Source organism: Platichthys flesus, chromosome 23, assembly GCF_949316205.1.
Source record: "Platichthys flesus chromosome 23, fPlaFle2.1, whole genome shotgun sequence".
NCBI classification, from domain to species: domain Eukaryota; kingdom Metazoa; phylum Chordata; class Actinopteri; order Pleuronectiformes; family Pleuronectidae; genus Platichthys; species Platichthys flesus.
Genome location: NC_084967.1, coordinates 1,797,269 through 1,869,357, shown reverse-complemented (window position 1 = coordinate 1,869,357; position 72,089 = coordinate 1,797,269). Strand labels below are relative to the sequence as shown.

General features: G+C 40.7%; 2 protein-coding genes and 3 long non-coding RNA genes across 8 annotated transcripts in view; 4 read left to right on the top strand and 1 right to left on the bottom strand.

The window, feature by feature from the left end:
• Positions 1–1,950, top strand: part of LOC133948964 (uncharacterized) — a 2,648-nt gene extending 698 nt beyond the window's left edge. Inside the window, exons 2-3 of the long non-coding RNA XR_009920109.1 lie at positions 143–196; positions 458–1,950. This is a non-coding gene — a long non-coding RNA (uncharacterized LOC133948964). The remainder of the gene's footprint in view (positions 1–142; positions 197–457) is intronic.
• Positions 1,951–4,060: 2,110 nt separating this feature from the next.
• LOC133948956 (uncharacterized) lies at positions 4,061–6,771 on the top strand. The gene is made up of 3 exons (XR_009920108.1): positions 4,061–4,291; positions 4,921–4,974; positions 5,236–6,771. It is a non-coding gene; the product is annotated as an uncharacterized LOC133948956 (long non-coding RNA).
• A 1,711-nt stretch (positions 6,772–8,482) lies between these two features.
• LOC133948966 (uncharacterized) lies at positions 8,483–11,177 on the top strand. Its single transcript, XR_009920110.1, has 3 exons — positions 8,483–8,596; positions 9,369–9,420; positions 9,688–11,177. It is a non-coding gene; the product is annotated as an uncharacterized LOC133948966 (long non-coding RNA).
• A 22,070-nt stretch (positions 11,178–33,247) lies between these two features.
• Positions 33,248–41,123, bottom strand: golt1ba (golgi transport 1Ba). Its single transcript, XM_062382570.1, has 5 exons — positions 40,964–41,123; positions 40,121–40,212; positions 39,058–39,236; positions 37,569–37,650; positions 33,248–34,270 (listed from the first exon to the last, which is right to left on the bottom strand). The coding sequence occupies exons 1-5, from the start codon at positions 40,986–40,988 to the stop codon at positions 34,232–34,234; spliced, it is 417 nt and encodes a 138-aa protein (XP_062238554.1). The 5' UTR covers positions 40,989–41,123; the 3' UTR covers positions 33,248–34,231.
• Positions 41,124–41,581: 458 nt separating this feature from the next.
• recql (RecQ helicase-like) lies at positions 41,582–54,652 on the top strand. 4 transcript variants are annotated; one of them, XM_062382565.1, is made up of 16 exons: positions 41,582–41,697; positions 42,489–42,572; positions 43,941–44,165; positions 44,540–44,719; positions 44,845–44,951; positions 45,681–45,879; positions 45,997–46,163; positions 46,503–46,584; positions 47,106–47,254; positions 47,616–47,733; positions 47,833–47,971; positions 48,727–48,815; positions 48,932–49,151; positions 49,245–49,374; positions 51,539–51,653; positions 52,904–53,045. In XM_062382565.1, exons 2-15 carry the CDS (start codon positions 42,548–42,550, stop codon positions 51,641–51,643), a joined length of 1,935 nt encoding a protein of 644 aa, XP_062238549.1. In that variant the 5' UTR covers positions 41,582–41,697; positions 42,489–42,547; the 3' UTR covers positions 51,644–51,653; positions 52,904–53,045. The 4 variants fall into 4 exon arrangements, with proteins under 4 accessions (XP_062238549.1, XP_062238552.1, XP_062238553.1 ...); XM_062382568.1 differs by having other exon boundaries at positions 41,583–41,697; positions 48,935–49,151; XM_062382567.1 differs by lacking the exon at positions 41,582–41,697 and adding an exon at positions 41,716–41,891.
• Positions 54,653–72,089: the final 17,437 nt, after the last annotated feature.

Below are 72,089 nucleotides of genomic sequence, written 5' to 3'. Positions count from 1 at the left end.
ACCTATTTCCTAATCTGAAATGATTATGCTCTGATTAACTTTGAACTAATATTTTATTTTTACCATTTAAAAGTCTGTTAATTACTTAACCTGGCCCATGTATGACTTTACATATCTGTGTATTGGTTTCATGTTCCTCTAGAAGGTCCAACTTGACACACAACTTGAATCCAACCAGACTGAACACTGACTCCAGGTACAGACCTGATTTCATTACTTAAAAACAATCAAAGTATTGCACATAATACATAATGTATTAAATTATAATGCAATACTTTTAATGTGAAATAGCTCCATTAAAAACATTCATTGTCATGGTAGTGCACGTTTTAATCCAAAAGCATATTCAAATACACAGTTGAATATCCACAGAAAATAAGATTACACACTTTGTTCATATGTAACTCTTCCTCTACAATAATGACGATCACTTTCATGTTTCCTATCATTTTATTAGGGACAGACGAGCCTGAAGGACACAGCTGTGATGACCATGTTCTGTCTCTTATGGCAAAGCAGAAATATAAAACACTGGGTTCTTATCTAAAGTGTATCAAATCAGATCTCCACCATGTTGCTGCTGAGGACATCAGGTGCTGCAGTTCTTCATCTATGAAGAGAAAAAACGCACTGTTAAAGAATGTTTTGTGTTGTGTATAAAGCACAACAGATTTCAGATAGAACTGTTGTACTGTGGTCTTGGTTTATATCCTCATGGTGAAATGTACATATTTTAAGTCCCTTCTGATAAAAGTGCTGAAAGAAATACAACATTGTACAAATACATAAAATGTCTTTCTACCTCATCAGTACTATTCAAGGTGATAATCTCCCACAGACCTATTGATAACAGTCCAAATCAAGTCTTTCCACTTCTCTCAGTGTGAAAACATAATTCTATAATTAATTTGAGAACTGTTTACAACACTGATGTGTGGAGATTAAAATCATACCTAAACTGTCTAATTCACTGTAAAACTCCATGACATTCGCAGGCCATCTGTAGTTAAGGGAGCAACGCATGGAGTGATGTGTAGATTACTAGTTTGATGATGCATGAGGAGAGGCGGTGGTCGAGTGGCAGAAACTTGGACTATGGGCAGAGAAGGTCTCTGGTTCGTCTTTGGTTCGACTCCATGGAGAGACAACAAAAGTCGCACCTGGATTGATCTGTCCAAAAATCCAAGAGTCTCCCTACCCTCTCTAGTGCCCATGAGCAAGGCACCTCACTCCCCCAACATCTGCTCCCCCGAGTGCCGTACATGGTCGCTCACTGCTCTGTGTGTCCTGCACCAGATGGGTAAAAAGCAGCGATTAAATGTCCCTACCTGCATGAGTGTGCCTTTGCATGTCTGTGCATGTGTTTTGGATGAATACATGGATTTTAATCTTAATCTTTTAATCTTAATCAGTTGTCTTCCAGTTGACCAGCATGAAGCTGCAGATCTCCACCATGTTGCTGCTGGGGACATCAGGAGCTGCATTAATGAGGAGCAGAAGCGTACTGTTATGAATGTTTTGTGTTGTTTATGAAGCACTACTTATTTCAGCTAGAACCGATGTACTAGGGTCTGGGTTTGTATCCTAATGGTTAAATGCACATACTTTAAATCGCTTTTGATAAAACGTGACAAAGAAATACAACATTGTACACATAGATAAAATGTCTTTCTACCTCATCTGTAATATTCAAGGTGATGATCTCCCACAGAGCTGTTGATAACAGTCCACATCAAGTCTCTCCACTTCTCTCAGTGTGAAAACATAATTATATAATTAATTGGAGAAGTGTTTACAACACTGATGTGTGGACATTATAATGTTATCACTACTGTCTAATTCACTCTACAACTCCATGACAGACTAAATAAACGATGTGAAAATAGTAATGGCGGATATACCATCCTGTATCAGAATATTGGTGAAACAGTTACTATCACATGAAACGTACACGTGTAGCGTATTGATAGTAACTCATTAAAAAAAATAATGTCACAACTAAAACAAGACTGTCGAGTTATCTTGCTTCAATCTGTTCATTAGACGTGATAAATAAACGGTAACTTTTATAACAATTACATATTACAAAAAACTTGAGGCATGTAAGCATATGATGATAGATAAAGCAATATGTTATGTTGGATAGTTTCAAGGTTACTTACCTCTAGTTCAGCACCAGCGGCTGGCCAGAAGAAGTGGAGCGATCTTCCTTGCCGCACAGGGCAAACGCAGGCAATGTGGAGACGAGCGCTTGGTCATCGAACGTTCTCTCTTCCCCGACCGCAACAGACTTGAAATTGCCTGTGCTCGGGCCCGTTAGTGCTACAACGTAGCCCTAGTTATTATTATTATTAGGGCCCGAGCACCGAATGGTGAGAGGCCCTATTGAATCTGTAAGGATTTTTATTATTATTATTATTATTAGGGCCCGAGCACCGAATGGTGAGAGGCCCTATTGAATCTGTAAGGATTTTTATTATTAGGGCCCGAGCACCGAATGGTGAGAGGCCCTATTGAATCTGTAAGGATTTTTATTAGGGCCCGAGCACCGAAATCGGTGGGAGGCCCTATTGAAATTGAAATGATTATTATTATTATTAGGGCCCGAGCACCGAAATCGGTGGGAGGCCCTATTGAAATTGAAATGATTATTATTATTATTATTATTATTTTTCTTAGCTTAAATGAATTGGCTTTTTGAGGGCTTTAATGTGCTCAAAAAGTTGTAGGAGTTTGCAGTAAATTCAAAGGCGGCGTAAAATTACGTATTCTGGAGTATTTTGAAAAGGGCGTGGCAAAATGGCTCAAGAGCGCCACCTACGGAAAAGCCCCTCATTTAGCATTCACCGATCCTCAAAAAAAACAAAGATTATTGTGTATCATGACTAGATGCACAAAAAAGTCCATCAGTGCATTATGAATAACGCAACAGGAAGCCCGCCAGTTTGACTTTAGTGGCCATTTTGGTCATATTCCATATTTTTTCTTTGATGTACTTGTCGTACAGCTTTCATCAGATCAACTTCAAATTTAGACGATCGTCATCACAACAAATTGGAGATCTAAAGTTATTGAAGGATTACGTTTTAGCAAAACCGTCTGACCGTTGTGTGGCGTTAAAGTTTGATGAAACGCCATCAAAACACAAGCTTCCATATTTCAGACATATTTTGTCCAATTGAGTCCAAACTAGACACATTCGACAAGAGTCGCCACCAGAAGACATGGGTGCAGAAATTGTGACTTACAATCACAGCGCCCCCTGGTGATAACACGAAATGTCTTGTTTTGGTACGTGTTATGTTTTTATGTACTACTCAGACAGCTTTCATCAGATCAACTTAAAAATTAGATGAGACTCTACAAAACAAGATGAAGATCTAAAGTTATCAGAATTTAAACTTTTCATCATACTGTGTGACCGTGGTGAGGTCTCAAAGTTCGACTAAACGCCAATATAAGCGAGCTTCTGTAACTTAGACATATTTTGTCCAATCGACTCCAAACTACACATATAAGACAAGAGTCGCGACCGGAAGACATCTACCTAGAAATCATGACTTAAAAGGAAAGCGCCCCCTGGTGGCATCAGGAAATGTCTTGTTTTGGTCATCTTACTCTTTGATGTATTTCCCTCCAGCCACTTTACTAAACCATGTCAAACTGTGTCAAATTGGTCTCAAGATATTGATAATGTAGGCATAACATTATTGTGACTTTTCATCATGCAGATTGTTAATGGCGTGGCATCAAAGTTCATCAGCTCACCATGACCTATGAAACCCATTTTAACAGAGTTACCCTGAACGCAGCATGAGACCGCTTTCGGTTTGTTACGTCTCACACTTGGATGTATTTCTCCTCACTCACTTTGCTAAACCATGTCAAACTGTGTCACATGGGTCTCAATATATTGATAATGTAGGCATAACATTGCTGTGAGTTTTCATCATGCGGATTATTCATAGCTTTGCAGCAGACTTCTTCAACTCGCCATGACAAACGAAGCTGCATTTAACACAGCTGCAAGTGAACGCCTCATGAGTTACGTCGTCACAAGCTGCGGAGCTGTGTATCACGAAGAACCGGAGAACGGTTGGCGAGTCTGGATGAGAGGACGGCGGCGGAGTCACTGTGGACGTTGTTCGCTCAGCAGGTTAGAGTGTGGGACTCAAAGCTTTTTTCCCCCGTCCGTCGTGTCTTTTCCTGTGTGAACTCTGCCGCTCTCAACAGCAGCACTGGCTATGAGCTAGCTCCTGCTACCTCCAACGAAGCATCTCTCAACTGCTACGTAAGTTAAACGGACACTTCTGACTGACTGTGATGATAAGCAAAAGAGACACTGTGGATGTGTGATGTGTTGTACTGCATTTGTTTGATCTGTTTACTAATACTAGCTCTAATAAATACTGTATAAATTATATTTTGCTCCTGAATTGAACTGTGTTAAAGGGGTTCACATGGAAAATATATGTTCAATTATGTAAAGGGTGATTTTTGTTACTATTATACTAATGGAGATTTAGCACTTGCTACACATTGTAAGAGCAGCTGTTCAAAGGAGCACTACGTCTTTTAAGGCTCTTTATTCAGAGTCACGGTGTTGATGTCCTGTCACGTGTTACAGTGAAAAATAACCGTGTCTCCCACCTTCAGTATTTAAATCGTTAATCTCAGACAGACTTCACTGAATTCTTTTGTTAAATATGAGTAAGTCATAGCCTTGTAACTTTACTAGAACAGACAGTGTCATACAGAGTTGTGGGTTTATATGCACTACCTATTTCCTAATCTGAAATGATTATGCTCTGATTAACTTTGAACTAATATTTTATTTTTACCATTTAAAAGTCTGTTAATTACTTAACCTGGCCCATGTATGACTTTACATATCTGTGTATTGGTTTCATGTTCCTCTAGAAGGTCCAACTTGACACACAACTTGAATCCAACCAGACTGAACACTGACTCCAGGTACAGACCTGATTTCATTACTTAAAAACAATCAAAGTATTGCACATAATACATAATGTATTAAATTATAATGCAATACTTTTAATGTGAAATAGCTCCATTAAAAACATTCATTGTCATGGTAGTGCACGTTTTAATCCAAAAGCATATTCAAATACACAGTTGAATATCCACAGAAAATAAGATTACACACTTTGTTCATATGTAACTCTTCCTCTACAATAATGACGATCACTTTCATGTTTCCTATCATTTTATTAGGGACAGACGAGCCTGAAGGACACAGCTGTGATGACCATGTTCTGTCTCTTATGGCAAAGCAGAAATATAAAACACTGGGTTCTTATCTAAAGTGTATCAAATCAGATCTCCACCATGTTGCTGCTGAGGACATCAGGTGCTGCAGTTCTTCATCTATGAAGAGAAAAAACGCACTGTTAAAGAATGTTTTGTGTTGTGTATAAAGCACAACAGATTTCAGATAGAACTGTTGTACTGTGGTCTTGGTTTATATCCTCATGGTGAAATGTACATATTTTAAGTCCCTTCTGATAAAAGTGCTGAAAGAAATACAACATTGTACAAATACATAAAATGTCTTTCTACCTCATCAGTACTATTCAAGGTGATAATCTCCCACAGACCTATTGATAACAGTCCAAATCAAGTCTTTCCACTTCTCTCAGTGTGAAAACATAATTCTATAATTAATTTGAGAACTGTTTACAACACTGATGTGTGGAGATTAAAATCATACCTAAACTGTCTAATTCACTGTAAAACTCCATGACATTCGCAGGCCATCTGTAGTTAAGGGAGCAACGCATGGAGTGATGTGTAGATTACTAGTTTGATGATGCATGAGGAGAGGCGGTGGTCGAGTGGCAGAAACTTGGACTATGGGCAGAGAAGGTCTCTGGTTCGTCTTTGGTTCGACTCCATGGAGAGACAACAAAAGTCGCACCTGGATTGATCTGTCCAAAAATCCAAGAGTCTCCCTACCCTCTCTAGTGCCCATGAGCAAGGCACCTCACTCCCCCAACATCTGCTCCCCCGAGTGCCGTACATGGTCGCTCACTGCTCTGTGTGTCCTGCACCAGATGGGTAAAAAGCAGCGATTAAATGTCCCTACCTGCATGAGTGTGCCTTTGCATGTCTGTGCATGTGTTTTGGATGAATACATGGATTTTAATCTTAATCTTTTAATCTTAATCAGTTGTCTTCCAGTTGACCAGCATGAAGCTGCAGATCTCCACCATGTTGCTGCTGGGGACATCAGGAGCTGCATTAATGAGGAGCAGAAGCGTACTGTTATGAATGTTTTGTGTTGTTTATGAAGCACTACTTATTTCAGCTAGAACCGATGTACTAGGGTCTGGGTTTGTATCCTAATGGTTAAATGCACATACTTTAAATCGCTTTTGATAAAACGTGACAAAGAAATACAACATTGTACACATAGATAAAATGTCTTTCTACCTCATCTGTAATATTCAAGGTGATGATCTCCCACAGAGCTGTTGATAACAGTCCACATCAAGTCTCTCCACTTCCCTCAGTGTGAAAACATAATTATATAATTAATTGGAGAAGTGTTTACAACACTGATGTGTGGACATTATAATGTTATCACTACTGTCTAATTCACTCTACAACTCCATGACAGACTAAATAAACGATGTGAAAATAGTAATGGCGGATATACCATCCTGTATCAGAATATTGGTGAAACAGTTACTATCACATGAAACGTACACGTGTAGCGTATTGATAGTAACTCATTAAAAAAAATAATGTCACAACCAAAACAAGACTGTCGAGTTATCTTGCTTCAATCTGTTCATTAGACGTGATAAATAAACGGTAACTTTTATAACAATTACATATTACACAAAACTTGAGGCATGTAAGCATATGATGATAGATAAAGCAATATGTTATGTTGGATAGTTTCAAGGTTACTTACCTCTAGTTCAGCACCAGCGGCTGGCCAGAAGAAGTGGAGCGATCTTCCTTGCCGCACAGGGCAAACGCAGGCAATGTGGAGACGAGCGCTTGGTCATCGAACGTTCTCTCTTCCCCGACCGCAACAGACTTGAAATTGCCTGTGCTCGGGCCCGTTAGTGCTACAACGTAGCCCTAGTTATTATTATTATTTTTCTTAGCTTAAATGAATTGGCTTTTTGAGGGCTTTAATGTGCTCAAAAAGTTGTAGGAGTTTGCAGTAAATTCGAAGGCGGCGTAAAATTACGTATTCTGGAGTATTTTGAAAAGGGCGTGGCAAAATGGCTAAAGAGCGCCACCTACGGAAAAGCCCCTCATTTAGCATTCACCGATCCTCAAAAAAAACAAAGATTATTGTGTATCATGACTAGATGCACAAAAAAGTCCATCAGTGCATTATGAATAACGCAACAGGAAGCCCGCCAGTTTGACTTTAGTGGCCATTTTGGTCATATTCCATATTTTTTCTTTGATGTACTTGTCGTACAGCTTTCATCAGATCAACTTCAAATTTAGACGATCGTCATCACAACAAATTGGAGATCTAAAGTTATTGAAGGATTACGTTTTAGCAAAACCGTCTGACCGTGGTGTGGCGTTAAAGTTTGATTAAACGCCATCAAAACACGGGCTTCTATATCTCAGACTTATTTTGTCCTATCGAGTCCAAACTACACACATAAGACAAGAGTAGAGATATGAAGACATCTATACAGAAATCGTGACTTAAAGTGACAGCGCCCCCTGGTGACAGCAGGAAAAGTCTTGTTTTTGTCACGTTTTATGTTTTTATATACTAGTCGTACAGCTTTTATCAAATCAACTTAATATTTAGACGACTGTCATCACAACAAAATGAAGATCTAAAGTTATTGAAAGATCGACTTTTCGTCAAACCGTGTGATTGTGGCGTGGCGCTAAAGTTTGATGAGACTTCGGTGAAACGCACTAAAACACGAGCTTCTGTATCTTGGACATATTTTGTCTAATCAAGTCCAAACTAGACACATAAGACAATAGTTGCGATATGAAGACATCTATACAGAAATCGTGACTTAAAATGACAGCGCCCCCTGGTGGCAGCAGGAAATGTATAGCTGACACTCTGATGTATTCCTGCTCATCCAATATGCAAAACCATGTCAAACTTTGTTTAATGGGTCTCAAGACATTGATAATGTAGCCATAAGATTATTGTGACTTTTTATCATGCGGTTTATTAATGGCATGGCTTGAAAGTTCATCAGCTCGTCGGAGAGAGTCCCATTGAATCCCATGTTAAAATGCCCAATTTTAGAGTAGAATTAAACCTGTTTACAGCATTATTCAAACTTTGGTTTTAGTCTCAATCGCTATGTTCTTCCTTCATTAAAACTCTGAGGGGGTGAACTTTTTCGTAACTACCTCTATATCGCTATAATAAGCGATATAGTGGTTTGAAATTTACGTGACGTCACAGTGAGCTGCGCCCTCCCTTCTCCTTACTTTTTCCTGTGTCATTGAACACAACTCGAGACTTTCGAAACCTCCCACTCAGTATCGGATGAATAACACAGTTTGATGTTTTGCTTGTTCTGCTGACGGACACGTTAAAGACGTCTGCGCTCCCGTTTCTGTGGTAAGTCAAGCTCAGTATTTTATTTAGATGTGTAGAAGTGATTCGCAGGGTGTTTTAGTACCATGCATTCGAGCTAACGTCCGTTAGCATGGAGGCTAAATACGAACTCCGATCTGGGGCATTAACTCCTGTTTAATGCGAACGGCACTATTACCGACACACACCGATATGAACCGACATGAGTAGGTCCGCCCAGCAGTGGCATGCGTTAGTTTATGAGGTTAAATCTGAGACAGGAGACTGTGTGTGTCCGGTGAATTAGCTCCATCAGGATATCTATTGCTATAAAATGGTTTCACTCGCCAAGGCATTTGACTTGACAATGTTACACAGTTAGTTATTCTACTGAAACAGACTTACAGTGATCAATTGAAACGTGCGTATTTAAAGTCACATCTGTATTTTAAGAGCAGATGTTTAAAGGGGAATTCAACTTCCAAAGCTCTTTATTCAGAGTATTGTTATGATGTCTTACAGAGAAAGCTAAACGTTCTGCTGCCTGCACTGTTTACATTGTAATCTCAGGCAGATTTCACTGAATTGTTCTGTTAAATATAAATAAATTATAGCCTTGTATCTTTATTAGAACAGACAGTGTAATAGAGAATTTGATGCTGATGTACACTAACTATTTCCTAAGCTGAAATGATTATGATCTGTTTAACTTTGAAGTAATACACTTCCTTTTTTACCATTTAAAGTGTGTTAAGGACTTAACCTGGCACATGTATGACTTTACACATTTGTATATTTATGTTGAAATTTTCTCTAGCATGTCCAGCATGAGACAACTGGAATTCAACCACATTGAACACCGACTTCAGGTACAGACCTCTTTTCATTAATTACAAACAACCATGGCAAAGTACTGCACATAATACATTGTGTATTAAATAATATATGCAATACTTTGAATGTGAAATAACTCCATACTGTACATTCATTGTCATGGTAGTGCACGTTTTAATCCAAAAGCATATTCAAATACACAGTTGAATATCCACAGAAAATAAGATTACACACTTTGTTCATATGTAACTCTTCCTCTACAATAATGACGATCACTTTCATGTTTCCTATCATTTTATTAGGGACAGACGAGCCTGAAGGACACAGCTGTGATGACCATGTTCTGTCTCTTATGGCAAAGCAGAAATATAAAACACTGGGTTCTTATCTAAAGTGTATCAAATCAGATCTCCACCATGTTGCTGCTGAGGACATCAGGTGCTGCAGTTCTTCATCTATGAAGAGAAAAAACGCACTGTTAAAGAATGTTTTGTGTTGTGTATAAAGCACAACAGATTTCTGATAGAACTGTTGTACTGTGGTCTTGGTTTATATCCTCATGGTGAAATGTACATATTTTAAGTCCCTTCTGATAAAAGTGCTGAAAGAAATACAACATTGTACAAATACATAAAATGTCTTTCTACCTCATCAGTACTATTCAAGGTGATAATCTCCCACAGACCTATTGATAACAGTCCAAATCAAGTCTTTCCACTTCTCTCAGTGTGAAAACATAATTCTATAATTAATTTGAGAACTGTTTACAACACTGATGTGTGGAGATTAAAATCATACCTAAACTGTCTAATTCACTGTAAAACTCCATGACATTCGCAGGCCATCTGTAGTTAAGGGAGCAACGCATGGAATGATGTGTAGATTACTAGTTTGATGATGCATGAGGAGAGGCGGTGGTCGAGTGGCAGAAACTTGGACTATGGGCAGAGAAGGTCTCTGGTTCGTCTTTGGTTCGACTCCATGGAGAGACAACAAAAGTCGAACCTGGATTGATCTGTCCAAAAATCCAAGAGTCTCCCTACCCTCTCTAGTGCCCATGAGCAAGGCACCTCACTCCCCCAACATCTGCTCCCCCGAGCGCCGTACATGGTCGCTCACTGCTCTGTGTGTCCTGCACCAGATGGGTAAAAAGCAGCGATTAAATTTCCCTACCTGCATGAGTGTGCCTTTGCATGTCTGTGCATGTGTTTGGGATGAATAAATGGATTTTAATCTTAATCTTTTAATCTTAATCAGTTGTCTTCCAGTTGACCAGCATGAAGCTGCAGATCTCCACCATGTTGCTGCTGGGGACATCAGGAGCTGCATTAATGAGGAGCAGAAGCGTACTGTTATGAATGTTTTGTGTTGTTTATGAAGCACTACTTATTTCAGCTAGAACCGATGTACTAGGGTCTGGGTTTGTATCCTAATGGTTAAATGCACATACTTTAAATCGCTTTTGATAAAACGTGACAAAGAAATACAACATTGTACACATAGATAAAATGTCTTTCTACCTCATCTGTAATATTCAAGGTGATGATCTCCCACAGAGCTGTTGATAACAGTCCACATCAAGTCTCTCCACTTCCCTCAGTGTGAAAACATAATTATATAATTAATTGGAGAAGTGTTTACAACACTGATGTGTGGACATTATAATGTTATCACTACTGTCTAATTCACTCTACAACTCCATGACAGACTAAATAAACAATGTGAAAATAGTAATGGCGGATATACCATCCTGTATCAGAATATTGGTGAAACAGTTACTATCACATGAAACGTAAACGTGTAGCGTATTGATAGTAACTCATTAAAAAAAATAATGTCAAAACCAAAACAAGACTGTCGAGTTATCTTGCTTCAATCTGTTCATTAGACGTGATAAATAAACGGTAACTTTTATAACAATTACATATTACAAAAAACTTGAGGCATGTAAGCATATGATGATAGATAAAGCAATAGGTTATGTTGGATAGTTTCAAGGTTACTTACCTCTAGTTCAGCACCAGCGGCTGGCCAGAAGAAGTGGAGCGATCTTCCTTGCCGCACAGGGCAAACGCAGGCAATGTGGAGACGAGCGCTTGGTCATCGAACGTTCTCTCTTCCCCGACCGCAACAGACTTGAAATTGCCTGTGCTCGGGCCCGTTAGTGCTACAACGTAGCCCTAGTTATTATTATTATTATTATTATTTCCCTTTGGGGGGCTTTTTCAGGGTCTAGACATGCTCAAAAAGTTATGAAACTTTGCAGGAAATTCAAGGTCTGCGGATATTTTAGTATTCTGGAGTAATTGGAATTGGGCGTGGCAAAATGGCTCTACAGCGCCCCCTGGAACCAGCCCCTAGGTTTCCACATAACGGATTTTCATCAAAATCTGGATATAGGTGTATCGTGACCAGTCATGAAAAAAAGTCTCATGGAGCATTATGAAAAACGCAACAGGAAGTCCGCCATTTTGCTTTTAGTGGCCATTTTGGCAATATCCCACATTTTTACTTTTACGTACTTGTCCCAGGGCTTTCATCAGATCAACTTCAAATTCAGATGAGTGTCATCACAACAAGATGGAGATAAAAAATGATTGAGGGATTTTTTTTTTATCACACCGTGTGACCGTGGCATGGCGTTAAAAATTGGTTACACGCCATCAAAACACGGCATCTGTATCTCGGACATACATGTTCCAATCAAGTCCAAACTAGACATGTAAGACAATAGTCCCCGCCTGATGACATCTATGCATAAATGATGACTTAAAACCGCAGCGCCCCCTGGTGGCAACAGGAAATGTCTTGTTTTTTGCTTGTCTTACACTTGGATGAATTTCTCCTCATCCACTGACCTCAACCATGTCAAACTGTATCAAATGGGTCCCAAGACATTGACAATGAAGACATAAGATTACCGTGACTTTTCGTCAAACGCCATATGAATGGCGTGGCATTAAAGTTCATCAACTCGCCGTGAAACACGAAATTGCTGTAACTTCAGTGTTCATGATTCTATCTCTCTCAAACTACATGTGTGTAACAACAGCCCCCCCCTGAAGATATTCATATGGTTTTAAGAAATGGGCGTGGCAAAAAAACTGACCAGCGCCCCCTATAGGGCAACCCCGGCACTACGATGGCCGACATTTATACAAATCTATCGGGACATGTGTCGTTTCATAACAAACAAAAAAATATCTTGGATAGGTATGCTTGACCAAACAGGGAGGCCGCCATTTTGGATTAAGTGGCCATTTTTTTTCCATATTCCACATTTTTACTTGATGCACTTGTCCCAGGGCTTTCATCAGATTAACTTCAAATTAAGATCAGTGCCATCACAACAAGATGGAGATAAAAAGTGATTAAGAGATTGACCTTTCGTCACACCGTGTGACCGTGGCGTGGCGTCTTGAGTTTGATTAAACGCCATCAAAACACGAGGTTCTGTATCTCGGACATACATTGTCCAATCGAGTCCAAACTAGACATGTAAGACAAGGGTGCCATCCTGATGACATCTACACAGAAATTATGACTTGAAATTACAGCGCCCCCTGGTGGCTACAGGAAGTGACATGTTTTATACTTTGATGAACTGCTCCTGGCTGATTTACAATATACAGCTCAAATCAGATCAGTCAAGTCATTAGATCATGGTCAGAATTGTGACGTTTCCTCAAACCGTGTAAACATTGATGTGCGGCGAAGGATTTTCCTTCGCCAAAGGACACGATGTTATCATAACTCCACTGTGCATTGTCCTATCACTACAAAACTTCTGTCACATGGTCAGAGTCCAAGCCTGAACAGCTCTATATGTCAATATTTCCTCAGTGTCATAGCGCCACCTACTGATTCGCCAGGAAACAGGAAGTACTTTGTTAATCCACTCTGCATTATCCAACCGGCTCCAAACTACTGACCTATGATCACAATCCTGAATAGAACAGCTCCATATATGAATATTAGTTCAGGATCATAGCGCCACCTATTGATCAGTGTGAAAACTAAGTTGCGGAAACATTGTCCAATTGACACAAAATTTCTCACGCTACATCAGAGCGCCTACTTGAACAGATCTATATGTCTGTGCGTAATAATAGTGATGGCGCCACCTACTGGCAAACCTACTGCCGCAGAGCGCAAAACGCATGCAACGTGGAGAAGTGCATGCTCGATCGATGATGTGCGCTTGGTCATCGATCGCTCTCTCCACCGACCGCAACAGGCTTCAACGTGCGGGTGCTCGGGCCCGCAAGTGCTACAACGTAGCCCTAGTTATTAGGGCCCGAGCACCGAATGGTGAGAGGCCCTATTGAATCTGTAAGGATTTTTATTATTATTATTATTATTATTATTATTTCCCTTTGGGGGGCTTTTTCAGGGTCTAGACATGCTCAAAAAGTTATGAAACTTTGCAGGAAATTCAAGGTCTGCGGATATTTTAGTATTCTGGAGTAATTGGAATTGGGCGTGGCAAAATGGCTCTACAGCGCCCCCTGGAACCAGCCCCTAGGTTTCCACATAACGGATTTTCATCAAAATCTGGATATAGGTGTATCGTGACCAGTCATGAAAAAAAGTCTCATGGAGCATTATGAAAAACGCAACAGGAAGTCCGCCATTTTGCTTTTAGTGGCCATTTTGGCAATATCCCACATTTTTACTTTTACGTACTTGTCCCAGGGCTTTCATCAGATCAACTTCAAATTCAGATGAGTGTCATCACAACAAGATGGAGATAAAAAATGATTGAGGGATTTTTTTTTTATCACACCGTGTGACCGTGGCATGGCGTTAAAAATTGGTTACACGCCATCAAAACACGGGCATCTGTATCTCGGACATACATGTTCCAATCAAGTCCAAACTAGACATGTAAGACAATAGTCCCCGCCTGATGACATCTATGCATAAATGATGACTTAAAACCGCAGCGCCCCCTGGTGGCAACAGGAAATGTCTTGTTTTTTGCTTGTCTTACACTTGGATGAATTTCTCCTCATCCACTGACCTCAACCATGTCAAACTGTATCAAATGGGTCCCAAGACATTGACAATGAAGACATAAGATTACCGTGACTTTTCGTCAAACGCCATATGAATGGCGTGGCATTAAAGTTCATCAACTCGCCGTGAAACACGAAATTGCTGTAACTTCAGTGTTCATGATTCTATCTCTCTCAAACTACATGTGTGTAACAACAGCCCCCCCCTGAAGATATTCATATGGTTTTAAGAAATGGGCGTGGCAAAAAAACTGACCAGCGCCCCCTATAGGGCAACCCCGGCACTACGATGGCCGACATTTATACAAATCTATCGGGACATGTGTCGTTTCATAACAAACAAAAAAATATCTTGGATAGGTATGCTTGACCAAACAGGGAGGCCGCCATTTTGGATTAAGTGGCCATTTTTTTTCCATATTCCACATTTTTACTTGATGCACTTGTCCCAGGGCTTTCATCAGATTAACTTCAAATTAAGATCAGTGCCATCACAACAAGATGGAGATAAAAAGTGATTAAGAGATTGACCTTTCGTCACACCGTGTGACCGTGGCGTGGCGTCTTGAGTTTGATTAAACGCCATCAAAACACGAGGTTCTGTATCTCGGACATACATTGTCCAATCGAGTCCAAACTAGACATGTAAGACAAGGGTGCCATCCTGATGACATCTACACAGAAATTATGACTTGAAATTACAGCGCCCCCTGGTGGCTACAGGAAGTGACATGTTTTATACTTTGATGAACTGCTCCTGGCTGATTTACAATATACAGCTCAAATCAGATCAGTCAAGTCATTAGATCATGGTCAGAATTGTGACGTTTCCTCAAACCGTGTAAACATTGATGTGCGGCGAAGGATTTTCCTTCGCCAAAGGACACGATGTTATCATAACTCCACTGTGCATTGTCCTATCACTACAAAACTTCTGTCACATGGTCAGAGTACAAGCCTGAACAGCTCTATGTGTCAATATTTCCTCAGTGTCATAGCGCCACCTACTGATTCGCCAGGAAGCAGGAAGTACTTTGTTAATCCACTCTGCATTATCCAACCGGCTCCAAACTACTGACCTATGATCACAATCCTGAATAGAACAGCTCCATATATGAATATTAGTTCAGGATCATAGCGCCACCTATTGATCAGTGTGAAAATTAAGTTGCGGAAACATTGTCCAATTGACACAAAATTTCTCACGCTACATCAGAGCGCCTACTTGAACAGATCTATATGTCTGTGCGTTATAATAGTGATGGCGCCACCTACTGGCAAACCTACTGCCGCAGAGCGCAAAACGCATGCAACGTGGAGAAGTGCATGCTCGATCGATGATGTGCGCTTGGTCATCGATCGCTCTCTCCACCGACCGCAACAGGCTTCAACGTGCGGGTGCTCGGGCCCGCAAGTGCTACAACGTAGCCCTAGTTAGGGCCCGAGCACCGAAATCGGTGGGAGGCCCTATTGAAATTGAAATGATTATTATTATTATTATTATTATTATTTTTCTTAGCTTAAATGAATTGGCTTTTTGAGGGCTTTAATGTGCTCAAAAAGTTGTAGGAGTTTGCAGTAAATTCGAAGGCGGCGTAAAATTACGTATTCTGGAGTATTTTGAAAAGGGCGTGGCAAAATGGCTCAAGAGCGCCACCTACGGAAAAGCCCCTCATTTAGCATTCACCGATCCTCAAAAAAAACAAAGATTATTGTGTATCATGACTAGATGCACAAAAAAGTCCATCAGTGCATTATGAATAACGCAACAGGAAGCCCGCCAGTTTGACTTTAGTGGCCATTTTGGTCATATTCCATATTTTTTCTTTGATGTACTTGTCGTACAGCTTTCATCAGATCAACTTCAAATTTAGACGATCGTCATCACAACAAATTGGAGATCTAAAGTTATTGAAGGATTACGTTTTAGCAAAACCGTCTGACCGTGGTGTGGCGTTAAAGTTTGATGAAACGCCATCAAAACACAAGCTTCCATATTTCAGACATATTTTGTCCAATTGAGTCCAAACTAGACACATTCGACAAGAGTCGCCACCAGAAGACATGGGTGCAGAAATTGTGACTTACAATCACAGCGCCCCCTGGTGGTAACGCGAAATGTCTTATTTTGGTACGTGTTATGTTTTTATGTACTACTCAGACAGCTTTCATCAGATCAACTTAAAAATTAGATGAGACTCTACAAAACAAGATGAAGATCTAAAGTTATCAGAATTTAAACTTTTCATCATACCGTGTGACCGTGGTGAGGTCTCAAAGTTCGACTAAACGCCAATATAAGCGAGCTTCTGTAACTTAGACATATTTTGTCCAATCGACTCCAAACTACACATATAAGACAAGAGTCGCGACCGGAAGACATCTACCTAGAAATCATGACTTAAAAGGAAAGCGCCCCCTGGTGGCATCAGGAAATGTCTTGTTTTGGTCATCTTACTCTTTGATGTATTTCCCTCCAGCCACTTTACTAAACCATGTCAAACTGTGTCAAATTGGTCTCAAGATATTGATAATGTAGGCATAACATTATTGTGACTTTTCATCATGCAGATTGTTAATGGCGTGGCATCAAAGTTCATCAGCTCATCATGACCTATGAAACCCATTTTAACAGAGTTACCCTGAACGCAGCATGAGACCGCTTTCGGTTTGTTACGTCTCACACTTGGATGTATTTCTCCTCATTCACTTTGCTAAACCATGTCAAACTGTGTCACATGGGTCTCAATATATTGATAATGTAGGCATAACATTGCTGTGAGTTTTCATCATGCGGATTATTCATAGCTTTGCAGCAGACTTCTTCAACTCGCCATGACAAACGAAGCTGCATTTAACACAGCTGCAAGTGAACGCCTCATGAGTTACGTCGTCACAAGCTGCGGAGCTGTGTATCACGAAGAACCGGAGAACGGTTGGCGAGTCTGGATGAGAGGACGGCGGCGGAGTCACTGTGGACGTTGTTCGCTCAGCAGGTTAGAGTGTGGGACTCAAAGGTTTTTGTCCCCTCTCCCGTTGTGTCTTTTCCTGTGTGAACTCTGCCGCTCTCAACAGCAGCACTGGCTATGAGCTAGCTCCTGCTACCTCCAACGAAGCATCTCTCAACTGCTACGTAAGTTAAACGGACACTTCTGACTGACTGTGATGATAAGCAAAAGAGACACTGTGGATGTGTGATGTGTTGTACTGCATTTGTTTGATCTGTTTACTAATACTAGCTCTAATAAATACTGTATAAATTATATTTTGCTCCTGAATTGAACTGTGTTAAAGGGGTTCACATGGAAAATATATGTTCAATTATGTAAAGGGTGATTTTTGTTACTATTATACTAATGGAGATTTAGCACTTGCTACACATTGTAAGAGCAGCTGTTCAAAGGAGCACTACGTCTTTTAAGGCTCTTTATTCAGAGTCACGGTGTTGATGTCCTGTCACGTGTTACAGTGAAAAATAACCGTGTCTCCCACCTTCAGTATTTAAATCGTTAATCTCAGACAGACTTCACTGAATTCTTTTGTTAAATATGAGTAAGTCATAGCCTTGTAACTTTACTAGAACAGACAGTGTCATACAGAGTTGTGGGTTTATATGCACTACCTATTTCCTAATCTGAAATGATTATGCTCTGATTAACTTTGAACTAATATTTTATTTTTACCATTTAAAAGTCTGTTAATTACTTAACCTGGCCCATGTATGACTTTACATATCTGTGTATTGGTTTCATGTTCCTCTAGAAGATCCAACTTGACACACAACTTGAATCCAACCAGACTGAACACTGACTCCAGGTACAGACCTGATTTCATTACTTAAAAACAATCAAAGTATTGCACATAATACATAATGTATTAAATTATAATGCAATACTTTTAATGTGAAATAGCTCCATTAAAAACATTCATTGTCATGGTAGTGCACGTTTTAATCCAAAAGCATATTCAAATACACAGTTGAATATCCACAGAAAATAAGATTACACACTTTGTTCATATGTAACTCTTCCTCTACAATAATGACGATCACTTTCATGTTTCCTATCATTTTATTAGGGACAGACGAGCCTGAAGGACACAGCTGTGATGACCATGTTCTGTCTCTTATGGCAAAGCAGAAATATAAAACACTGGGTTCTTATCTAAAGTGTATCAAATCAGATCTCCACCATGTTGCTGCTGAGGACATCAGGTGCTGCAGTTCTTCATCTATGAAGAGAAAAAACGCACTGTTAAAGAATGTTTTGTGTTGTGTATAAAGCACAACAGATTTCAGATAGAACTGTTGTACTGTGGTCTTGGTTTATATCCTCATGGTGAAATGTACATATTTTAAGTCCCTTCTGATAAAAGTGCTGAAAGAAATACAACATTGTACAAATACATAAAATGTCTTTCTACCTCATCAGTACTATTCAAGGTGATAATCTCCCACAGACCTATTGATAACAGTCCAAATCAAGTCTTTCCACTTCTCTCAGTGTGAAAACATAATTCTATAATTAATTTGAGAACTGTTTACAACACTGATGTGTGGAGATTAAAATCATACCTAAACTGTCTAATTCACTGTAAAACTCCATGACATTCGCAGGCCATCTGTAGTTAAGGGAGCAACGCATGGAGTGATGTGTAGATTACTAGTTTGATGATGCATGAGGAGAGGCGGTGGTCGAGTGGCAGAAACTTGGACTATGGGCAGAGAAGGTCTCTGGTTCGTCTTTGGTTCGACTCCATGGAGAGACAACAAAAGTCGCACCTGGATTGATCTGTCCAAAAATCCAAGAGTCTCCCTACCCTCTCTAGTGCCCATGAGCAAGGCACCTCACTCCCCCAACATCTGCTCCCCCGAGTGCCGTACATGGTCGCTCACTGCTCTGTGTGTCCTGCACCAGATGGGTAAAAAGCAGCGATTAAATGTCCCTACCTGCATGAGTGTGCCTTTGCATGTCTGTGCATGTGTTTTGGATGAATACATGGATTTTAATCTTAATCTTTTAATCTTAATCAGTTGTCTTCCAGTTGACCAGCATGAAGCTGCAGATCTCCACCATGTTGCTGCTGGGGACATCAGGAGCTGCATTAATGAGGAGCAGAAGCGTACTGTTATGAATGTTTTGTGTTGTTTATGAAGCACTACTTATTTCAGCTAGAACCGATGTACTAGGGTCTGGGTTTGTATCCTAATGGTTAAATGCACATACTTTAAATCGCTTTTGATAAAACGTGACAAAGAAATACAACATTGTACACATAGATAAAATGTCTTTCTACCTCATCTGTAATATTCAAGGTGATGATCTCCCACAGAGCTGTTGATAACAGTCCACATCAAGTCTCTCCACTTCCCTCAGTGTGAAAACATAATTATATAATTAATTGGAGAAGTGTTTACAACACTGATGTGTGGACATTATAATGTTATCACTACTGTCTAATTCACTCTACAACTCCATGACAGACTAAATAAACGATGTGAAAATAGTAATGGCGGATATACCATCCTGTATCAGAATATTGGTGAAACAGTTACTATCACATGAAACGTACACGTGTAGCGTATTGATAGTAACTCATTAAAAAAAATAATGTCACAACCAAAACAAGACTGTCGAGTTATCTTGCTTCAATCTGTTCATTAGACGTGATAAATAAACGGTAACTTTTATAACAATTACATATTACAAAAAACTTGAGGCATGTAAGCATATGATGATAGATAAAGCAATATGTTATGTTGGATAGTTTCAAGGTTACTTACCTCTAGTTCAGCACCAGCGGCTGGCCAGAAGAAGTGGAGCGATCTTCCTTGCCGCACAGGGCAAACGCAGGCAATGTGGAGACGAGCGCTTGGTCATCGAACGTTCTCTCTTCCCCGACCGCAACAGACTTGAAATTGCCTGTGCTCGGGCCCGTTAGTGCTACAACGTAGCCCTAGTTATTATTATTTCCCTTTGGGGGGCTTTTTCAGGGTCTAGACATGCTCAAAAACTTATGAAACTTTGCAGGAAATTCAAGGTCTGCGGATATTTTAGTATTCTGGAGTAATTGGAATTGGGCGTGGCAAAATGGCTCTACAGCGCCCCCTGGAACCAGCCCCTAGGTTTCCACATAACGGATTTTCATCAAAATCTGGATATAGGTGTATCGTGACCAGTCATGAAAAAAAGTCTCATGGAGCATTATGAAAAACGCAACAGGAAGTCCGCCATTTTGCTTTTAGTGGCCATTTTGGCAATATCCCACATTTTTACTTTTACGTACTTGTCCCAGGGCTTTCATCAGATCAACTTCAAATTCAGATGAGTGTCATCACAACAAGATGGAGATAAAAAATGATTGAGGGATTTTTTTTTTATCACACCGTGTGACCGTGGCATGGCGTTAAAAATTGGTTACACGCCATCAAAACACGGGCATCTGTATCTCGGACATACATGTTCCAATCAAGTCCAAACTAGACATGTAAGACAATAGTCCCCGCCTGATGACATCTATGCATAAATGATGACTTAAAACCGCAGCGCCCCCTGGTGGCAACAGGAAATGTCTTGTTTTTTGCTTGTCTTACACTTGGATGAATTTCTCCTCATCCACTGACCTCAACCATGTCAAACTGTATCAAATGGGTCCTGATGACATCTACACAGAAATTATGACTTGAAATTACAGCGCCCCCTGGTGGCTACAGGAAGTGACATGTTTTATACTTTGATGAACTGCTCCTGTGTGATTTACAATATACAGCTCAAATCAGATCAGTCAAGTCATTAGATCATGGTCAGAATTGTGACGTTTCCTCAAACCGTGTAAACATTGATGTGCGGCGAAGGATTTTCCTTCGCCAAAGGACACGATGTTATCATAACTCCACTGTGCATTGTCCTATCACTACAAAACTTCTGTCACATGGTCAGAGTCCAAGCCTGAACAGCTCTATGTGTCAATATTTCCTCAGTGTCATAGCGCCACCTACTGATTCGCCAGGAAACAGGAAGTACTTTGTAAATCCACTCTGCATTATCCAACCGGCTCCAAACTACTGACCTATGATCACAATACTGATCTGAACAGCTCCACATATAAATATTAGTTCAGGGTCATAGCGCCACCTACTGATCAGTGTGAAAATTAAGTTGCGGAAACATTGTCCAATTGACACAAAATTTCTCACGCTACATCAGAGCGCCTACTTGAACAGATCTATATGTCTGTGCGTAATAATAGTGATGGCGCCACCTACTGGCAAACCTACTGCCGCAGAGCGCAAAACGCATGCAACGTGGAGAAGTGCATGCTCGATCGATGATGTGCGCTTGGTCATCGATCGCTCTCTCCACCGACCGCAACAGGCTTCAACGTGCGGGTGCTCGGGCCCGCAAGTGCTACAACGTAGCCCTAGTTATTATTATTATTATTATTATTATTATTATTATTTCCCTTTGGGGGGCTTTTTCAGGGTCTAGACATGCTCAAAAAGTTATGAAACTTTGCAGGAAATTCAAGGTCTGCGGATATTTTAGTATTCTGGAGTAATTGGAATTGGGCGTGGCAAAATGGCTCTACAGCGCCCCCTGGAACCAGCCCCTAGGTTTCCACATAACGGATTTTCATCAAAATCTGGATATAGGTGTATCGTGACCAGTCATGAAAAAAAGTCTCATGGAGCATTATGAAAAACGCAACAGGAAGTCCGCCATTTTGCTTTTAGTGGCCATTTTGGCAATATCCCACATTTTTACTTTTACGTACTTGTCCCAGGGCTTTCATCAGATCAACTTCAAATTCAGATGAGTGTCATCACAACAAGATGGAGATAAAAAATGATTGAGGGATTTTTTTTTTATCACACCGTGTGACCGTGGCATGGCGTTAAAAATTGGTTACACGCCATCAAAACACGGGCATCTGTATCTCGGACATACATGTTCCAATCAAGTCCAAACTAGACATGTAAGACAATAGTCCCCGCCTGATGACATCTATGCATAAATGATGACTTAAAACCGCAGCGCCCCCTGGTGGCAACAGGAAATGTCTTGTTTTTTGCTTGTCTTACACTTGGATGAATTTCTCCTCATCCACTGACCTCAACCATGTCAAACTGTATCAAATGGGTCCCAAGACATTGACAATGAAGACATAAGATTACCGTGACTTTTCGTCAAACGCCATATGAATGGCGTGGCATTAAAGTTCATCAACTCGCCGTGAAACACGAAATTGCTGTAACTTCAGTGTTCATGATTCTATCTCTCTCAAACTACATGTGTGTAACAACAGCCCCCCCCTGAAGATATTCATATGGTTTTAAGAAATGGGCGTGGCAAAAAAACTGACCAGCGCCCCCTATAGGGCAACCCCGGCACTACGATGGCCGACATTTATACAAATCTATCGGGACATGTGTCGTTTCATAACAAACAAAAAAATATCTTGGATAGGTATGCTTGACCAAACAGGGAGGCCGCCATTTTGGATTAAGTGGCCATTTTTTTTCCATATTCCACATTTTTACTTGATGCACTTGTCCCAGGGCTTTCATCAGATTAACTTCAAATTAAGATCAGTGCCATCACAACAAGATGGAGATAAAAAGTGATTAAGAGATTGACCTTTCGTCACACCGTGTGACCGTGGCGTGGCGTCTTGAGTTTGATTAAACGCCATCAAAACACGAGGTTCTGTATCTCGGACATACATTGTCCAATCGAGTCCAAACTAGACATGTAAGACAAGGGTGCCATCCTGATGACATCTACACAGAAATTATGACTTGAAATTACAGCGCCCCCTGGTGGCTACAGGAAGTGACATGTTTTATACTTTGATGAACTGCTCCTGGCTGATTTACAATATACAGCTCAAATCAGATCAGTCAAGTCATTAGATCATGGTCAGAATTGTGACGTTTCCTCAAACCGTGTAAACATTGATGTGCGGCGAAGGATTTTCCTTCGCCAAAGGACACGATGTTATCATAACTCCACTGTGCATTGTCCTATCACTACAAAACTTCTGTCACATGGTCAGAGTCCAAGCCTGAACAGCTCTATGTGTCAATATTTCCTCAGTGTCATAGCGCCACCTACTGATTCGCCAGGAAACAGGAAGTACTTTGTTAATCCACTCTGCATTATCCAACCGGCTCCAAACTACTGACCTATGATCACAATCCTGAATAGAACAGCTCCATATATGAATATTAGTTCAGGATCATAGCGCCACCTACTGATCAGTGTGAAAATTAAGTTGTGTTAACATTGTCCAATTGACACAAAATTGCTCACGCTACATCAGAGCGCCTACATGAACAGATATATATGTCTCTGCGTAATAATAGTGATGGCGCCACCTACTGGCAAACCTACTGCCGCAGAGCGCAAAACGCATGCAACGTGGAGAAGTGCATGCTCGATCGATGATGTGCGCTTGGTCATCGATCGCTCTCTCCACCACCCGCAACAGGCTTCAACGTGCGGGTGCTCGGGCCCGCAAGTGCTACAACGTAGCCCTAGTTATTCATGTAATCCTCCATCCTTTTCAAAACATTAAGTTTGGCCATGAGACCTGATTGGAGGCATTGTATTCATTTTACATTCATTTTTCAGGTTTGTAATGTTTCTGTATCTCACTCTGGAACTAAGGAACAGTCAATTCCTCATTAGGGTCTTCTCAACCATAATGTTTCTATACTATTGAATTTCAGGATATTTAGTTACTCCAGTCATTGAGCTTTCATTTACATGGTGAAAAGATGTTTGATGTTGTAGAAGGTCAGTGACAAAGCAATATTAAAAGAACATGAATAGGACTCAGATGGAGAGAAGTTCACGTACAGCACACTTTATTGCGTTCAAATAATTACGGTAAGCGTGCTGCGTCATTTCCTGTTTTCTTGCAACTGGTGGTGGTCGCTCTGCGAATTAGCTCCGCTGCTAAACACAACTGTTTCTCTGTAGCACTACGGCTAAAATCACCGGTCTGTAGTTAAACACTCGCACATACCAACCCTTATTCTATCGTGCTTAGTGATTCTGTGTTCTGTTTGAGCTCACCCTCGTAGCTCTATAGCAGCGATGTCTTCTCTCTCTCCCTGTTGCTCCACTGCTCTCTCTTGCTCCGAGTTTCTAATGTTTACCTACTCCTCTGCCTCCCTTAACAGTAGTGGTACATGTAATAAATGTAGTGTGTTGATAGCGATGGAGGCTCGGCTTAGCGACTTAGAAGCTCGGCTACGCAGCTTAGAAACTCCGTTAGCTGTAGTTAGCCGGCTCCCGCTAGCCGCGGAGCCACGTTGTTTAGCACGTAGCTTAGCCTTAACGAGCAGTCCCCAGACGCGTCCCGTGCAGCCGGGAGACCAGGGCAGCTGGGTGACAACCCGGAGGGGGCATAGTGCTAGACTTAAAAAGCCCACGATTAAAGAGCCACCAGCTCACGTTTCAAATAGATTCTCTCCACTCAGCGAGGCACCCGCTGATAAACAAACTCTGATTATTGGCTACTCGGTTCTGAGAAACGTCAGGTTAGCGACACCAGCCACTATAGTTAATTGTATCCCAGGGGCCAGAGCCGGCGACATCGAATCTAAACTTAAGTTAATGGCTAAAACTAAAAAAGGTAAATACAATAAAATCGTAATTCACGTCGGCAGCAACGACTCCCGGCTTCGTATGTCGGAGGTCACTAAATTGAACGTTGAGTCGGTGTGTGCGTTTGCTAAAACTATGTCGGACACAGTAGTTTTCTCTGGCCCGCTCCCTAATACAACAGGTGATGACATGTTTAGCCGCATGTTGTCTTTTAACCACTGGACGCTGTTGAGGTGGTGTCCTGTAAACGGCGTGGGCTTTATAGATAATTGGCTAACTTTTTTGAGAAAACCTGGTCTTGTTAGGAGAGACGGCGTTCATCCCACTTGGGATGGAGCAGCTCTCTTATCTAGGAATATTATTAAGTCTATAACATGACAACCCATAGCTGGGACCAGGAAGCAGAGCGCACACTTCTCTGCGCTCCCTCTGGATCAGTCACACAACCCCATAGAGATTGTGTCTGTTCACCGTCCGATTAAATTATTGAATCGCTACAAATCATTTGAATGTCTGGTTCTTAGTCTTCCACGCCAATCCAGGAACCACCAACAGCCAATCATATTTGCCGTAGTTTACCGTGCTTTTTAAAGGAATTCCCTGAGTTTTTATCAAACTTAGTCCTAAAGACAGATAAAATAATTATTGTTGGTGACTTTAACATTCATGTTGATAATAATAAAGATTGCCTTAGCGTAGCATTTATTTCAATACTAGACTCTATTGGTTTCAGTCAGTGTGTGCACAAACCTACTCATTGTGGTAACCACACACTTGACCTTGTATTATCGTACAGTGTCGGAATTGAAAATTTAACAGTACTTCCGCGCAATCCAGTTCTATCAGACCATAATTTAATAACCTTTGATTTTTCAATAACTGAATATATGCCACTAATAAAAAATTCATTTTCTAGATGTCTACCTAGAAAAAAAGCTGTAGCTAAATTTAAGGAAATAATTCCAATTACATTTGAACCCGTATTAGCAGTAGATATAAACAACTGATTCTTTAAAACCCTGAGCTCCATTGAGATCGACCACCTCGTCGATAGCTCTGCAGACACATTACGATTAACATTAGACTCAATAGCGCCTCTAAAAAAGAAAAATGTCAAACATAGTAAATTAGCTCCGTGGTATAATTCCCAGACAAATGAGTTAAAACAATTATCAAGAAAACTAGAAAGGAAGTGGCGCTCCAGCAACAATGTTGAAAATCTAATAGACTGGAAGAATAGTGTTAAAGAATATAAAAAGGCTCTCCACAAAGCAAGAGCCGCCTACTATTTAAAACTAATAGAAGAGAATAAAAACAACCCCAGGTTTCTCTTCAGCACTGTAGCCAGGCTGACAGAGAGTCACACCTCCACCGAACCCAGTATTCCTCGATCCTTAAATAGCAATATCTTTATGACCTTTTTTAATGATAAAATTCTTAGAAATAAAATCAACCATCTCCTGCCCTCAATTGGCACTAATACCCTCCCAACAGCAGAGATCTCAGAAACGGCTGAGAATCCTACCCATTACTTAGACAGCTTCTCTCTGATCACCCGTGTTGGGGTAGACTCCCCAGTGGGTTGTAAATACTTGGGCCCTGCTAGGCCAAGCTGAAACCAGTTTGGCCAGTTTACAGTCTTAATTCACACCTTCGTCAGACAGGCTGGAGCCAACGGTGAGGACAAAGGATTAAAACTTTTGGAGGGAAAACATTCTCCAGCAGGCCTGAGAATCTTCCCCTAGTGGTTGGAAAATGTCCTGAAGAGCCTTCAGGACCCCCGCTGAGTTCCAAGCCCCACCCACTAAGGTCGGAATCCTGACATTCTCATTGGCTGAGAGCCAACGGAACCCTGTGACCACTTCCGGAGGAAGCAAGAACCTCTCAGGTAGAATAGAAGCACTGAGACATCAATAATCTCTGCCATTTTCCCTGCTCTGAAGACGTCAACAGACCCCTCCGGGTCTTTCCAGATGATTTAGTTGCTAAAGTGGGCAACCAGAGTTATTTTCTTTCATTCCTTTCATTGTCCTTTATCTCAGTCAACGTTTTATTTTCAAAAGGACTTTTGCTGTTTTAACTTGAAAAGACCAAACAGGAAATTGCACGCGGAACAATCTCAGACTGTTTCACTTTCCCCACGGACTTTACTTTCTTTTCCCAATGATCTACAAACGGCTTTCACAGCCGTCCCCTGCAGAAGCGCGAGATTCATTCCGCTGAGGAGCACGACCTCCACATCCCTGAAGAAGAAGGACGATGTTCATCCCATTGAGGAGCAAGACGAATCCGCTCCTATTCGGCCCAGCCAACGCCGCTGCGACAGAGGAACCACGCACACCGCGAGGGTGGTACAGTAAGAGGCTTTATTGTCTGGGCAGATGTTAATCTAATACGTAGCGTATTGTTTTAATACTTGAATGTATTTGTTTTGTATGAGACCGCCGAGTCTCCAGTGTTTTAGCGGCGATTCGCCACTTCCGGTTTCCGGTTACGGCCTTGTGCCATAGTTTTTAAGCGCCATGAGCAGCGTCTCCAGCTCATTGTGACCGTTTGAACAACTTTAAAGAGACTTTACCGGTCAAACCTCAGCACACAACGCCACTTGGGTGCTGAGTGGTAAAGTAAATGTAACTTGTCTCTGACGGTGCTTTTAAGAGTTTTGCTCTCTCCTTGTATTCTCTCTCTCTCTCTCTCCTTCTAAACCGACCTATACACACATCCGATCTGTATTTAGAATACAGTTCATGTAACATAGTTAAATCTATATTCAGAGAGGCTGGACACATCTGGAAGCCATGCGGCCGAACGCCAAAGCAGAGACAAAGAATTCTCTTTGTCTGAAAATTCCTTTGTGTAATTCATGTGACGACCACCAGTGTGAGCTCCGGCCACATGGTGTCATTAACATAGACTCCATTTTGAATAACGCAAGTTAAACCACCATTTTGAGTCTATTATTGCCACGCCTCCTCTCTCCCTCTCCTCCCATTCTGGCTCTAAATCCATAACGGCTCCGCCATCTTGTTTTGTAGTCAATCCGCCATTTTGAGAGTTTTTAGGCCTTGATTCCACGAATCATGATCGGCCGCCATCTTGGTTGTGACGTGACTGCGTCATCGCCACGCCCCCTCTTCTTTTTCTCTCTCTCTCTGTCTCTCGCTCTCTCAACCACACCCACACAGACACAGAGACACATTGATAGACACAGACAGATACACACACACAGATACACATAGATTAATACATGTTTTTTCTAAATTGTGATAAGCGGCTGCTGTTGTTATCTTTGAAATATGGGAGTTTTGTTAAAATGATGAATCATTAAATAACACTAACTGTATTTCACATGCACACACATAGACACACACACTAAGAGAGACACTTTGACACAGACACGCACACATACCGAGACAGACATACATAGGTAGACCGCCGGTTTTACATGTATTTTCTGAATTGTGATAAGTGCTGCTGCTGTGTTTATCTTTGAAATATCGGAGCTTGTTAAAATGATGAATCATTGAATAACATTATAACTTTATTTCCCCTTTTAATAAATGCTTTTGTAATTAAAGTATCTGTAGTCTGTGATTATTTGTGCATATGTATGTGATTGCAGCTGGATTATGATTGCCTGTGCTAGAACTTAAAACCCTTCATTGTTTATTATATAATCATTAATACTAAATATTGAGATTATTAATATAACTTATATCATTGAGACTGATATTTTATAGATTGACTCGTTGGTCCCTGTAACCAGGGTGGTGCCCCGCGACAATAAGCAATGATTACAGATTTGTATTATTCTTAATTGATAATTTTATTGTTTCCATTAATTATTTTAACTATTATTAATGGATAACCGTATCATTTCTAATTAAATGTGTTACTATTCTTAATTAATAGCTTTATAATTTTTGATTATTTTAAGAAATAATTGTTTTTTTAATAATCATATTTCATGATTATTAATAATTAGCCAACGTCAATTCTACTCCTACTATTGCACAACACCCGTGATCAGTTTACCAAATTAATATCAGGTTCTAAACCAACAACCTGTATCTTAGATCCCATTCCTACCAAATTACTTAAAGAAATTCTGCCCCTAATTGATAGTTCGTTACTTAACATTATCAATCTGTCATTATCATCAGGTTATGTACCACAGTCTTTGAAAATAGCTGTCATCAAACCCCTACTATAAAACCCACCCTAGACCCAGAGGTTTTAGCCAATTACAGGCCAATATCTAATCTCCCCTTCATTTCTAAAATCTTAGAAAAAGTTGTTGCCAATCAGCTGTGTGAGTTTCTCCAGGAAAATAATATCTATGAAGACTTTCAATCGGGGTTTAGAGCCAGTACAGAGACAGCCTTGGCAAAAGTCACTAATGACCTTTTAATAGCCTCAGATCAGGGACTTGTGTCTGTCCTCGTTCTGAACGAGGACAGAGCAGCATTCGACACAACTGACCATCACATTTTATTACAAAGACTCAAACAGTTAATTAACATTAATGGAACCGCCCTTAACTGGTTTAAATCTTATTTTTCTGATCGCTCCCAATTTGTGCAAATTAATGATGAGTCATCTGTGTGTGGTGTTCCACGGTTCCATGGTGGTTCCATGGTGTTCCACAGAGCTCTGTGCTCGGCCCAATTTTATTCTCATTATATATGCTTCCATTAGGAAACATTATTAGGACACACTCGGTAAATTTCCACTGCTATGCGGATGACACCCAGTTATATTTGTCAATAAAACCTGAACAAAGTAATCAATTAACTAAACTTCGAACATGTCTCAAGGACATAAAAACCTGGATGACCCGCAATTTTCTCTTATTAAACTCAGACAAAACAGAGGTTATAATACTTGGCCCCAAACACCTTAGAGATACATTATCTAATGATATAGCTGCGCTAGACGACATTGCCCTTGCTTCCAATGAAACAGTCAGGAACTTGGGAGTGATCTTCGATCCTGATTTATCCTTTAATAGTCACTTAAAACAAATTTCTAGGACCGCTTTTTTCCACTTGCGTAATATTTCAAAAATTAGACATGTCCTTTCACAAAAAGATGCAGAAAAACTAGTCCACGCCTTTTAACATCCAGACTGGACAATTGTAATTCATTATTATCAGGCTCCAGCAGTAAGTCGTTAAAGACTCTACAGCTTGTCCAAAATGCCGCAGCACGTGTCCTGACAAGAACAAAGAGAAGAGAGCACATTTCTCCAATATTAGCATCGCTACACTGGCTTCCAGTTAAATCTAGAATAGAATTTAAAATTATCCTCCTCACCTTCAAGGCCCTTAATTATATAGCTCCTTTTTAACTTAAAGAGCTGTTAGTACCTTATAAACCCGCTAGAGCACTCCGCTCCCAGAATTCAAGCCTACTTGTTGTCCCTAAATTCTCTAAAAGTAGAGTAGGAGCCAGAGCTTTTAGCCATCAAGCCCCTCGGCTGTGGAATAATCTACCACTTTCAGTTCGGGAGGCAGTCACCATCTTTTCGTTTAAAAGTAGGCTCAAAACCTTCCTTTTTGATAAAGCTTATAGAACGTTACTTGTTCTATTTTATGACACATGACACACGGAGCTTCTCTTTCCAGCTTCTCCTTCCTCTTCTCCATCCCTATCCCCCTTCCCCGGAATCCCTTTGCTTTATCACCCGCAGATCCAGGGCCTCTGTGGCCGCACCATGGATTGTGGTTTGTGGATCGTGCACCGGGGGTCGCGGTGTTGGATGCAGTGTGGCGGATTCTGAGTCATGTGGGCTGATCGTGGTGCTGGTGGCGGACCCTGTGTCGCGTTGGCATTGGGCACGGGCGGTGGACCAGGACTGCGGTGGTGGCTTGTGATGGGTCCTGGTGGGCGGCGGTGGACGGTGACTGAGGATGGAATGGCGTCTGGTCTGGATGGTGGATCGTGGTCTAGATGGTTGCTGAGCATGGACTGTGCTTGTAGCGGGACTGCTTGGCATGTCATGTTGGGGTTGTCCTTCGGGATGTCTACCCTCATCAATGCTGCTAGAGACTTTGATTATTGATGATGTTCTCCTGCACTTGGCATCTATTGCACTTCTGTCCGTCCTGGGAGAGGGATCCCTCACATGTGGCTCTCTCTGAGGTTTCTACGTATTTTTACCCTGTTAAAAGGGTTTTTAGTAGTTTTTCCTTACTCTTGCTGAGGGTTAAGGACAGAGGATGTCACACCCTGTTAAAGCCCTATGAGGTGAATTGTAATTTGTGAATATGGGCTATACAAATAAAATTCGATTGATTGATTGATTGAATAGAAATAAGGTTAAATTTCTAAAATTTCACCTGCGTAGAGGCAAATTAAAGTGGCCACAGACATTTACTCTCTCTTTATCCTTCCTGACTGATTCTTCTCTAGTTTTGTGTTCTGCTGGTGTCCTACTAGTCACTACTGGTAGCACGGGGCAGTACCTGCAACCCAGTCAGGTTGCACAGGTAGTCCGGCTCCTCGAGGATGGCGCATCAAAACATGTGGTTGCAAAAAGATTGACTGTGTCTCCCGGAACAGTCTCAGGAGCATGGAGGAGATACCAGGAGACCCAGCAGCAGAACCTGTATCTGCTCCTTTGTGCGAGGAGGAACAGGAGAAGCACTGACAGAGCCTTACAAAATGCACTTCAGCAGGGTACTGGTACCAAAGAGTCAGAAACAGACAAATTATCTGGGTGGCATGTGGGCCCAAAGTCCTCTAGTGGGACCTGTGCTTAAAGCTGAGCACCGTGCAGATTGATTATTATTCACCAGAGAATTTACAAAAGAGTCATTCAGGAAAAACACTGACATATCAGAGAAAACGTTTTATCAATGCTCTGAACAGGAATTCTAACAAATGGCTAATAGGAGGCACCATGCATCTTTTCCATAAGGCCTTACAGTAAAGTATTTTATTGGGGGGTCATTTATTTTGAAACCAGGGTTTGTTTGTTGAGGACGGAAGCCTCTGTCCAAGTGCTCTTGCTCCACAGAAAGGTAGGAACTTCATTAAAAAAACACCTAAAAAAGAAGTAGGTAAACAGCACAATGCCCCCATGGAGTTTTGGGATTTGTTAGATAACACTTTCCACCATCATCATCAAAAAAGGATATCTTTGGAGGAATAGTTCTAATCCTCCGCAAAGAGTGCCACCACATCTAGCTGTAGATGGTCTGGTGTAAACACTGCCCCGACACTGTCTATATGTGGAATTTATCTTCTTTTTGTCACTCTAGCAGTTTGCAGCAAAATGAGCCCTTACTTATTCGGTGTGTGGTTTATCAGGATCTCAGCATAGGTCTTACATTGGTAGAGTAATTAAGTAGGGGTGGCTGTGGCTCACTGGGTAAAACACTTAGGGGTTACATCGGCGGTTCAAATCCTGTCTTCCCCATCCTGCATGCCGATGTCCTTGGGCAAGATATGGAAGGCCAAAACTGCCCGTTCTCATTGAGAAAGTGCGCCTCATAAATATACATATATATATATGAATGTGTGTGCAAATGGCAAACTGGGTGGTCATCAAGACTGGAAAAGACCTTTATAAATACATACCATCCGAGGGATATACAGTCCTTATAAGTCCTTATGGAAAAGTGTCATTGGATGGATGATGTGTCATGGTAACATTTGCTGTCAGGGTCACAACCTAAGCAGAATTGCACTACTAGAAGTGGTGGGGCCTCTGGAGACTGAGAGCTACTTGTTGATGCTCGTAGCTTAATATCGTAGCCAACTGAACTCTGAATGGAAAGTCAGACAGTCCGAATTGGCCGAGGCTATCGCACATTTTCAGCGGTGTCCACTTTTATAAAATCCTTCTCTGCTGAATTTTCAAAACGATTTAACAAAGAGACGTGTACAGTTTGGAGACAAAGGGACAATTTTGTTTCTGCTAAAGTGTGAGATCCTGCAGTATTTTACAATTAGCAACTGCATTTATAACTGACCATTAGCAAACCAGTTAGTTTGGACAGCTCTTGTGACTGAATAGCATTAGCATGTTCCCAGCTGCAGCACTGTGAGCTGATTGAACGTCACCATCCATGTGTCCTCATGAACTGGATTTTTCCATTTACTATAAAGATTCTACCTTTAAGTTTCTTACTTTAGTAGTAAACGCATATAGAAGCTTATTGGGTAAACAATTAACGAATACTAATATGATCCAATAGCACCTTACAATACATGAAGTCAAACGATTATCATTTATAAAATAATTTATACCAATGCAGTCATTAGCCAACAGAAATGACATGTTACAAAGGGAAAGTATTACAATAGCCACGTTTGGTATTTCAAAAAGCTGCAAGACACACAAAAAATGAAACTTAGGGCTCTATCTTACACCTGGAGCATTGGCAACTTTCTCTGCTAGTTTCTTCAAATGCAGTTGCGCATATCTGAGCAACCATGTGAGAGTTTGTCTTAAAACGAGGGGTCGTCAGCTGCATTGTTGGTGCTCTGCTGTCTTGAGAAGAGACGAAAGCTTTGGTCTGCTTGCGCCAAAGCACATTTGTAGAGAAACATTCTCTCCCTTATTACAAAGTGAGGGGCACGTGTACCTGCTTTTTCAAGTGAATTGGAGATGGCACTCTGATAGGTTTATTTCATATTACAAGCAAAACCTTTAAACAAGCAAAAGGGAATTAGAACATAACCAAAATACTTCAGGTTGTTAAAATAGAGCCCAAGGTTGATGACAAAAAAACGACATAAAAAGCTTTTGTCGAAATAAAGTTAGAGCACAGGCACAGAAAAATGAAACATGGAGAGCTGTCGGTCCACTTCTCATCCTGGTGGTGGTTTAGTCTGTTTCTTCCACAGAGTAAGAAAGTCACGTAGACAGAGTCAATGAGCCTTTGAAGAAATCTTCTATCCTCCATTATCTTGCTAGATGCGTTCAACGGTGATGGGATCAATAGCGCTTCAAATATTTATTATAGTGACCTTAGTAACTCCATCCTTTAGTAACCGACTGGCGTTGCGATGTGCTGATGAGCCTTTGATTGGTAGCGCTGACCAGTGAAATAACAGATAAGACAGAGAGCGGTCTTTGCCTGCTGGAGGAGGGAGGAATCTGAACATATAACCCTAGTTGTTTTAAATCAGCCCGATGGGAGATTTTGTTGCTGTATAAAACCTGCTGCACTCAAACAGCCTTCAGTGGGTACAAAAAGTCACTGCTATACCATGGTGTTGCTCTCGCCAGCTTTGTCCACATACTGAAAGAAAAGAAAGAAACTGTTATGTGTCATCTAGATGTTTTTCAAGTATAAAGCAGGATCTGACAGACAGAACTCCAGAGCAATTAGTGACATGCAAAGTGCGAGAAAGATTTGTTTAACTACACTGCTGGCTGGACTGGACAGTATCAGTATCAACTGCAACATTTCTCATGGAAAGCATGCATGATTTAAAGAGACACACCACAGGTAAACAGAATTTTGTTGCAATTATTCAGAAATTGATTTGAGTGAATTTTTAAGCAGATTGGCAATGAACCAAGGCTAGCTTTAAATCATTTGAGGTTACAAAAACATGGTGAAACGTGTCATGATTGACGGTTGAGACTGACTCACAATTGGTATAGAGTTTATATCGGTGGGATCATTTTCTTTATAGTATATGGGAACAACCTACAACTTTTAATCATTTTTCAAGAACATTCAAGTTTTGAGCTTATTCAGTCATTGCCTTACAGTATCTGTAGAAAAGCTAGTAAAGCTACGGGAATATAGCCACTGGTCGCTTGCCACATGACCCTTGATTTGCAGTTTGTAGCGGGCCCTTTAAGGGCCCCCGAATCAAAAACAGAGGAAGTTGTTCTATTGCTTAATTTAACGCGGGAAGTAAAATTTATGTTAAAACCCTCTTTTGCAAGGGAGACCCGACTGAAGCTAAACATCTGCTGTGCTGCATCATACAATTTAATATAGAGTGAGAAAATAAGAGATCCAAGGCACTCTTCTGGCAAAATGTTGAAATGCCTTTATTGAGGTGGCTGCTTCAATATGAAAGTGTCAAAGGGAAATGGCGGGCTGGCAGCTTTCTCCAGGGGCGGCTGAGGCAGGTCAATCCCAGTATTCCCACGCCAAAGTATACCTGACACTGTGCAATTCTCATAAAGAAGTGCTGCCCATACATGCACTGGCAAATGGCAAAAACTGGTCTGTAAAGTGCTGTGAGACATCACGACTGGAAGAGCACTATTAATACAGAACATTGCAGGTTGAAGCCCTCAGCACATCGTCCTCTTAAGAAGTTATGACAAGAGAAATGCTGGCACCTGACTCGAGGGCAGAGAAAGTCACAAGTGACAAACACAATGGATGGCCACTAGATGGCCTCTGTTGCACTCCTATAGGTGCTGGTTTAAAGCTGCTCATCCTCACCCTGAGAAATCATCTAATCTAGAAAATGTATCTGAATTTTATAATGTGCTACACAGTGTACTGATTCTGAGATAAAACACAAACATTTATTGATTTATGGAAGCTGCTTGTGTCACTCCTCGTATGCCTTGGATCTCTCTCCTTTTGTTAACCTTTCTTGATGCACTCTGCTCTGTCAGAGAATAAACTTCCACATAAAATAGACATGATTTGGTGTAAGCTGTTAATTAATAGCTGTTTATATGTCCCTTGACTTAACTATTACAATTTTTGCGACATTAGCTAGCTTGCTAACTGCCAAAGATTTGCCAGCTACAGAAGTTCAACAACTATCCCTGCATTCCACTGCAAGGACTTGTGGAGAATTTTGAAACTAATTTAATTAGTAACTTATATCTATAATATCTATGGTGTGTGCCTTAAAAATTAAATAAATGAATCAAGATTAGATAAATAATAGTTAATAAAATGGACCAGCTCGCTAAACGATATGATATGCTCTCAGGAGAAACTTGTTGTCTGAATATTGTTAAGCGTGTTAAATATGTTAGTAAGCAGGGGAAAATCGGCAGTGACTGACCACGACTGCTGATTGTCCTCAGAGCCTTACGAAGGCTTTAATAAACATAGAAAACAATAAAAAACACACAGAAACATTCACCTCACCCCAAAGCTTCCCCACACAACAGCATGGCCTGTTCATTAGCCACATAACTATCTACTGTGTGCATCTGCTGACCTGAGATTTTAGATTTAACAGAAACAGACTCCAATGACTGGAGTGTAAGTCCAGACAACCATTTGCTCAATTTATTTCCAAAATTGCCTTTTTCATGTTAAAACACTCAGTAAATGTTAACAGACAGTCTCTTCACTATGTTATTAAACCCTGTGAACTACAGGAGCTGAGCTGTCATTGCACTGGGGCAGTTAAGTTAATCACTTGTGGTGTTTGAATTAGGGCTGGGCGATATGGCCTAAAAAAAAAATCCCCGATTTTTTCCCAAAAAATCCGATTTCCGATTTAAATCGATTTACACCCCCCCCCCCCCCCAAAATCATATGCAGAGGACAAATAATTAGTTGTTCCAAAATAATATATTTCCTTTTATTATTTTGATTTCCCCCCTTGGGGTTTAAGTGCAATCACAAACAACTAGCCAAGCAGGCATTATGGGTGTAACATGTAACATAACATAAAATGTAAAATACATAAAATATAAAATATTTCTGTAAACATGAAATATTAATAACAATAAGAGGTTGTTCTGATAAAGTGCCAACATACATTCAACAAAGCATCCATCAGCATAAATCAGTGCATGAGAACATAAGGTGCTTTTTTAAGTTGGATCTTAAAATCTGTGGTGGCAGAATAAAAGGACACCTCTTCCAACTCCTTTGCAATCCGTTCTCTCGTGCTATTGTATAGTTGGGGCAAGGCAACGTCGGAGAAATATTTTCGGCTTGGTAGCACATATTTGGGGTCCAAAACTTTTTGCATATTAATGAAGCCTGGCTTTTCCACCGTATACATCGGCACCATATCCTTTGCTATATACATAGCAATCGCATCAGTAATGGCTTTCCAGCGGGGCGAATTCTTCTCATATGGGATGATGTTGGCAAAGGTTTGTGTGAGGGTTGTCTGTATTTTACTAGCTGTGCGTGTGGTGCTTGTGGTGCCGCGGTCTCTCTCATTCCGCTGCGCGCAACATTTCTCCCATTCGCCGGGATGTTTTTGCCTGAGGTGCTGCAGTAAATTTGTCGTACTTTCGAACGCGAACCAATTCCAAATGACGGATGACACCGTGCCTTTCTTAGGATCATATTCTTCCCTACTCGCTGCCATGTACGCGTATCACTTTGGTAAATGCGCGCTCTGTGCGGGGGGAGGGGTGAGCTCATTCCGAACTACGGGAGCTGAGAGGGCGTTCGCGGATGTTGAAGAGAAAACCAATTTTCATTTAAACAAGTCGACGTGAGCTACACACTCGAGTTAATCGATAAAATCGGTTTATCGCCCAGCCCTAGTTTGAATATGGTGATTAATGAACAAGAGAAAGAGCCATGCTGCGTGTAAACGTAGCAGAGCTGCAGGGCTGCAGCAGCACCAGGTAATACTCACTGCACTGATGAACGGCAGGTTTAGGATAGAGCCGAGGACAGGTATTCTTCTGATGAAGCCGACTACAACTGGGAAGAAACCCCTAGATGTCATCAAAAGGAAAGAGAGAGAGTGGATGGGGGAGAGAGGACATTAGAATACAAACAGGGAAAACTGAATGCTCACCAAAGTGAAGTGAAGCAGCATGGAACAGTCAAATAACATGGACTACAATTGATTAATAAATCAGTATGTTAAGAAATAAGTTCTTCTTCATTATAAAGTCTGTCTAGGTTAAATTTGAGTGGCAAACCTTGCATACAAAGTATATAAATAAAATTTTAATTAATTATGTAATATTTCCCAATACACCAGAGAGGGAAGTCAGCTAATGTCCCTTAAACATAAACTCAAGAGAGATGTTCATGCCCCTGGTGGTTATCACTGGTTATGCATTTTGAGGCACGTCTGCATTCTGTTTCACTTTTCACCCAGACTCTATATCAATGTTTATACAGAGTCTGTGATTCTGAATCATCCAGAGTGAGGGTCAGTAATAGGATCCAGTAGCTTGATTAAAACAGTATCTTTTCAGATGAGGTAATCAGGTCCAACACTGAAAATGGATGAACAATGGATGTTTCTCTCTCAGGACTGTGGGTAAAGTCAGAAATCACCAGCTCAAATTTTAGTAGTGTACAGTACAGGTTGTGACGGAATGGTAGCAAAGAGATAACCAGGCGATACAGAACAGGCTCTCCCTAACTTCTCTAACTCGACACGACATATTTTCCCCTGCAGACGTATGTGCGACAGGGAGGAATCCAATTGCATCCCTCACTAGTTCAGTGGTGATGACAAAGTGAACATCCTTGTCAACCAACCTGCAACCGCAGCCAATTGTGTTCTATGTCATACACACAAAAGGCGAGAAATACCACCATAAAGGAACGATCACTCTCTTTGATGGTGAGCAAGATCTTGTTGGTCTTTGATAAGAGATTTTATTTGGGGGATGATTTTGGACTTCAGCCTCTGGGTTACGTCAATTGTAATCAAATCTACTCTCACTTAACAGTGTTAGTTAAGCCCAAGACTCATGACTTGGGGCTTGGATTCGAGCACGGACTGCCTTCAGACTCAGACAAGAACTCAGATTTTTTTGTGCTAGTTATTTCTGAATAGACCATAATAATTTGGCATGAGATAATGACAGCCATATTAATACTGTAACAATATTCACTTGCACAAGGACAGACACATGTGTTCATCAGTCTACATTGTGTAGATTCATGTGCATTCCACTGGCAACAGTTGTAACAGGACATCCTCTGTCGTGCACTTTGCATTCACAGATATTTACACCAAATTCAAATTTGATGATTCATATTGGGACTGAGATGATGGAGACTTAACTCTTTTAATTGTTTGTTGGAAAATTCAAATAATCTTGGACACCAACTAGTCTACACTCTATTTCTCAGCTCAAGCCTCCATTGTTTCCTCTCACCTGAACAACAGAAAGAAGCCATAGAACTCCAGTACGACCCCGACAATGGGCCAGCCAATCAGCACCACAAGCACACCTCCCAGGAAGAAACTGGTCGCCTTCATCTTGTGCTTCTGGAAGAAGAAGCGGAAGGTCCTCTCTAACCCAATGACGAAGGAAAGCCCAGCAACAAACAGGATCTAGGACAAAAAGAAGGGTGGTGCAATATTAGGAATGTGGGTTGAGTTCTGGGTCTTTTTAGCAGCAGGAACAGACATTCATCTTGTATTTAGCACATGTTCTGCTGCACCTTGTGAAGAGTCTCCAGTCACAAATTATTTTTATTCAAATATGAAAATAGGATTTTGGATGGAAATTTAATTTAAGGATTTCTCTTTATTTATAGCTGAGTAGCCAGTTTATAAAAAAACCTCAATGTCATTGGTGTGTAAAAAAACAAAAACTTAACGTTATATTTCTTATCTGCAGACTAAATGTAAAAAATATTTAAAATTAATACAGTATTGATTTTACAAAATTAAAGTTGTTTTATCACTGAGATATATTGTTTAGTGACCCTGATGGCCACTATAGAGGAAGCACGGCAAGTACCAGGAGCTGCTGGACATGTGCCAGAGGTAAGGCTGGCGAACCCGATGCAAGCCTGTGGAGGTGGGCTGCCGAGGTTTGCAGGGCATTCACACTGCGAAACATCCACATTTCCATTACAATGATGGAGAAAAGGAGAAGGCACAGAGAGATCCACCAGGTGGGTTTGGATCAAAAACTGAATCTGTGGGTTAATGGTGCTGGGGTCTGATCAACCCTGGCTGGGTTGCCTGGGAGAAGGTGTATGATGTTGACAGACATGTGTCCCTCTGCATCCACGGGTTACCACTTGGTAACATGATATTATTAATATATTAATGTACACACACCAATATAGATTCTGCACCACATGTAAGATCTGAATCCCTGAAAATGCAGCGTCAGCACCAGGTGACACAGGAGGAGAGAAAGTTGCACCTGTGGGTTTCTCATGATTACAGAGCAAACATCAGTTTGATGGAGCAACGTCACTCACGTTTCCGATAGCCAGCAGTGCTTTGTCAAAGAACAGGATCATACCGAAGAAGAGGAAAAACACGCCAAAGCCTGTTAATCCCATTCCAATCTCTGCAGAAGACACACACACGCACACGCACACGCACACACACACACACACACACACACACACACACACACACACACCACAGGAATGTTAAACTGTTCCATCTGAGATTGTCACTGTGTGATATTGTACAGATACAGAGCAAGGTTCAACTTAGTTAAAACCACCAGGTTTACCATCCTAGATGTTCTTGATTGTCGACTCTATGCACAGACGGAAGTCACCTAATAAGTGGAGTTTACACTGATATACAAGTGTGACCGGATCAGCCAAAACTACTTGAGAAGACAGAGCTGTTAAGACAGGAAGACAGGCCATGATTCCACCTGGTCTTCACTTCCATAGACCTTTGATAAACACAGGACACAATGTGCTGCCTGTCACAGTCGTAATTATTCTACTAGTTCGTACAAACAAATTAACATGTGGGTGTGAACACGTAAGAAATGCACTGTCGGTCACTTCCCTCTGTATTTGCAGATGCTCAAAAGCTTTCAATATTTGGAAGTGCAACGTAAGTGAACGTTGCTGAGAACACGTTGACTTCCCATAGGCTATGACACTGTTTATTCATAGTTAGCTGTTAGCTGTGCCCCAGAGTGTGGATTGCTATGAGATATATATATTTTTTTAAAAGCTAACTTTCCTAGCAGTGCAAGCCCATTGCCAGTTAGCCGACTGCTGCTGATGATATGAAGCCGGTGTGACAGAGATGGCGGCGAACAGAGAGGCCCGTGTAAACACATGGGCTCTTACTTTGCGAGTCCGTTAGCGAAATCATCCTGACGCCGGGCGAACGGGCGAAGGGGTGAGAGAAGAAGAGAGAATGTTTAAGTAGCTGCTGTTGGAGGAGTTTGGTTTGACAGCTGCCACTGCAGCAACAGCCACGTCTTCCGGAAACACACTTTCTCGCGATGTCACCTTCCGGCACAGAGCTGTGTCGCGTTCAACGCATCAACTCGCGTTTCCCTTTAGTCAGAACTGTTTGTTTGAGCTGCAGAGCGTGAACATGACACAGCAACTCCACTAGTAGATCAAATAATCTCCCTGTAGCACATATAACCTGAATTTTCACTTTTAAACAACTATCGATTTATGTATAGTTCAATTGAATTACCCACACCTCTTGAATGCATCACAGTTAAACTAGGGTACATTTGGTTCAGAGTGTGGTCTGTCAGGCAACGTTGACAGGACATGAGCTAGAACGATCTTATACTCTTATTCAGACCTCCTTGGTTATATGCACATAATTGATTGTGTGATTTATAAATGTTAAACACTTCAGAGGCCGTTGTGGTAGATGAAGGTGCGTCAAACCTAGCGCGAGAGGAATAATATGGTGGTAACCTGGCAAGCATAATAAAGGGCAGAGTTTAACCCACGCATATCCCTCTGCGAAAGAAAGTACATATTCCAGCGGCTCAGTTTTCGTTCCGCGTCTATAGCAACCGCGAAGTGAAGAGAGGGTCTGCACCGAGTCCATGGTGGTGAGTGTGTCGCACTTGGCTCTGAGTTCTTGGATGTTAATGTAGCTCACAGTGGAAAGGGACGTTTCTTCTCATAGTATCGTGTGTGAGAATATACGAGCTCCGGGGATTGACAGTCAGACACAATGCTCCAGTATCCAGGGATGATTGAATGATCCTTAATCAAGCTAACAGCTACTGGGGAGGAGGAGCAGGTGAGCTGAGCTGAACTAAGTTAGCTTTTACCGTGGGATGCTTCCAATGTGTGGCTCATGGAACAATAAAACGAAACAAAAAATGGCTTCCACGTTTATTTTGAATTATTAAGTAGAAGTGGACAAATCCTTAATTTCAGTAACTGTTATACTACTTGTGTCCGACAGATTGTTTGTGGAGGGAAATTACAATGAATGAGTTACTTATTAACTACAAATCTAATCATCTGGAGAATCGAATTACACTTTTGGTCTGTTACTTTCACTTTCATCGAATTGTCGAATGCGGTACAGTGACAATGAATATACGCACTCAAAGTCGGCCACATAGAGAAGCAATAACAAGATATATGATATGATGAGATGACAGAATACTTTGTTTGGGGCTTTGAAGTTTTTGGGTTCATAGTTGAAACTTGTAAATCTGTCAGTGACCTTACTAACATAACATACAAATTAGCTTGTTTGATAATAACGGATTATAAATTAATGATGATTCATGATTAAATTAATTCAATAACTAATTATTAGGCACTGTACTGAACGTCCCCTTTTCTGTTACATGTTGTAGTAAGGTTTTCTGTCACTGTCTGCCAGGGAATCACATCTCATCAAGAGCTCTGACAAAGTGAAAGCCACCTCATTGGTTGAAAAACATGGATGGCGGAAGCAGGAATAATGGTAAGTCTGTTCTATTCTTTCTTGATGTAAATAATAAACCAGCCTGGACACCAGACCAAACGGAAAGCTCATGGTTATTCACTCTTTCAGAGGGGTATCTTCGCTCCTCTCTTTCTCTCCTTTCAAGTCAACCAACCAATGACAAACAATTGCATAGAAACACCATGATTTCAACTTTCTAAGTTTCTAACGTACTTAGGAGCAAACATTGCTTTTGGGAAACAGAACCCCGTCAGATTTCCATCCCTCTTCGGACCAGTCCGGCCAATCACAACCATTTCTATAAAATGGGGCTGGTTTGTTAGGATGACGGGGAGAGGAGGGCCCATTGGGAGCTCTGCTTTAGTGTTTTCCTGAACAACCAATATGGCTGACGGTGACATGGAGAGGTCTGTCTAGTTCACTGTTTAGACAGTTTTAAACTAGAATGCACTCAGTAGAGCGCATTTCCACACCAAGGGCCATGGTTCCCTGAATTAAAATCACTTTGCGCCAAATTGAACACACTTAGTAACTGGTCACCTAAATGTGCCTGATTCTTTTTCAGCAAGATCCATTAATTATTCCCTGGCATTAGTATAAATGCCCTGTCTCACTTTAATCAAGTGACCCATACTACATCCTTCCACCAAGTTTCCGTCTTGTGATTATTTGTGTAATCTTGCTTACAAACAAACAAACCACTAGGATGAAAACATCACCTCCTAGACGGCAGTAACAATCTGGATGGTATATTATTTGGATTGGTTTGCGGTGCCGGGTTGAAAAAGATGTTTAGTCACTGAACTGATTTGCATCACTTTTTCAATTTGCATGAGAAATGAGCTAAACCTCATTAAACAGCGAACAGTTGTAAGACAGTAAACAGTCACACGGTCCTCTGCGGTAAATTTTAAGTTGTTTCTCTCTGAGAGAAGGTTGACAATCATGGGGACAAACAGCAGATTACTCTGCCACAGCCCCAAAGGGACTCTGGGGAAGGTAGAAAGAGAAAGAGCTCATTAGCTGTGGAGGTGTGAGCCTCAGAGGATTAGTACCTGTGCATGTGTGAGACCTGACAGTATCCACCATGTTTACACTGTCAACATAAGAAGGGAGAAAACTTGCCGCCAATGTGCTCTGCTCAAATCCCTTGATCTCCCCATTCCAACAGCCACAATTCTGAAATTCTCTTATCTTGGATAATTGTTTTTGACATAATGTAGATAATAATATAAATTAATATACATGATATTACACTATCATTGTGAGTTTGATTTTTATATTGTAATATCTGTATTTTGCGAGAGGTAGGACTATAAACAAGAGCATGTCTTGACCAGTATAATTTAGCCAGCTGACAGTATTCCTGGTTTGTTTACTCTTCAGATGTGCAGGAAGAGCTGGACTCAGTGGAGTCTGAGCTTGAGTTGGTGGAGCTGCAGATCACGGAGCTCCTGCAGAAGCAGACTGACCTGACTTCTCGCAAGAATGCATTACTGCAGCAGTTGGGGGAGGACTGTGACGCTGCAACGTCATCTTCAACTTCCTCAAAGTCATCTAGAGCTCAGTCTGTAATGAGCAAAGAGGAGATGCAGCGCTACGATGGCTCAGGTATTGTTCACACATCGCTTCATGGTAAAGTCTCTTTTAAACATCTAGCTTTTGTCTGCAATGGGCATGGTTTCAATCAGCATTCAAAGCCAGGTCAACTCACACTGCAGGTGATACAGGTTTTTACCAGTTCCAGATCCTATTGGCATTGATGGAAACATGGCACAGTACGTTGAGAGAGTACTTCAGTTGTTGGTGTGTTGGTGATGGTAAACATGAATCTCTGAGAAATAAATGTAAAAGGAGTCAATCGCATTTTTAGCCGGTTTTTCCATTTTTGTATACCTTTTTATTCCCTAATTTAGGTTATAAAACAGGTATTAGCCTCAGTAGGTTTGTATGTTGACCTCTTCAACTCTCTTCATGTTTGTTAGATTTCCCATGGTCCAAGGCAGTGGAGCAAGAGCTAAAGAAATCATTCAATCTCTCCAAGTTCAGACCAGTGCAGCTCAGGGCCATCAATCTGACCCTGTCAGGCAAAGATCTCTTCCTGGTTATGCCGACAGGAAGAGGAAAAAGCCTCTGCTACCAGCTGCCTGCAGTCTGCTCCGAGGGTACACTGAAACATCTACACTCTACACACACTCATTCTGTTGTGTGTTCTTTTTGCACATTAGTGACTCATGTGTAACCACACATTTGTGTGTTTTTTTGTTTGTGTGTGTGTCTGCATTTTCAGGTTTTACACTGGTTGTCACTCCCTTGGTGTCCCTAATGGAGGACCAGATCATGTCCCTGAAGTCAGTCAATGTGTCAGCAGTAATGCTGAATGCATCAAGTAGCAAGGTAATGACTGGCTCACTTTCAATCACCTTTCAGTCCAAAGAATTTTTCATGTTATGCTCGGTGATTAACTCAAACACAATCCACAATCCACAGAACACACTGTAAGTATCAACAGTCTTTCATGCTCTTGATATAAAGTTTAAAAAAACAAAAAAACATTGACATCATTGGCTGTGAATTATAAATTAAAATAGAATAGAAGCAATGTTTCCGTTTATTCAATTGGATAAAATGAAAATGTTGGGTTATATTATAGCTATATATAAAATAACAACATGAAAACAATCTGTAATGTGAAATAGTTGGATCATAATGCTAAACCAGCAGAAAATGATGGCCTGAATCTGTTCATTTCTTCAGCTTCACAGTGATATTTAGCTCATTGTTTAGCTGTCTGGTCTGAAGCTTTACTGCTTGGTTCACCCTCACAGCTCAGGTGATCACAAACTCTGTAACTATTGGCTGTAAATATAAGCAACTGTTTGCTACTTAAATAAAAAAAAAGGTGATGATGTGTCGTCGTTGAGTTTACAACTTGAATCCAGTGCCCCCAGGTGGTCAACAATTGTTATTGCAGGTCAAAATATACATTTATGAAGCTTTAATCATCACAGACTTAATCCTTTATTTTTGATAAAAAGCAGGGTTGTTCTCACTGCATTAGTGTGGATGACAGTGATGTTTTTAATGACTGCTTTCACATGAAAAAATACTATTTTTTACCTTAAGGAGCATGCCAAAACAGTCATGGCTGGAATGACTGATGTGAAGGCCCCTTTCAAGCTGCTGTATGTGACTCCAGAGAAGATCGCAAAGAGCAAGCTGCTCATGTCTCGTTTGGAGAAAGCCTACAATGCAAACCTGCTGAGTCGTATCACTGTGGATGAGGTGCACTGCTGCAGCCAGTGGGGACATGACTTCAGACCAGGTGACACCTCCTGTTTACTAGTATAAACACAACCTAAGTCATCTTCTTAAGATCAAATAGTAGGTTTATTAAAAAAAGTTGAGTGTGTTTTACAATAATTCATTGTCTGCACTGTAGATTATAAGCTGCTGGGCATCCTGAAGAGGCAGTTCCCCAAAGTGCCGCTGATCGGCCTCACTGCCACGGCAACCAGCAGCGTCCTCAAGGACTGCGAGAAGATCCTGTGTGTACCACAGCCAGTCACACTCACAGCTTCCTTCAACCGACCCAATCTCTACTATGAGGTGGTAACCACAAACCGACACACGCACACACACACACTTAATAATCCTCTGGCCCTACTTCCATCTGCCAACAAACCCGATACTGCATTTCAGCTGCTTATAAAACATGAAAGTTTATAGTATATAAAAAGGGTTTTTATTGAATTGTTTAGCCGATTGCTACAATTTGAATTGCCTTAGGTCTGGTGATGGAACAATCCAAGAATCGAATCAAAGAAAATTACAGTGAACTATTTTTTATTTAGCACAGCTTTTGATACTCACTCCTGTTAAACATAACGGATTCAACAAGGCGATGTCACATCTGTAGAGATGTAACAAACCTTTTTCTGTTCTCAGGTTCGTATTAAAGTGTCTGATAATGAGGAAGCCATAAGTGAACTTGCATCTCTGATCAAGAACAGATACAAGGACCAGTCAGGTATGACAGAAAACAATACTGCAGTATGGAATACCATGTTTGGGGCTTTGGAGCTCTCGGGGACTTTGATACTAGCATTATTGAAACTTTTAAGCCTCTTAGTGTCAGTGCTGGTAACGTTTCTTGTGAGATGTGACCCACAAAATAACTCAGATAATGTATTGGCTTGTCTGATAATAACACATTTTTTAGATTCAGATTAAAGTTGAATCTAATCAGGATCTAAAAATTGTAAGTAATGATCGTTTATAACAAATAATGTTGGATTGAAGTCTCTTTTTATACATAATAGTAGATAATAACACTGAGTACGGATTTGAACCTTTGTTACCATGGAAATGGTTGAAATATCTTTAATGTCCTGTAATGCATTTTTTCAAGACTAGGTTCAAATCTCGATTAGATTTGACTATAGAGATAATTTGAATTGTAAATTTATATTCACACAGCATATATATTTTTTTTATGTGTTTGGTGTGTGTGTGTTTGTCTGTGTGTATGTGTGTGCATGCATGCCACAGGGATTGTGTATGTGTTCTCTCAGAAGGATGCAGAATCTGTGTCCTCTGAACTCCAGAAGAAGGACATTGTGGCCTATCCCTACCATGCCAACATGAACCCTGAGGACAAGTCCAAGGTTCACCGCAAGTGGACCTCCAACAAAATCAGGGTATTGGGTTGTGACACTCTATTTCTATTTCTGCTTCTATGAGCACTGGGCCAACTTTTACTTTGTCCTTTGGTTCATGGTGAGAATACTGTATACTGTCCTACATTATATGTGGGCAAACTAACACTGACTCTCAAAATCACGACATTCAAGCAGCTTGGTAAAGGGTGTCCAATCTGCCGGAGACCTATTTTAGTTTGGTCGTACATAGTTACAAATGTTTAACACACCTACTGAAATAATTTTCAATGAAAAGGAAGTTGACACGCACACTCACTTTGTATAAACGCAACTTAGATAGTGAAGTTGCCAGTGTTATAATTGAACATGTGTGTTTGTGTACAACTGTGTTGTCCTCCAGGTGATCGTAGCTACTGTGGCTTTTGGCATGGGCATTGACAAGGCCGACGTCAGGTTTGTCATCCACCACACCATCAGTAAGTCCGTCGAGAACTACTACCAGGAGAGCGGACGTGCAGGTAGAGACACAGCTCCTCACTTATCAGGACAGCATGGGCTACTATGTACTGCTCTAGTATATTTGCTGATAGAAATATATATTTTCCCGCTGTCTGCAGGTCGAGACGGCCAGCCAGCAGACTGCATCGTCTACTTTGGTTTCTCTGATATCTTCAGGATCAGCACCATGGTGGTGATGGAGAACGTTGGACAACAGAAGCTGCTGAAGATGGTCAGTTACTGCCAGAATATTGACAGGTAAACACACACAGATACACGCAAACACACATATTTTAAGTTGGGGGGGATGCCAGACAAACAGCTATTTTTATTAAAGATAATTAATAGATAAACACATTGTGTTTGTGCAATATGCAAATCTGCAGCAAATACAGACTTGCCATGCCTGTGGAATTAAGATGAATCCTCTCGCTACCCTTACACAAACAATCAATCCACGTTTGGGTGTCAGACCCAGATTTCTGAGTCTCGCTTCAATTCAATATAATTCATTTCCTCCATACTGCTGACTCAAGTGTGCCCTGGGGAATCTGCAATGAGAGAGCTCATCATTCTGAACCTGCAATAGTGGCAGCAGGTTGGGTGACACTGTTCTCTTGTCATCTATCAGGATACAATCTTGTGGATGTTGGTATTGGTGATTCATTACACCAGACACAAAAGCCGTTTTTAGACATGAACTCAGAAGAAGGTCCTCACAATTGGGTCCAGACTTTCTTTGAAGTTTGCCTTTTACAGATGAACAACACAGCAGGACATTATCTGCTCAGACACATTCATAAAAACTAAAAATCTGTATTCAGGTGAAGGGTGGCTCAGCAGGCACAGGCAGGATATAGTGAATGAATCCAGTGAAGAGATCACTTGTTTTTGTTAACAGAAAATAGCTAGACACATGCAATTTCTCAATGCTTTCACATTGTTTGATAGACATGACGATAGATAACTGATATTACTGCTTTATTTGAACATATCATGTTTATTGTGTGAAGGTGTCGGCGCTCCCTCATGGCTGTTCATTTTGATGAGGTGTGGGACGATGAAGGCTGCAAACAGTGTGATACTTGCCGCAACAAAAAAGGTGCGCCTCTGATACATTTTAAAGGGAAGCCTGTTTGTGTGTTAGACATTTCAGCCAAGCATTTGTAGAGATGTCTTTTGTGACTCAGCTTAGCCATCATCTAATCTCCACTCCAGCAGACTTCACGACTGTGGACATTACCCAGCATGCCCGGCAGGTGGTCCAGATATTGGAACTGGCAGTGTCTATGGATGAGAAGCTGACTCCTCTGAAGCTGGTGGAGGCCTGGATGGGGAAAGGACCCGCTAAGCGCAGGAAAATGATTCAGACCACTACACTGTCTCGGCTGCAGGCTGAAAGTGTTCTTGTGCAACTGCTAGTGCAGGGATACCTCAGGTGACCTCTTTTATTGTCTGTGTTTAAAGACACTCTATGGTACAAATTAGACTCATGTGTGTTAACTCTTCCCTTTCTGCTCTTTTGGTTCAGAGAGGACTTCAGCTTCACACCATACACCACCTACTTCTACATGAAGCTGGGTCCCAAAGCTGCTCTGTTGAAGAACCAGACTCATACACTCAGCATGAAGATGAGGCCAATAGAGTCTGTATTTGCTGTGGTGAGTTTATTAATTCCTTCTTGTCTCAGTAAGCTTCAATGCTAAAAGATCAGGGGCCTTATTTATACTAAAAGAGTTGAAAATTGCATATATAAAACTACGGACACCTGAAGACTGTAAATATCAGTCCACCAGGGAATCATAAATAGATGTAAAATAGATTTTAAAATCTTAAGATGAATAGCTTTTATCCTATTCCAGACACTTGGAGACCCCCCACACTATCCCAGGCATGATCCAATAGAATAGAATTTTACTGCGATAAGCGGCTCTGGAGAGAATGTTTGTTTTTGTAGACTGCAACTTTTGAATAAAATTTTTTTGTATCATTTCTGTTATGAGGCCCCCAAACATTGAGTTAACCTTAGCCAGAGATGAGAATTTTTACTGTTATCAACTATTATTCATAATTTACTTAAGCTAGTATCTCAACCACAAACCCTGACTTCTGTGAGTTGTCTGGTTACTGGTCTAAATCTTTATCAATAAATACTAGAAAAATAGATTCCAAATGTCATAATATTGTCCGACCCCACTTTATAAAGTGCATATCTGCCCTTGTTCAAATAGTTTATGTTGTTTGTGCCATTTTAAGCCACAGGATATATATATTATTATTAAAACATTTTAAACTTTGTGTTTTCTTGTATAGTAGTATAGCTGCTTTAGAAAAGGGATGTGAATCTTAAGCAGAGTTCAACTGATACTGGAGTTTTAAAACAAACTGTTTGTTGGGTTTCAAGTTTTCCCCCCAAAAAACTTGCAAGCAAGATAATGGTAGCAGGAGTATTGTTGTACTGATTCATACTGTCTGTACAATGTTTTATTACCTAAAACTCCAGTAGATGTTGATCTCTTCTTTTTAGTGCTCCACTAAACTTTTTTTCATTTTATCTCCTGTGTTTGTTCATTAATGTGATGATTTTCCTTCCAGTCGTTTTGTTCTCTTTGTGAAGTCTCTCTAATTACTTTCTCCTTCTAGTCCTTTCTCTATATCACTTAAAAATGTTTTCTGATTGTCTCTAACGGTCCTGAGGTAAGTTTTTAGATATAAGCGAAATGTCACTTTTCCTCTGTACACTGAGAATAAGACGGTCTATACAAAAACATGTTTTTCAGAGTTTTACATTCTTTATTTTTAACTTTGTGAATGCAAGTAACCCTCCACCATCATCACAAAGCTGCTGATAATGATCATTAGTCTTCTAACTGTATTAATCATAGATGAACCATTGCAGATCATGTAGATTCCAAGGGTGTAGAGGATGATCCCTATTCCCTTTGATTCATAATCCAATGATGTTTGGGTACAAACCTTTTGGAATCGAATTCTACACCATGTTGAGCTCTATTACTAAAAGGATGAGAAAGTATTACGATAAAAGTATTGGTTCAATGTACTTTATGTGCATGAAAGTTTTGGCGAAAAAAGTCAGACAATAAATCTTGACTAAGTCCACTTCCTAGCATTTGTCATCTTGTGAAGGATTTAATGTTGGTATGAATGAGAAATGAGATTTGCTTCAAAGCTCTAGATCCTTCAGTTAAAATGATTTAAAGTAAATATTTATTCTTTTAAAATTTGCACGTCCATCTACTGTTTAAAAAGACAAACGACATAGCAGCTCACAAAAGTGAACCCAAAACATCCATGTCAGCAGATGGGACATGGACAAAACAAAAACACAGACATTAAATACAATTTCGGCAAAGATGATTTTTTCATTTTATGTAGCTCTCATCACACTGAAGTATCTTCAAGTGTTCATGTTTCTGATACGTTTGGTTTGAATTATTTATTTGATGATGTTGCTGAAATGTTATGACTGACAGCTGAGACTGACTTTGGTGGTATTGCTGGGACCTTTTTATACCTCAGCATTATTGCATAGGGTTTCTAGTTTCAGCCCTAACCTTGGATCATGACAATGTTCCATGCAGATGTAGAAAGTTGGAGCATGAAATCTAAAAGACGACATTAGTTCAGTGGACAGGATTGTTTGACCCCTGTCCTGAGCTCATGCAGTGATACCATGGAAGATACTGATATACGTACATCCTTGTCCAGACCTGAGTGTCCAATGTCCTCCCCTGTAGTGTTCCCTCATCTACTCCATGTAGTTGTGAACCCTCTCAGGTAAAGACTGTTGTTAATGACCTGCAGGTAAAAGCTGCGAGTGTCCAGGGCAAAGCCAAAGAGGGAAAGAGATCAGTTCAAAGTGCTGGAGATGCCCCTGTGTCCAAGAGAACCAAGAGAGCCCTCCCCTAGTCCCTGACAAGTACAGTCCATCATTCTTTTCTCTGTTCACTGCTGCTTCTTTTGGCATTAACTGTCCAGACCTGTACTTCATTCTTCACATTTGGGTCAGACTGATTGGGTGATGGAGGACTGATGATCCCTGAAAATGTGTTTTTATTTAATTGATACTTAATGAAAAGCTTCACAATTTGTTTATTAATAAGCATGATATCATCTCATGATGTGTTCAGACCAAATGCAAAGTGAATTTTTACATTGTGTGGCTGCTGGTTTTGAGTATTAAGGGACTGGAGAGGGCAGCTAATGCTAACCTGATTTTTAATACAAGCCCTTCTAAGCCCTGTCCTTATTTATTTTTTTAAGTACAACAGTTGTAGCATACAACTTCTGATGCACAATGATGCTAACAATAGGTTTGTCCTTCAGTCAGGAGAATGTCATGCTACTAGCATTTGGTGAGATTATATTTTTATTTATTTAACTGACACATACGTGGCTATTCATGCATTTGCATTGACTTTAATGGAGCCGCGCTGTGAGAAAGATTTGCTGCACGTTTTGTCTGAAGGCCCTAACACTGACTCTCGTACCCTGCAGGCTTGGGCAATAAAACATTGTCGGCACAACAAACTTTAATTGCTTTTTTGAAATTATTTAAACAAAATATTTGGGAAAAAAATCTACCTGTTAACATCCGGCGCTGGTTTCCGTAAGTCTAACGTTACTGCCTGTTTAGATTCAGAGTCTTATGATGATAGAAAACTTCCTGCGCATTAAAACAATTTACATATGTAGCTGCAGTTTTAATATGGTGACTTTAGCCACCCTATAGATACTTCTGTAAGGATGTTCCCACCAGGGCATGTCTCACTAGTTTACTCCATTGTGTGAACAAAATGTACAACAGTCTAGTTTACTGATAGCGACAGGTCATGCAATAGTTTGTCAAAAAGTCCGGAAATTAGTCTCTTTTGTTGAATATTCAACCCTGTAAACGTCAAGTATTGCCCAAGCCTGTGCTTGCATGCTACCACTAGCTTTCGCTAATATTTCATTGCACTGACTAACGTGCCCAATTAAATCTCACTGCACTGAAACGGCAGGTAGGATGAGCTGTCTGTTCATGTAACTACATGTTGCTTCAGAAGATTTATAAGTAATGAGCATGGTTACTGTATTCTGACATACTGAGGTGTCACATGCTCTAGATTAATCCACAATGAAGGTTTAAATGCTTCACGTCTCTGATGATGGTTTTCATGGTTACAGGACACTGCAGCTGTTAAAGTTAACGAAGAGGAGGTTGATTTTACCTTTGACCTCATTGAATCGGACAGCAGCTGCTCCCCCCAACCCAAACAGAAAGTGTTTAAAGAACAGAGGAACGTCTTTAGGAAACAGGACCAAAAGCCAATCAGCCAGACAGACAAAGTGAAGCAACAGTTGGCAGGTGGACATGGAGAGGAAGAGGACAACCCAGGGTCCATCATGTCTCAACATGTAATTGAGGTTGAAATCAACATAATAGATAATGCAGTTGTCAGTGAGAGTCAGAAAACACCATCAAATCCAGTCAAACCATGTTCGAAACGGAAATCTACCACTCCTCAGAGAGCGAGGAGGAAACCTTGTGCCGATGTCAGCACTGCGCCCAACTCTCCATCCCGGACCTCAGTCATGTCCGAAACTGCGGCTGAGGAGCTCTGTGAGCTGAGGAGCTATTACAGCAAGCAGCTGAGGAGGATAAACTACATTTCCCATGAGCGCCTGGGGCAGCAAAAGGAGCCCGGGGTGCTGGCATGCATCAGGGAGCCTCTGAGGAGCCTGCGTCTGCCCCGCAGGGTGACAATTGCTGAGACAGCACGCAGCCTTTGGACAAGGGTCAGCAGCCGCCGCAAACTGCTGCACCGCTGACATCATAAAATGGGGGTGTTTTTTCATAAAGGTTTACAGTTATTGTTACACTGTTATCATGGTGCTTTGTTTATCTGCTGTCACAGGTGCAGAAGCTACTGTGTGTAGTAGTTAAACATGTCTGCTGGTCAAATGAAAGAACAGAAAAATGATGCCAAGCACTTCATCCATCCAATAATCTGACCTGGGAACACTGACACAGGGTTGGAAAATTGTATTTGATTACAAACGAAAATTATGTTATAACTTATAAGTAAAATGTTTTTCATGGTCTCATGACAATGTGACAAATCTCCTAACTGTTTTACGAATTATGATTCTCAATGGATCTAGATTTAGCTTGATCTATTTTTTGTTATCTTTGTATTGATGCTGAAAATCTACTGACTAGCTAATAAACTGAATTCTAAGAAGTGGAGGGATTTTTATTACAGACTTCCATAATGAGTCTTGGTTGATTGGGTGAACTGGGATGAACTCTCATACATGTAGTCTATTGAAGTATGAAACTGAAATTCAATTATACACATTTCTCTGCTTCAGCTACCATAGTCTTGTTAAAAAATAATTAAATCCAAAGGAAGAAGCATATTCTCTTTCTCAATGGCACTCCTTGACTAAACCAGACAACATCATTTATTTACCTGTAACAATAATGTTGAGAAAAATACTGTATTCACTGTTTTCTATTAGTTTTGCTTAAAAATAAAGGCCACTCATTTGTTTCAGGATCAATTAATTGTATCCTCAAAAAACTGAAAGCATCTCTGTACACCTGAGATGGAGAGCACATCTTGAATCAAAGTAAAACACAAATTTATTACATTTCAGAATGATCCTTTATTTCAATAACTTGGAATCTGAAATTTTGATGTATTGGAAAAATTGTTATGTTTATATTGTTTCAACTTTTATATTCTCCTATGCTTTTATTCCATGTTTTATTATAAGGCTACTTTTGACACAATGTGGGACTGATAAAGGATTATCTTATCAGGAACAAACATTCCAAATGTAACAATCTGTTTTTTGTCCTAGTAATTTGATTGAGAAGATACATTTTCTTTTAGAACCGTAATAAAATCATTAAAAGATGGGAGAGTAGATCAGGACAATGTTCCAGTTATTTCAATGTGAGAGCACTTCTGTTACGGTTTGAAGGAGGAGAAGGACCCAGGATGCGGAGGTTGTAAACAAAAAGGGGATTTAATATACAAAAAGGTCTTTAACAAGACAAAAACAAAACAGGAACACTAACCCAAGTAACACTGGCGACAAAGCGCATGGAAAACAAGGAACAGGTAGAAGCTGGTCGAGACAGCAGGAGCACAAACCATATCTCACGAAGTGTGGAGAAACAACTAGTACAACCCGACAAAGGGCTTGGGGAACACAGAGGCTTAAATAGACACAAGAGGGAAGGCAGGAGCAATTAACCACAGGTGAAACACATGAGGACTGGGAAGACAATCACCGAAAGGAAGTGAAGATAGAAACCACACACAAGGGACAGATACTACAAAATAAAACAGGAAACAGAAAATACACAGATGAGACTGAAATTAACAAACTAAAATGACAGGACACCACAACTTCAACACAATCCACATAATGGACCCCAGAATGGCCCTCTCTAGACAATCTTACACACGGCTACAAGTGTTGGAGTTCTGCAGTTGCAATTTTCCCATCCTGCACCTGTATTGTTTGAATAAGAAATGTATTCACGCCCAACGGAGCACACGTGGTTTGGTCAGACACGTCATTGAGACATTGTTATCTTGAGGCAGAGGACAATGATTTGTACTTATGTCCAACAAAAACCTGGTCTGGAGTTGCTGGTGATTTTTTAAGGCTTACCATCAGGATTGTAGCTAGTATGTGCCTATTGGCAAATCCCTAACAATTTTACGTTTGATGCAGAGACTGTTTTTTTCTGAGGCTTGTGCAGGTTGGATAGTATTAACTATGGATGTTGCCCTTTGCAGCTGGAAGAGACATTAGCCAACGCATTTGGGGAAAGCTAAGAGGGATTTACTGTTGAATTAATCATGAGAATTGTTTTCCTTAAACTTTGTACTTTGAGTAGAAAAATCACCTCAACCACTACATTTGGATTAAATCAAAACATGCAGCGTTTCCTGAACTGGAGACTGGACTTAGCTTCCAGTGCCACAATCAATCCACAATTGGTGCTATTGTGAAACATCAGGAAAGTGTAAGTGGGACATAGTATGTATGTGTGTGTGTTGTTGGTAACGAAGGGCCAATGTTAGACCTGCCTTCTCATCCAGATCCACTGCACGGAGCCAGAGATCTCTTTTCCACATACTGAAGAGAATCCAGACCAGGGCCAAATACAAGCCAATGTTTTTTCACATCACAGACAAAACTCGTGGGAGTAAAGAAAATTTCAGTGAAACAGACGTAGAGCAGCTCAGTGTCTCCTTTCTTACGTAACTCAATGTTCAAATGTATTTCCCTGTAGCGGAGTTTTCTGTGACTAATGTTTTTATTTGTGATTTAGAACATAAACACAGTGTAACAATCTGAAAATTATTTCTCATCCACAGTTTTGTCCTTGCTAACGCTGCTGCTCCATGTATGTTTTGTTAATTTGATGTTAAGTAATTTCCATATTTAAATACAAAATTCAAAACTGATTTTTTTTTTCATGGTCATTAACAGATCAGCAAAATATAAAAAATGTTTTTACTTTTATGAACTTGGTGGGCGGCTGTGTATAAGGGGTAGAGCGGCTGATCGTGGTGGTGGATCAATCAATCAATCAATCAAATTGTATTTGTATAGCCCATATTCACAAATCACAATTCGTCTCATAGGGCTTTAACAGGGTGTGACATCCTCTGTCCTTAACCCTCAGCAAGAGTAAGGAAAAACTACTTAAAACCATTTTACAGGGTAAAAATATGTAGAAACCTCAGAGAGGGCCACATGTGAGGGATCCCTCTCCCAGGACGGTCAGAAGTGCAATAGATGTCAGGTGTAGGAAAACATCAAGATTAAAGTTTTTAGCAGCATTGACGAGGTAAAACATCCCGAAGGACAACCCCAACATGACATGCCAAGCAGTCCAGCTGCAATCACAGTCCATGGTCAGCAGTCAGCAGGACCACGATCCAACATCCAGATCAGACGTCACTCCAGACCTCAGTCACTGTCCACCTCCGCCCACCAGGACCCACCACGAGCCACCACCGCGGTCCTGGTCCACTGCCCGTACCCAATGCCAACGCGACACAGGGTCCGCCACCACCACCACGGTCAGCCCACATGACACAGAATCTGCCAAACTGGATCCACCACCGTCCACCGCGACCCCCGATGCGCGATCCACAAACCGCAATCCATGTTGCAGCAACAGAGGCCCTGGATCTGCGGGTGATAAAGCAAAGGGATTCCGGGAAAGGCAATAGGGATGGGGAAGAGGAAGGAGAAGCTGGAAAGAGAAGATCTGTGTGTCATGTGTCATAAATTCCCTTTGCGTCTTAGCGTCATCAGGGTTTTTTGCCTTGTAATCAATGATACAATGATACAGGCCAAACTTGATGCTACACTGATGCTCAGGGTAAATCTGACTGGCTACTGGTTTGTATGATTGTACGATAAAAACCATGTGGCCCACTCAGTAGATCAGCCATCAATACCTCTATGCCTTTTTAGACTAAACGCTTCCTATTTCCGAAAATAAAACAAGTTACGTTCTGCCGCACTAATTATTTTTAACTATAAGCTTTATCAAAAAGGAAGGTTTTAAGCCTACTCTTAAAGGAACAGATGGTGTTTGCCTCCCGAACTAGATTGCTTAGATACATAATATGCCTCTATGTCCATCTCTATCAAACATTTTTTAATTTACAAATATTAATAACATTGCTAGTCCTCACAATTTATAATAGCCATGGTCTTTTCTCATTAATGTTGTAAATATTGTTATTTTCATTAATGTGCTTTGCTACACATGACATCTGTTGCAATTCTGTCTGTCCTGGGGGAGGGATCGCTCACATGTGACTCTCTAAGGTTTCTATATCTTTTTCCCTGTTAATAGTTTCTTTTTGGGGTAGTTTGTGCATACTCTTGTTGAGGGTTAAAGACGGAAAATGTCAAACCTTGTAAACCCCTATGAGATAAATTATGATTTGGTAATATGGGCTACACAAATAAAAAAACTTGATTGATTGATGGACTCCAGTAATAACACAAAGAAAGGACACAGGACTATCAGTCCACTTGATTTTGTCTTTGAATTTGAAAGCCATTCATTTTAAAAACTCATTGCCTAAATGTTTTTTAGAGGTGAATTTATTTGCAGTGCTCTGCAGTACATGTGTTGCTCAGACAAAAGATAAAAAATAAAACAACTCAGACAATCAAACAACAGGAACATGCTCTTTTGCAGCACAGCTTCACCTCTGCTTACATAGCAACAAAATCCAACTATTTACAAAGGGTGTTCGGTTCAAATTGCTTCAGCCCGAACCTTAACAAAGCAGGATCAACCTCCAGGGCTACATACACGGAAATCAATTAACATTCTTCATTTCTAAAAGGCTCTCCAGGTCACATCAAATATCTTAGACAGACAACAAGACCGAACTATTTGACAAGAGCACATACATAAAACTGTAGTTTTCGTAAGTAAAGTCTTGAATCAGTTTACGTACATAGCATCTTTCAAGAGCAGATATCACTTGTAACAAAAGACAGAAGGACACAAAATACAGACGTGACAAAAAGGAGAGAACCATGGGTCAGACCACAAGATCGAGTTGCATCATTCTGTCCTCCACCTGCATGTACTGCCTCCTCAATCCTTAGCAAATCGTGTGACTTGTTTATTTTGAAATCATTGGGCGGCGAATCAATAGGTCTCCTCTTTATTGGCATGAACTCTTCATTGTCTCTGCTCATCTCATCCTCACTGACCACCTTCTCAACCCATTCACCATGACCACTCTGTGTCTGGGCAATCATTTCTTTAGCCAGCAGCAATTTGAAGTCAATTCAACCTCTCCTTCTCTTCTCTTCGCTGTTTGTGGCAGCCAGGTCAAAGAAATGCCTCTAAAAATTGTACCTTTTCTCATTCAGCTTGACATTGAGTAAAAGATGGTCATGCAGTAGCACAAATTAACCCCCTCAATTTGTTTTTGCTCAGCCCACAACGGCAAATCTTGGCGCAGTTCCTCTGTACTTCTCTATTGCTGACCATCTCATGAAGCCTTCCCGGATCTCTATCCCTGTGACACAGGGAGGACTTAGAAGCCAGATATTGTCCTGCCGCTGCATCAGGAAAATCCATTGTTTTTGTACCTTAGTGTCCTGATGGTCCCCCGTTCACAGGAGACCATTTTCTTTCAAACGGCCCAGTGCTATGGCAGAGGTGTGCTCGACTGTGAAGAGACTGTGACGCCCAAGCAACTGCATCCCCTCTGACTCCCAGCTGTTGGTCATCGAACATATTCTGGCCCTTGTAAACTTGAAAATCAATGACCAGATAATTTGATCTGGCACACATGCTTTAAGTCCTGTGGGATTTTGTTTCCCTTCCCTTCCCTCTACCCATAGCCATACCACTTGGTCCTACCCATTTGTTTTGTACCTGGCTGTGAAGGGGTAGTGTTTTCCCATTTCTCTATGTGATGTAGGAGTAGTGGCCATCCAGCATTCAAACACCCCTTCAACCGTAATGTATTTTGGTATGCCCCCGCTCATGTTATATAATTTTGACTATGGGGCAGAAGTTTCAATGGACAGGACTAATGTTACATTGATTTATCCTATCAATAGATGAGTGTTTCCTCTTGTACTGTCTGGCCTTCCTCCACCTCATCTTTTGACACCTCTAAATCTGATTTCTATGCCACAAAGTTTAAGAGTTATAAAGTCAAATAATTTCTAACTCACTCAGCACTCTGCCTCATGAAGAATGGAAATTGGTTGAAAGGGGAGTTAGTCCTGCTGCACACTACAAATAACAATGAATAAAAGTATGGTAAAAATTACCATACATTTCTTTAATCTTACTAAATTCAATGTAGCACTCTCACTTTGAAGAAACTGTTTGATTCATAGCGACAGAAACATTGTATCAGCAAAAAAAAAGATGATTGCATACTTCCAATGTTTCCATTACATATGGAAGCCAATGTGCTCTGTTGGCTCACTAGAAAAGCACAGGATTACTTTTTGACCGTACAGTGGGACTTACACAGAAATGGTACTGGACCTAAAGGTCTCAAACTCATTTTCCCTGTGAGGACAAATTAAGCTAGCGTAAGTTCAGTCAGGTAGACTTAACCTGCAGACGATCAGCTGATCAGGACTTAACCTGCCTAGTGATCAGCTGATTGGGGGTGTACCTAATCATCCAATCAGGTCGGGCGCGGTCTCTGTCAGCCAGTCGTTTAGCAGCTATCAAACTTTAAAAGTCCCTTTCCTCTCTTCCTCAGCCTGCCATCATTCAGCGACTCGCGAAACCCCTCCTCCACCCCATTCTCCTTCCGGCTCGAAAGACATTCACCTCATCCAGATCCCGACCTCAACGGATCGCGGATTACACCAACGGATCGAGGATCATAGCAGCGCCCAATCATGGTGGCAGCCGATCGAGGACAAATAATGTTCAAAACTGCCTATCAATATACGATTACTAGTGGCATTCATTTGCACTTCTGTCCATCCTGGAAGAGGGATCCCTTGCATGCGTCTCTTCCTGAGGTTTCTACTTTTTCCCTGTCAAGATTTTTGTAGTTTTTCCTTACCCTTGTGAGGGTTGAGGGCAGAGGATGCCACACTAGCAAGTTCAATAGGACTACGAGGATAAGATTTGATTTCCAAACACTGAGACTGTTTGACATTCACATTTCTGTGCGTGTAAAAAGAAAATAAATAAAATCTGTTAAATTGGAAATCGAGTCTCTCCTGATTGAAAATTTGTTGGGTCAGTATTTACTTACAGAGTTACAGTGACAGTTATTATAGAGTTAGATCTCGGCCATTTTCAAATTATGAACCATTCTTTTATTTGTTTTCGCGCTGCCCTCTTGTATCTACTCTTCTTTCCTCATCCTGCTGCAAAGCCAGAAGGCCTTTGCATGGCTCTTTTGGCAGTGACTCTGCTATAACTCCTCTAACTTATTGGAAAATTAAAGTGTCCTGCTGTTGGCTGCTGTCAGCTACACGCACACACATTAACACACAAACTCTCATATAAGTTCAGCCGCTTTTATTTCATTTATCCAAACATGATCTTATTTGAATAAATCAGTCACTTTATGCTAAGCTTCCTTTCCACAAACTGCTGTAATTGCTTCTCATGCTTCTGTCTTGCTCTTATTCATTCAAATACAACAGCAAACAATGCAATTCCCCTAACTGTACTTAGAGTAGATGGTCATTTAACATGGCGCTTCCAATGAATAACTAATGAGATGAATTTTGGAATCAGCTTCAGAGAGAATTATCTCAAGAACAGAAGCAATGCAAAGTGTCATAGATAATAATTAGTTTTACGAAATGATAAGACACTTTAACTATGCATGTCAGAAAGTGATTAGCTTATCTTTCTAATTTTCTTTCTGTAATGTTGCATCAATCATTTTTTTTTCTTTTTCGTGTTATAAATGTCATCAACATGCCTACTCGTGGTGAATCCTGTGAAGGAACTCTTTTTGTGTCCTCTCATGGGTTCCTTTGAAGTTTCCCCAGAGCCCATTCGGAGAATGTAAGGAGATCATTTGGATTTGAATGCAGGTCTGAAAGCAGCTTTTTGTAGTATGTGTGTTTTTGTGAAGTATTTCAAACCTGATTGCACGTACTCCTCATTCCACCAATTCCTTTTTTTCCTTTTTTGCTGTCTCTCTTTTTGGCCCCCAGAATTTGTCCTTGCTGCCAGAGGAAGCTCCTGGCAGACATGCTGTACATGGAATTGGAACTGTCAATTAATGATTAAAATAATTTGATCTGTTTTGAACAGGTTCCAGATTCTAAGTCTTTGGTCTATCTGCCAATATCTGGTAAACTGAAAAAAAGTATTACTTTACTATTATATATCATTTATATCTCTTGCGTTCACCTATTGCGGCTGCAGCATTATTATTGCGTATGTAGCCATTAAAAGCATGTACATGGCTACATGTTCCATACAACTAAAAAGTTAGGTGCATTGATTCATGCTGCTAATTCTGACTCTGACACTCATCCACTCTCAGTCCTCAAGTGTCAGGCAGGAGTGGTAAGGAAGTATCCACTGATAGTCTAGCATGTGCATGTTTGGCTAAAGCAACTTTACCGGTAAAAGCATCCCGAGCTGCTTTAGATTAGTTAGAGTCTTATGACTTTGGATGGATTAATTCCTCAGGCTCACAACTCTGAGGAGGATACAGTGTCTCATCTCCTCTGCCCAGTGTGCGAGGTGTCCAGCTATGTTAAGCACATTGATCCATTCAGGAGCATATGCAACATGTGGTGTGTCATTACTCTCGAACCAGTGGCTGGCCTGCTTATTGAATTTGGGGGTTTTATGCAACAGAAGTGATACTGAAGAGACCAAGTGAGGCCACATCCTTAGTTGAGCCTTGAAAGGCTACACATATGCATAACTACGTACAATATGTAACTTATGTTATTAAATGCATTGTATGTTAAACATGTCACACAACATGATAATTGTACAGTATATATGAGACTGTGAACTATAAGTTCAATGTTATTGTTGTTCAGTAGGACTCCTGAATGGACAAATGTGGCGTAGAAGAAATCCGGAGCTCAGATGATCCTTTGAGGATGAACATCAGTGCTGGATTGTATCAGGGGAATAAAATAGCTATTCTGTTTCTTTTTGTTTTTATGTGGCCTGCCTAAGTGCATTTATGTAGCATCACCTTAAATGTTGCTGCCATTTTATCCTTTCTTTTCATAAATCTCCTTTAAATGATCTTCTTTAAATTATACTAAAGGAGATCATTTAGATTTTTGTATTCACATTGATGTGAATGCCAAGGAGAACCAGCTGGAAGTTTCCAGAGTGATAAAGGCATCAAAAACATGAGGTGGCAGCCATCTCAGTCTGAAACAAAGATTTCACCTCAAAGGTATCCATTAGCAGTGGTTGTACCATCAGGGGGTACTCTCAGAACAGCCCCCCTCTGGCAGTTTTATTGAGAAGTATACTCAGTTTTCTCAAGTTTCCCCCCACTGGATGTCCGAGGAGCTGCAGGGGTGGCTCAGCACTTACTCAGTATTATTGCACCAGCAGTTTTAGGTTGTGGATTCATCATTCATCATCTTGAAATTTGAACAAAAAACCTTCATTCAACTGCATTTCAAAATATAAAATAATTAATTCCTGTTTTCTGCAGTGTTAAATAAATCTAAGTCTATGTTGTCCCTGAGCATATAACGTTATTTGAACGCTATTGTAGGAGGCTGCCTCACTAGTGTTTGTTGTTAAAATTATAAAAATGAGTACCCCATGTGAATAATAAATAAATATAATGTGATATAGAAAAGGTTATATGACAAGGAGATATATCAAATACTTGTTGTCATTCGAATAAAACCAACTTCACTTATGTGATTTGATCCACTGAAAATCGTATATTTAGCACCTCAAATTAATGTTTGTTTATGTCGCTTATTTACTCAACCAAAAAAACAAATTCTGTTCAAGTTTTCGGACCTCAGAATTTTCTGAAAGCTCAAAGTTCATGAGCTGTGACATGTTTGCTGACACTTTTTAGAAAAAGTGTATTTTCTTATAGGCTAATATATTGTTTTACTCACATATAGTTTATCTTAACAGTATTATAACACATCTGAGGAATATGTTGCGAGCTAAACACTCATCAAAAACACGACTGTTTTCCATCCTGGCTCCTAAATGGTCGAATGAGCTCCCCATTGACATCCGGACATCAGAAAGTCTACACATCTTCCGCTGAAAACTAAAAACACACCTCTTCCGACTTTACCTTGAATAAAAAAAAACTAAAAAAACTAACAACTTTTTGAAACTAACACTTTAGTAGCACTTTAATGGCACTTACTTATAGCACTTTGTAGTTTTGCTTTATTTGAAGAAATTGTACTTTGTTGCTTCTTCTCGTCCTTGGTATGTACCCTCGGGTTTGAATGCACTTATTCTAAGTCGCTTTGGATAAAAGCGTCAGCTAAATGAAATGTAATGTAATGTAATGTTCATAAAACGGATTCATGTTTTTCTTCTGACATCATGCATTTGCATTTTCTACATTAGGCTACCCCCCTGCTAGCTTGATAAATTATGTTCTCATCTTGATACCAAGTGTTCTGTATGAATCCTGTTAAAGATAAGGAAATATATTTTATATGATCAGCTATAACAGTTACTTAAATGTAGCATTTTAATAAATATTCATAATTTTAAAGGTGATGCTGTGGTGGGTTTAATCTGTTAAGTCCTATAGCCTACCTGCTCAGAACTGTACTTTCACTGCAGACACCTACATAAGCGTTTGTTATATATATTACATTTTATATGTTTTTATACAAGTTTTAGACAAATTTTAAGTACTCAACTTATTACATTGATGGAAGCTTTCTGGAAGATGATGAAAGGAGAACACAGGCAGCAGCAGAAAATGAATGTAGACTTGATGCATCAAGGTGAACAGAAGGTCGAACAATATACAAACTCTAATAGAGTAACACAAGCAATTGTCACCCCCCAGTCTGAAGATGTCTCCCACAGCATCCCCATATATCTCCCTCACCCTGCGTCCCCCATTCCATCTGAGGGAGTGAATGGCTATCACTCCCTCTGTTACATGTAGGTGTTCGCCTTCTATTGGATGGTAAACCTAAAGCATGCATTCCTAAATCCCACTTTGTCCCTATGTCTTGCTACTGGTATTATTCAGAAAAGAGTGAGAGATGGTGCCTCTCTATGTGGGGCATCTGAATTAGATATGAAAGTCCATGAGTGTAGACAATACAATGTACAGGTATTTGGCCCTTCATCTATAACCTGACCTTTGGTAGTGCTTAGAGAGGAAAGAATATGTGTGTAATGAGACAGGCTCTCTATTCTCCCAATGGTTCAGTACAGATGTAATGTGTGAGGATGGTCAAAAATTCCTTCACAATTACAACAATAATTATAATTCCAGAGAAACATGTTGCTCCCTTCAGTATGGTCTGCCAGAGACAACAGATGTAAAAAGGTAAAATCCTCATAATCACACGGCAGCCAAAAAAATGTAGTAGCCTATGGCAGTGATCTAGTCTGCAAATCATATAAACATAGGAGCATAAAGGGAATTATCTGAGGGTGAATGATGTAAGACAACAGACTGACAAAGACAAAGGGAAGCACAGAGACTTATATTCACAGGGGAGGCCGGGATAATTAGACACAGGTAAAAGACATGAGGAATAGATGCAGACAATCACAGGGGCGGGAAACGGGACCAAGACAAGAAGTCAAATTAGAAACTCACAAGGCGCAAAACTTCAAAATAAAACCGGAAACACAGAACTGGGAAAGACAAAAATGAACTAAAACCTAAACACAAGGAGACACAAAAAATGTCCATAAACAAAGACTCCATAATGAAAACCAAAATACTCTTCATCTAAGAACCAGAGAGTAATGACAAAATGATGTCTTCGTTTCCTATTGGTGGATGGCTGTTAATTTCATAACCTTTACATCTCAAGAGCAATTTGTTTATAACAAAACTGAGCAGGGGATGTACCCTAAAGGGGGTTTATTCATACTAATAGCACATAAATGCACATTTTCTCTGGTCTTATAACACTACTCAGCAATGAAGTACACTTAGAGCACATTAAGGCCCATTAGTCCCCTCAAATTCTATCACGCTGATCTAAATTACACACACTATCACACGTGGATATCAGTCCTAAGGTACTGTTTTTTTATCAAGATCTCTGCATTAAGAAATTTACAAAAAATGATCTATCTAATATTCCAGAAATCTCTCTCTGTCGGTCTGCTTGTCTGTCTGTCGAGCTTCACACTTTGAATATACAGGTGAACAGCTCTTTGTGCAGCAGCGGTAACCTCAGGGTTCTGAGGTCTGGGAAAAGCTACAACCAGCATAACCACAGGCCAACCAAACAGACCATTACATACAATGTTGGAGAGAGTGAAAAAAACTTGGGGTCTTACTTGACCTATATCCCTGCTAACAGACCAACAGAAACAGCAATGGTAGCAAACGGTCCTGGGTAGAGGTTACAACACCTTTACTGCCCTGTCATGATCCAGATCTGATGTCACTGAACGTCTCTATCTGGCTGTCTCTGTGGTGTGGGATGATTTAGGATTTACTGTGTGGGTGTGTGTGTGTGTGTGTGTGTGTCTGCTGAGAGAGAGAGAGAGAGAGAGAGAGAGAGAGAGAGAGAGAGAGAGAGAGAGAGAGAGAGAGAGGGAGAGTTGCTCTGGCCTGCCTTTTTGAAGGTCCTTGTGTGTTCTCATTAGCTCTTCTCTTGCAGCAGTGTAATACTGGACATGTCAGGTTTTCTGTGCAACAACTCAAATGTGGCGACACCGGCGAGGTAGTTCTGGCAGGCAACTCGAGCTGCGTTGCGCCAATCATGTGACATACCTCACTCTACACAACCATCTATATTACACACCCGACTTATCAGGTGGTCTGTTTAAACAGAGAGACATTTCCCATCAAACAGGGCTGTGTGGCCTAGGTGGTAGAGTGGTGGTTCTTCAAAAAGAAGATTGCCGGTTCAAATCCCACTCTTCCCCATCTGCATGCCGAAGCGTCCCTTGGCAAGATACTGAACCCCTAAATGGCCCCTCATAAATGTTGAGTGTAATAATTGTAAGTCGCTTTGGACAAAAGCGTCAGCCAAAATGACATATAATCAAACCCTCTTCCTTGCACTGACGCTGCAGTATTGCCACCAGTAGCTTCAGCCCCTCCACCATCCCAGCATCCACCTGTAAGCTCCAACGTGAGGGATACAAGTATTTGCTCATCATTCCTGTGTAATCATATGGGGGAGTGATTAAGTTGTAGCCTAGACGCCAAACACTAAACTTGTTGTAATGCTGCAATAAATGTTCGAACGTGAGTTGTCTGACTGAAATACGTTTTATCCCGTCTTTCCTCAGCCCATCTCATCTCTTATTACTTTTCATTACATCCACCCTTAGTTCACAGTGGAGGGAGGCTGACTGACTGCAAATATTCTTGGCTTGCTCTACATCCCTCTGTTCATGATGAGGTTTGCCTCATTGGCCAGTGAACTACATAAAATATTTGTCCTTCCTCCATGGGTTTGCTCCAATAACCAGCTGAATGCACTGTTTCCACAGAGACTGTGTGAATCTCCTACCAGCCTCGGCTGTCCCCGAGTTTCATTAAGAAGCTTTTTGGTTGCCAAGCATGCAGTGGACAGCTGCTGTACATCTCTGCTTGTGGATGTATTTGAATCTGCTGACTCCGGAGACTACTTCAAATTTAACGTAGTTCTTCCAAAAGGAACAAACACATTTATATTAAAAACACAGTGATCCTTGTGAAGAGATGTTAGTGTCAGTAGCAGCAAGCTGCTTGCTATGCATTGGGCGGAGTAGCACAAGCCTCTGGGATCAGAGCTATTTAAGAAGATTGTTGGAAACTTTTCAGATCAGCTTGAAAGAAATTCACTGCAGTCTTACATGGAAAAATGTGCACAGTTCAGCTGTTTGAAGACAACATTATCTGATGCTGAGTCATTTTCTGTTCTTTTACATTTTTTATCAGATTATTGCATCTTCTTGAAACATGAATTGCAGGTAAGATGATGCCACACAGATGTAAATGCAGACTTTGTCTCACTTTCTTCCGGGAAAAGATGGACGAACTGGGCTTGGTGGATATGTGGCGGTAACACCACAGAGGAAAGGATTTTTCATTTCATCTCGCATTAGCATGGCAGCCACTCAAGGCTTGAAATGATGTTGTTATTATCTGGCACAAATCAGAATAAGTGGGTCTAACATTGAGCCAATTATCCGACTATGTCCCGATCACCATAAAGATACGTATAAGTCAGGGGTTTCCAAACTACGGCCCGCGGGCCACCTGGGTTTGTTCCCTCGGGGTTGATGCACTTCGGGCCGGCGCCTGCGTCTGCGTTTTCAGAGACACGCAAGAAGGGGTATGCAAGCACATAAGAGCCCCTTGCGTGCTTGCGTACCCCTTCTTGCGTGTTTGCGTGCGTTGCCTAATTTTTATAACTGTACGACAAAGCTACGCAAGCCTCACGTACCCCGCAAGGCTGTGATTGGTCCGCTAACTACATCCTTTCCGGAGTCACGTTTCCGTTTTCATGCCCCATAATACCGGCAGAAACCAAGGAAGATTTAAAAGAACAAATATGGACCAAATAGAAGAGAATTTGGCAGAAGAGGTCTGAAAGTATGACCACTTGTATAACCCGTCATTAATGGAATACAAGGACACACAGATGGCCTGTAATTCCTGGAAGGAGATCTCGGCTAACGTCGGTTTGCAGGTCGATGAGTATACTAGGCTCTGGACAAAGATCCGGGACAAATTTGTCCTCCTGAAAAAGTTATAAAGTACAGTACAGTCGACGACGACTGCCACACACAAAGAAGGCGTCTCTAAGGTCGTCTTCGACAAAAAACTTGAATCCACCTAGTGTTCTGGTGGTGAACTGCTTTGCAACACACCTTGGAGAACCATGAAATAAAACAAGTCCATCAACCCAACTGCCTGAAAAGTTGCAGCCGCAGTTGCAGGACCATGCGCCGGCCTTTATTGTAAGTCGCTTTGGATATAAGCGTCAGCAAAATGACATGTAATGTAATGTAATATAATGGACTATGGCCCACAGTATTGCACTTCTCAGTTTAGACACCAGGTGGCGTCAAACTCACCCCTGACTGGCCAGCTTCCTCTCACAACTCCGCCAAGCTTCCTCTGAGCGACGTGGTTGAGTCGGACTGTCAACTGTCAGCTCCAGTGTTATTTTCTGTATGTAGCCCTCGGGACAAAAAGTTTGGACACCCCTGGTATAAGTAAACAGTTTGAATGTTGGAGATGTTTTTTACCTATTTTGAAATCATCAAGCTACATGAAATGGATAAAATCTCAACAGACGATCTTATCTCAAACTTAAATGACTCTGTTTCCTTCTCTATTCCCTGGAAAGGGGCCCAAGCTGTTACAAGTGAATAATATTACTGCTGTTTCTTCAGGATTTAAAAAACCAAAGTCAAATTGAAAAGGGATGTAAGAGATTCAAAAAGAACATCAACAATTGGAGATTATTGAGCTTATTAAAAGAAATAGATGTATTGTATTATTTGTTAAATTACAGTACAGAGGGAGCACTGTGATTTAGATTGCATGAAATCATATAACCGAATCAACATCATATGTGTAGACGTTGACTTCAATTCGTGCAAATAGAATATGGAAAAATGTCAATAATAATCTGAAGTCAGATCCAACAGGTTATGATGATAGACAACAGGGAACTATGTCAGAAGAGCCCTAAACGTACAATCAATACTGTGCAGGCCACAACCAAAACAAACCAATATCCCTCTGCACCCTGACAATAATTAATAATCCATTATGCAGTACAGACCTCACCACTGTCACATTTCAGGGTCGTGGTTCTTGGTTAAAGCCACAGGGAGAGTGTAGAAGGGACGATGACAGTCGCACAAGAACTGTACTGTAACACACTATATGCCAATCCTGTAGCCTTCATCGAGCTGCAGAGCAATGCTATTAAGCCTCATTGTGTCTAAGTGACAGTGGTAACTTTCATGCCGTTTGCATTTTTCAGAGAGATGTTCCATGCCGACACTCTGCAAACAGCAAACAGGGGGAGCAATAAAATGCACTACTTACTTCACATCCAGTTAGCCAACTCTATTTCTCACAGCAAGGGCAGGAGAAGTTCATCCTCATCACTTGCTGGCTGCTGAATCAGTCCGTATAACACCTTTCTCCTCTTTTTTCTGTTGAAAGTTTATTTTTGCAAAGTACTGACCAAATTGGCCACAGCTCCACTTAAAATCGCCATATCTTTGCAGCCTCAGTTCCATGGTTGCCAAAACTTTAGAAAACACATTCACTTACATTTGGCCAGCACCCCCCCCACACACACAGCAGTATTATGTATTTGGACAGAAATTATTCAAAAAACACTTTTAATTCTCATAGGCGCTTACAGTCAACCAGGAGCAACTTTTATTATCTAATTAAATTATGTTTAACTATTATTTTATTACAGGCTTTTTTGTCTAAGGAAGTTGTAGCAGCAGCCCATATTACCCAGCCACCACTGCTGAAAACCCTGATAGTGAACCAATAATGGAAGTTTATTAGCCTGGATGCCAGACGAACTTAGCCCCGCCCACAACATTTGAGGTTGGGATGTTCGGTCTGGAGTCGCTCCGTTGGGGAGAAATTATGCCTGGTTCTAAATCATCCGGACCAATCAGATTGTCAGGGCGGGCTTTATACGATGATGGACAGATGATCAACGGTAACGTAATCAACCCAGTCATCGCCGGCGCTTGGTCGTTCACACCGGACACTGAAGCGACGCTGAACCGCAGGGCAGCGCTAATAATATCACCCGTTGATCCAGTAGATTAAAAGCATATACTTACTTGTTGCTCCAACATTAAGCAACAGCGTCCCAACATTTGTCTTTCTTGGTGTTGTCTTTATACAACATGTTCCGAGGATCATACAACTCACTGCACTTCTCCACTTCAATTATTAATTTAATGTCATCCATGTTGAAGAACTTCTCCGCTGTTTGCTCCGTTAAATGTCGGGTGTCGAGGGTAAATTACGTATTCTCCACTCAAGCCTATGTGGAGAATACGTAGTCCCCCCCCCTCTCTCTCTTTTTATCTGTATCACTGCTTGTGTGGCTGTAGTGGATGGGCAGAGGGGGACATTTAATAATGTCATTGGTCAAATTGAAATTAACAGAAGGGGACTTCAAAGTATGGGATGCATATTTGGTAAGTTATATCATATAAAATTTGTCATCAATATAGTTTAAGATCGTTTTTCAGTGTGTTTCCTGGTGCGATACGCTCGCGTCCAGCGCAAAAAATAGACTCGACGCCGAAACGATCACTGCAAGGCGCGAGGCAGCTTTGTTGCAGGGCGGCGTTTCAGCCTCCGGTGTGACCCTCACAAAGTGGATGGGAGCAAGCTGTTATTTAAGGCTTGACGCTGCGCTGAAGGGTCGCTTCGGCATCCCTTCAGCGTCCGGTGTGAACCCGGCGTTAGTAAATAACTCACAATGCGTTGCTTAACATACGCCACATACTACGTTGCTCTGATTGGTTGTAGGTCTATCCAATTGAGCGAAGAGGAATTTTATTTCCTGGTCAGTTGAAACACGCCCCATAATCACAGCCCAATGGAGCGGTCTCAGACTCACATTCTGACTAGAATTGTGAGTCTGACAACGTCAGGCTAGGAGTTTATACCATGGCTCCATAAACTTCAGTAGATGGTAAAAACCTTGCCACAGACATGGAAATTCTCTTTTAAGAGTGTAATTTACAGCATACTATTTAAAAGGAACAAATGTTACAAGGTTCCACCGAGACTTGAACTCAGATCACTGGATTCAAAGACCAGAGTGCTGACCTTTACTAATGGAACCACAAAATATTGATTTGCATTGACATCAACTAAACTACAGAGAAAAAATGATAAAGACGATATAGACTACTGATGAATAGAGGCAAAATATTTGAAAAAACAACACCAAATGGCCTTATTCACCAACAGTTCTCTAGAAGAAATGCTTTCTTAAACCCACTTACACAGTGGTTATGACGATTCTGCCATTCACCAATGTTTTCATATCTGGGATTTGTTCGTATGTAAAACAGCATTCTTGCACAATTAAGAACAAACGTAATTAAGAGCAATCTTAATTGTTGTCTCATCTAGCTTATTATTACAACTGGCTATGCCTTAAGATTAACTCTTGTACATCTATTAGATATGATATGTTTCAAACCCCAGAGACCAACCACCAGTGGAACCGAAGACAACAAATTGTTGATAATATCATTCAGCGCACTCATTTCAATATTATAGTATTTCCAGAGGCTGCATCAGCATGGTTCACATAGCAAAATGTTTTCTAGCTAATAGCTCCACTATTCACACTGCAGGCATCATGCTACATCTTGGAGTAAAACATATAAGCCGGTAGATATACAGACAGAGAGAGATGGGTATATTTTCAAACAAAAGATGAAAGGAGGATGGAAGCTGGAGGAAGTGATGGAAGGATTAAAAGAGGACGTTGGATTTAGGAGAGTGGGACTCAGCGCTGTCATTTCATCTTTAAATTATTTATATGTGTATACATCATGTCACACTGGTGTCATTAATAATGTGCAGAGAGAGTCTAAAACTCTGAAAAACTTTTACATTTGGCTTCAATGAAAAACAAATTTTTACAGTTTATGGAAGAGTTATGGTTT

What these genes read in the sequence shown, in the direction of transcription:
- golt1ba (XM_062382570.1), bottom strand. Translation starts at nt 40,988, where the DNA reads ATGATTTCGCTAACGGACTCGCAAA. An exon ending in CACTGCTGGCTATCGGAAAC is followed by an intron (nt 39,237 to 40,120) that starts GTGAGTGACGTT and finishes TTTTTGTCCTAG; the next exon opens with ATCCTGTTTGTTGCTGGGCT. An exon ending in GGCTTCTTTCTGTTGTTCAG is followed by an intron (nt 37,651 to 39,057) that starts GTGAGAGGAAAC and finishes GATGACATCTAG; the next exon opens with GGGTTTCTTCCCAGTTGTAG.
- recql (XM_062382569.1), top strand. Translation starts at nt 42,548, where the DNA reads ATGGATGGCGGAAGCAGGAATAATG. An exon ending in GGGACATGACTTCAGACCAG is followed by an intron (nt 45,880 to 45,996) that starts GTGACACCTCCT and finishes TCTGCACTGTAG; the next exon opens with ATTATAAGCTGCTGGGCATC. An exon ending in CCAGGAGAGCGGACGTGCAG is followed by an intron (nt 47,734 to 47,832) that starts GTAGAGACACAG and finishes CGCTGTCTGCAG; the next exon opens with GTCGAGACGGCCAGCCAGCA.